The sequence below is a fragment of the Tinamus guttatus genome, unplaced genomic scaffold (genome assembly GCF_059628265.1).
Source record: "Tinamus guttatus ecotype Peru unplaced genomic scaffold, ASM5962826v1 Tinamus_guttatus_pri_ptg000150l, whole genome shotgun sequence".
Taxonomy (NCBI): domain Eukaryota; kingdom Metazoa; phylum Chordata; class Aves; order Tinamiformes; family Tinamidae; genus Tinamus; species Tinamus guttatus.
Window position 1 is genome coordinate 4,663,846 of NW_028288684.1, and position 71,930 is coordinate 4,735,775.

General features: G+C 42.3%; 2 protein-coding genes across 2 annotated transcripts; one reads left to right on the plus strand and one right to left on the minus strand.

Moving 5' to 3' along the window:
• Nucleotides 1-31,673: 31,673 nt before the first annotated feature.
• On the plus strand, nt 31,674-48,297 carry LOC104567563 (putative tRNA methyltransferase 9B). Its single transcript, XM_010214397.2, has 3 exons — nt 31,674-31,827; nt 34,179-34,352; nt 47,264-48,297. Exons 1-3 carry the CDS (start codon nt 31,674-31,676, stop codon nt 48,295-48,297), a joined length of 1,362 nt encoding a protein of 453 aa, XP_010212699.2.
• Nucleotides 48,298-59,593: 11,296 nt separating this feature from the next.
• RFC3 (replication factor C subunit 3) lies at nt 59,594-69,676 on the minus strand. Its single transcript, XM_010214395.2, has 9 exons — nt 69,568-69,676; nt 69,087-69,224; nt 68,020-68,087; nt 65,458-65,555; nt 63,711-63,892; nt 63,341-63,477; nt 63,126-63,224; nt 61,229-61,298; nt 59,594-59,997 (listed from the first exon to the last, which is right to left on the minus strand). Exons 1-9 carry the CDS (start codon nt 69,652-69,654, stop codon nt 59,806-59,808), a joined length of 1,071 nt encoding a protein of 356 aa, XP_010212697.1. The 5' UTR covers nt 69,655-69,676; the 3' UTR covers nt 59,594-59,805.
• Between the last annotated feature and the right edge of the window lie 2,254 nt (nt 69,677-71,930).

The window sequence follows — 71,930 nt, forward strand, 5'->3', positions numbered from 1 at the left end:
TTTGATAGCCAGTCACAGCACACTTAGAGCAACACACAACACCCTGTGTATTCATCCCCATAGCAGAAACATTTGCTTCATCCTATATGTATATCTCTGATATTTGCAAGAAGAAGAAGAATTTTCTGGAACCCAGACTTCAGTCACACTCCCTGTCACAGATCTTTTTTTGTAGTCCTTAAATAACTATTAATTCCATTTACTTTTTTGTGCTAACATGTTCCATATCTAATGGAATCCTGCAACATTATCTAATCAATATTCACTTATTTAATATATTCACAGAAGAACAGTGTCATAAAAATGGGAGATTTTTGCTTTTATCCATTTAATATAATTTACTACGCATGTATAAAGTGTGCTATTAAAGTACTATAATCTTAAATCTGATTTTTCAGCAGTCCACTGAAAGGCATATCTACGTTCCAGGACGATGTCTCTGACAAATTTCAATTTTTCAGCAGTTTTCATTGCCTTGTGAGAGCTGTTCAGATGAAGAGTAAATAAAAAGAGTTTTCCCACCTTCTCACATACTTATTTCCATCTTGAAAATAATTGAATATGTTCTTTCTTACAAATACTCTCTGAGAATATCAACTTTCATCTGAAAAAATAATACTTCAAAAACCATATTCATAAAGAACTGAACCTTATCCTTTATGTGGCTAAATTCATAATTTTCTGAACCTTATCCTTTGTGAGTAAATTCATAATTTATAACAAAAGTGTCAACTTTAATTTATCCGATTGACATGTCACCACTTACAGTAACAGCTAATTTTATCATGGACCACTAAAATTTTCACAGATGCTATAATGGTTGTATGAGGTATTGGGCACACAACAGTATGAACCCATTTCTGGGAATAACAGGACAGATATCTGTACTATTTGCTAGAATGGTCACTAATGTGTAGAATTTTCTGTCTTGCTGAAGTGCTGCTTTTAAATCAAAGAGATAAAATCTTTTATGTCACTTTAGGAACCCAAATTTGTTACTAGGATATTTGTTTACCATGTTTGGTGCAGTTGTTCTGACTTTCTCAAATCCTGAAAATCACTTCTATATTCCGTATCAATTTGTCTTATAGAGAGCCAAATATATTTTTTATATATCAAACATCAAACTTCCTCTGATGATCAGAAGTATCTATCTTATAGATTTAGATTAGATTTATCTATCTTTCTATCTTATTTGGTTGATATACAGAACTGTTTCCTTATCACTCTTCTCTTGTTGAGAATCCTAAATATATACAAGTATATTTAGGATTCTTGGGTGTCTGCTAGCCATCTCCTTTCCTAACAACATAATCACCCCTGTACTGAGAGGCTTGAAAATTCACTCCTAACTTTATTTCTTAGCTCACTACAAAGGCTTTTGGGTAAAAACACAAATACAGCAGCACATCAATTTTTATTGCTTAAATTATTAAATCATTAAAATGCTAAAATACTAAAATGACATGATGCATTCATGCATATTCCCAGATTGTAGCATATATCAACATACGTTGTATGAGCCATTTGATGCCAAAGCTCAGACTGTCCTATTAGTCTACTCATTGCTTTTAGCTTCTCACATGAAAGGTGGTAGGAAGTAGACTCTAACGTATTACTGCTTACAATTTCTATTGGAATTGGCTACAACAGACTCTGCACATGCTAAACACCTCTTTTGTATGTTCTGAACCACAATTAAGAAATTAGCGGGAGTTCCCTGATTGACTGAAATGGGCTTTGTGTTCTGTTTTGAACCAGGAAGAGAATTCTTGCAGCCCTTCCAAAATTCCTCATGTCTTTTCTCTCATTCTCGAGTGAAAAGAATTCCTAGATTAGTGAAAATAACATAAGGAAAATATATTCTACTCCTTGATAATTTTCTCAGACAGCACTGTAAGATCTAAATATACCACTGAAAAGCTTTTCCAGGACAGCAAATTACATACTTGATCTGTTTTTTAACTGAATCTCAGATTACAAAGCTGCTAATAATTTCATTTCTCACTATCCAATTTATGTTAAATTGGGTGCTTTGTGGAGTAAGGGCAGAAGTGCACAGCCAGTGGAAGCAAAGGGTCAACATGAACAGTGGTTAGACGGTGTTTATACTGAAAGATACAAGACTGCATGTCAGTGGAAAAATAAGAAGATCCTTTGCTTAATTTCATATTCTACTACTGCGGGATTTTCCTCTCCCGAAACATTTAAGTAAAATAATTTATATGTAAGCATATATGGAATGTGAGAGCAAGCTGCTTCATTAAGGTTATCTGATCAAGGACTTTTCCAGCACAAAAGGGACAACAAGCAAAGGAGAAAGACGTAACATGAGAGACACAAATCTAACAGACAAGGGATAATAGAGATGATGGCAAGACCAAAAATCTCCAAACACCAGTTGATGGACCATTAAGAAATTACAGAACTCTCCAGTCTGGACTTTGTAAAGAAGAAGGAATCAAGAAGATGAGAATTTTCAGTTTAGAGAGGAACATGAAGGACTATGCAAAACCTTTGAAGAAAAAAAAAAGAGGAGAACACAGGAGGGAGTAAAAAAGGAGTTAAGCATCAGCAGTCGCTGGTCAGTACCCTTGCCTATCGGGGTGAGTCCTCCATCTCATCACAATAGAGGCCAGAGCATTTGTATTTTCCCCTAGCCTGGTGTCTGCCAGCGTGTGTGTGCTTTTACTAGTAAACTTGTCTCTACTATATGGAGAAAAGGGACTTGGCTATCTATAATTATGATTATGTGAACTCTGGGAGTGTAATATATGTTGCATATACAGCGTAGCCGGCTGTGTCAGTGGTGTGTGTGTGTGTCTGGGATGTCCACTCAGCCCCACCACTGATTGAGCTTGAACATGGGAGAGCAGCAGCCATGTCCATCTGCATAGGATGGAAAGACCTCCATGTTCCCAGGTACAGTTGGCTGGGCTCCAACACCCAGGCAGGAGGGATCCGCAGGGCCTGCTGCCAGCATTAATACATCCCTTAACAGTAACAGGGGGGATGTATTTGCAAGCTATTTTCAAGTTATGTGATGACACACCTTGAAGGTTGTTTAATCAAAGCATTTTTATATGAAATTACTTCATTTATAACTTTCTGAGTTGGGCAGCTGTGTGCAGTAGTCTTCTGGGTGATGTAGAGCCAGGGCCTGCTAAATTTAATGGAGCTCTACTCGTGTACCCAGAGCATTTGGCCCTCAAGGTTTAAATGCGGCTCTTGTATAAAGGAGCAGACAAAGGTCTTTACCTTTGGTTGCTCAGCAAAACAAAGCCTATTTTCACAAACCTGGCAAGCTGTAGTATTGAGAGAGAATAAGTTTTTCTACTGCCAGGAAGATGAAGAAAGCTCATTGTGGAAAACAGCACAGCCAGAGTAAAAACTCTAAGCACAAAGATTTAAAATGTAAAAGTACAGGGCCAGATTCAGAAGGAGCTAAGTCTGGCTCCTAGCTCGGCTGGGCCACCTTCGGAGGCTGCCAGAGGCACTGCTGCAAAGGAACTTGGATGCTTAGAAAGACTCAACTGCTACATAAATGTTCATACTAATCCAAGTGGATTAGTAGCAGAGACTAGTTCCTGATGACTTCTGCTAAGATCAAGAACAGCAGCATTTTTCTATTGCTTATAAGCATGAGCAAAAGAGGAACAAATGTTCAGGTCCACCCAAACCTGCCATAGGAGGCTGTTCCCTTCATACAAACAAGCTTCACAGTCTATATAAAGAGCAGTACTGCCAGGAATAAATACTAGTGGTTCTTCAAAGAGCAGAAATCCAAGGGAGGAAAGTGGAAGAAAGAAAAAAGGACAGAAATAACAAACAGGATGAGTGGAAAGAATGAAAGAAAAATAACAAAAGACAAAAAAATAGAATGAAAGAAAAAAATAAAAACTTTGACAGAAACCTTATCTCAGATGAGTGAGGGCTACTCATCTAAGCAAGGATTTGCAGAATCAACCAGATCAGGAACTCAGTTTTACCCTTAAATTCTTCAGTCTCGGCTGGATGATCTGAACTTGCTAAATCAGAAATCCCTCATATATATATATATATGTATGTATGTATATACATACAGTTATAGTACTGGGATCTGAATTGGTTATCTCTTGCTTTTTTGCCCTGCTGTTATATAATTAATTGAAAAATGTTACAGTTAAAACATCATCCATTTTTAGTATATGATTTTGTTTTGTAAGGAAGGTTGGGGTTTGTACATCTCATACAAGCTGTATATTTTTGGGGACAGCTTATTTTTATTCCTTCAGATGCTGTGTTCACTCTGCTGCTTCTTTCAGTTATTTTAAAGAGTTTTGATGCAAATAGGTTGCCTTAGGAGACAGGCTTCCTGAATATTTCTTTACTGCTATTTATAAAAAATTCTTTTCCTCATACATTCATATCTCTGTATAATTAACTCTGTGTACTTCTGTTGGCTTTCAAGCACTAGTAGAAAACAAGGCCCCACATTGCACCAGGGGCTGTACAAATATAAAACGAAATGACAGACCTTGCCTCACAGATTTTACAGTCTAAGTAACAGGAAAATTCATACATATCAGCTTTCTGCCATGGAAACTGCAGCACCTCACAGGAAGGTAAAACTTGTTATCCCTATTTTGAAGGGAATGAAACACAAGTGGAAATGCAATGATTCAGAGCAATTTCGTACAGCAAGTCAGTGGTAAAATGGTGACTAGAAGCCAGAGTTGACTACATTTATATGCAATTCCTGGTTCCTGTTGAGCTCATAAAATGTGTCGGGTCTGAGGGTTACTCTTTGTTTCATGGTGCTATTCTCTACTCTTTGCAGTCAATGATGCAGTCAATGGCCTGCATTTTTCTTTTGGGCTGCTGGGAAAATCTTGAAGAAATGTACTGGTATTTCTTCTTTGAAAATAGTCTACCAGAATTACTGAAACTCTTTGCATTATATATTGAACTGAATAAAATGCTATGTTTGTGAGCATTTGCGACGGCTGAGGAGCACTGGGCAGCCCCTAGACACTCGCACCTACCAGCAGGACCCAGGTGGGTTTTTTGAGCCATGGTGATGCTGTGCAGATGTCTTTTGCCCCACGTTCAGTTACGAAGGGATTTGGGAAGGGATGGGAAAGGGTTTTTTCTGTGTTTTGTTCTCAGAGTTGTGTTTCAGAAGGGGCAGGTGGGGGACGCCGGCTGGAGGGCTGCCCGGGAGGCAGCTGGGGCACGAAACCATGAGGCTTCCAGGGCGTCCCCAGCACCGGGATCAGCCCGAAGAGCCGCCCATGGCTCTTCCTCCTTCAGGTCCTCGGAGGTGGCACTGCTGGGACCAGCAAAGGCTCCTCGCACGAGAGCGGCAGCCTCACTCCTCGCAGGGACCATTTCGAGAGCTCACAGGGGGCCCAGCGCACGCTCCTGCGTTGACAACCTTTACTCGCCGTTTCGTGCGAGCCCCTCGCCCGGCCGCCACGGGGAGGCCCGCGGGGCCTGTCACGAGGCCGGGCACGGGGGCGGGCAGGAGGGAGCGCGGGCGCCGCCCGGCCGGTGCGCGGTGGGTGGCGGCTGCGGGGCGGGCGCTGCCGCGGGCCCCGCTGCCGCCGCGCGGAGGACGGAGGTGAAGGGGCAAGAGCGGCCGGGCCGGGGAGGGAGCGCGGCGGACGCGGGCAGGGGGCTGCCGAGGGGCTGCCGAGGCGCTCGGGGCCCGAGCGGCGGCGGCCGGGCGCGCTGGCGGCGGCGGGAGGGAGCCCGGGAGGCGGCTCTCGGGGCCTGGTCCCCGCGCGGGGCCGTCGTGCGGCGCCTCCGCCCTGCGGCTGCCCGCGGGCCCCGCGCGGCGCGGAGGAGCAGCCGCGGCCGGGCGGGCTCAGTAAAACACCGCCCTGGCCGGTCCCCGCCACGGGGAGAAGCCGCTCGCTGCCCGGCTGCGATGGAGGAGCGCCGAGGAGCAAATCTGTTCAGAATATGGGGCTGTCAGGTGTCATTGTGTCATATTAGCAAACTTGCTCCCTGGCAAGAAAGGGCGCCATTCAGGACACACTGGCTCATTTCGTTGTTTGTTTCCTTACATGGGGCCAAGCTTTTCTTGGTGGTGGCCAGTGACAGGACAAGGGATAATGGGTACAAGTTGAAACACAGAAAGTTCCATCTCTATGTGAGGAAGAACTTCGTTCCTGTGAGGGTGACAGAGCCCTGCAACAGGCTGCCCAGAGAGGTTGTGGAGTCTCCTTCTCTGGAGATCTTCCAAACCCGCCTGGATGCCACCCTGTGCCACGTGCTCTGGGTGTCCCTGCTGGAGCAGGGGGTTGGACTAGATGATCTCTAGGGGTCCCTTCCAACCTCAACCATTCTCTGATTCTGTGATTGCATCTGTGCATCTCCACTGCACTTGGAGCACTGCCCCTGTGGAGCTGAGGGGGGGAGAGCAGGTTACAGGGAGGAAAAAGGGTTCAGTGCCCGAGTACCTGTCCTGTTTGATACAGAAAAACTCACTTTTAGCTGGTGTTTCCTAAATCCACCATGATGTTCATGTGGCGAGACCAGAGCTGAGCACCCATTGTCTTTAAAGCAGTTTGTGTTCTCTATTAAGTGGTGTTTAGCTGAACCTAATAATAAAATAATAGTTCTAGGCACCCTGTCTTGATGCAGTGATACTAAGTTATCATCTGTTGATCTTGGTAAATCAAGGTTATTTATATTTCACTTTTATAAGGGGCACGTGAAAACAAATATAGAAGTTAACAGTATAAAATACGGAACAGTTCTTTATTGTTATTCCAAGATGTACAAATCATCAAAAAAGTTTGTACACCTTTGTAAAGTTAACAAATTTGTCACCGGTGCGAATCAAATCCAACTGTGTATGATGCCATATGAGGCGTTTTTGTGCCGCTGTGCCAGTTAATTTTCTCTTTTGCTCCTATAGCTTACTAGAGCGTATACAATTCACATTCTTTAAACACTTTTTATAATTATTTTCTATATTTTTCATATATCTTTATGAGATGTGGGTTATACTCATATAACTATGTTTACACACATACACAAAAGTTGTGTATATATATATAAGGAAAGGTAACCTTATAATTAAGGTACAGGGCTTCAGAGGCAGAGGATCTCTACTTGTATTTTCTTGTTAAGCATAGGGATATAGGTTAATGTGGTCCATTTTTTTTTTCCTGATCAGTAAAACAGTGATCTAAATATATTCCTATTTTCCAGAAACGCTATTTACTGTAAGCAGTAGCCTGAAGAGGCACATGCTGGTTGATAGTTATTTTGGGTCTTATCCCTTAGCAAAAGCTATCGATACGAAATCTAGTCCGCAAAGAGTCATCTTTCCACAACAGCCGTTAGCTGACGTGCGTCTGCGCTGTGTGATGCCACTGAAAGGGGTAATTTCACTCCTGCACGAGGGCTTACGTGGTTGGTCGCATGAGCAGTCAGATCTCGGAACTGATCTAACCGAAAACTAACCTGACAAAACACAAGAACAATAACGTTTCTGGCTAGATGAGCTCCTCAGTCCAGCTTACATGCTGGCAGAAGGGAGTGGGCAGGAACATGCGGGTTGGGGCAGGAGAGAAACCTGTAACAGACATTTTAGCAGTAATACATGATTTTAGGTTGTCTTAAGCTGGCCATGAAGCTTCACTTATTTGTTGAGAACTCCCTGCTCATTTTTCATGGGCTTGCGCTGCTTGTTTTATATTGTCTCTTTGCTCTCTCTGCTATTAGGTGAACGACTCACGCAGACCCTGCTGGTGCTAGTAAGTGCGTGAAAGAAAGGGAGGTTACAGAAATCGTTTTTGAGAGGGCTATCTGCACCACAGTCAACTTCATTCTGAAGTGTGCATCTCATTTCAGGTTAGCTATGACAGCGTCCTGAAAAAATATACTAATTTGCATTTTGTTTAATTTTACATGTAACCGTCACTATTTAAACATAACATTAAACCATTATTTGCATCTGGATGAAGGAAACCTATGTTTGATTTCATAAGAAATAGGATATTCTAGTAGCATGTCTGGCATGTAACACTCATGCTTATTTAGCATTTGATTATGGTCTTGTAGAGAAGCCTATCTGGTTGGGGCCCCATTCTGCCAGGCTCTGTGGAACATATGCTAAATATTCCTATAGAGTTTGCAGATTAAAAGAAAGCAAAACAACTTTGTTTAGCAAAACAAACGAGCAGTACAGGCCTGGGGAACATGTATGCGAGATAGCAAAGGTAGTGCACAAGTCTTGTCCAGTTAGAAACAGGAAGAACGTGCATAGACTCAGAGAATCACCATGGTTGGAAAAGACCTTCAAGATCATTGAGTCTGACCGTAAACCCTTCAACAACCTGTCTGCTAAACCATGCCCCTAAGCGCCTCATCTACACGGGCACACCTGCCTTCTTTTCAAATGAATTGTAGTGCTTCAGCTTGGGTCACATCTGGAGAACCTCACAGGATGTATGAACAGCAGGTGGCCAGTGATGGAGGATTTGATGGAGTTTAATGTGGCATCATGCCCAGGAGCTCTGTCAGGGGGCTCAGACGGTCAGCCTCAATTTATACAAATCCCCTCTGTGCTGTGAAATCTCCCCTCAGGAGTAGGTGGAAGAGTGGGGAAAGCTGTCAACATCTGCGTGTTCTGTTTTTTTTTGATTATTGTTATTACGATCTTGAGGAATATATGTTTCATGCCTGATTTATTTTTATTTAAACATTATGTATCACTGCAATAAGAATACGCAGTAAGTCTCAACCAGGCGCTGCATTTTACACCCCATAATCCACAATTCTGACTCGCGTGGAATATGGTCACAGAACCCTAGAAGTTGCTGTACCCAGGACTGGATCAAAACTAAGGTGAGAACCTGGTGCCCCTGTGATTCCTGGCCCAGGCTGGGGGAGGCTTCTGGTGCCCGTCTCTGTTGTCAAAGACCGAATCCCAACTATTTTCCACGAAGTGTTCCACTCCTGCGGAGTGGGTTGCTATGGAAATTAACTGCACTACCATCACCGAGAAGCCTGCTAAAGAGCATTAGACAAGGGGATGGGAGGAACTTAAGAAGTACAGCATGTCGGGGATTAAAATCTCTCCTTAGAATCACGTGCACAGCTCCTCTGGGCTTCAGTTTGGCCCACTGAATAGAGACTGAGGGCTTTATTTTTCAGTCCATTCTACAGAAATTTGCTGCAAATTGAAATGAAGGAAGATGCAAGTAAATGATTTCAGAATTGGTCTCTGGGAGTAAGGATGCATAGAGGTACACATCTGTATTGAATTAATTCTTGCTAATATTGTCTAGCAGAAAGATGTGATTATAATGGAACTGAAGAGGTTATTGAAGCATAATGCTTTACGTGCTTTTTGGGGGGGGATAGTTACAGTTTGCCCAAAAGCTGAAGCAACTATAGTGCTCAGAACATTTGGATGGAAAAATATTGCCATGGCAACAAATTACTTTTATATTCACATAAAGCAAAAATAGATCTTTCTCTCCCTTTGTGGGAAGCACATATTTTAAAGTGCATGAAAGATTAAAGGTGATAGGCAGAAACAGCTGCATGAATATATTTTCATTTTTCTTCATTTGGTTTATACGTATTTCTGTATGAATCTGAAATGCAGAAATAATTTACAGCTAGAAGCATTTTACAGCTAGAAAGTGGAAACGTCTTAGGAAAGGGGGAAAAGTATAATGTAGTCAGAACTTCTTATTCTGATTGTACTGTGGCAACATCAGACTTTATCTGATTAAAACAAAATATTCCCAATGTCATTCAAAAGGGAGGAAGGAAATCTTCTCTCTGTGTATCCAACAAGGGCAAAATTCCTTCATGTCCATAATGTAGGCAATATTTTTGAAGAGACAATACATTTTATTTGAGATCAATCAGATATATTGTAAAACTCAAGCAACGGACAGAGTGTCCAGGTTTATTGATTGCCTCATTTTAGCTGTGTATATTTTTATTTAAAAGTGGAGTTTTTACTTTTGTGAGGGTGAACAGCTTCTGGACCTATATGCTATATATATTCTGGTCCTATGAGCTATATGCCTCGATCTGTGCCATCTGCGGAGGAAGCTTAATAACGTCCACATTGATATGTGAGGTCCCTCCTGAGATGCCCCTCGGTGGTTATGAGCGATGTGAGCTGTCTTGCACCATCTGTATCTCCCCCCGTAATGCACAACATGGCAGCCCACATTTCATGCTTCTCTGCAAAGCAGAGGCCTTCTTGGAATCAGTGGGTGGATGTCCTGGCTTCTTTTCTAGCTGGTCTCTTCATATGGACTGCAGAGTCTGGTACCAACAAAACTGTTCAGGACAAACAAAACAGGCAACCTGTGCTCCAGCAGTTCAGAATCACACAGAATCACAGAAGGCTTCAGGTTGGAAGGCACCTCTAGAGATCATCTAGTCCAACCCCCCTGCTCCAGCAGGGACACCTAGAGCACGTGGCACAGGGTGGCATCCAGGCGGGTTTGGGAGATCTCCAGAGAAGGAGACTCCACAACCTCTCTGGGCAGCCTGTTCCAGGGCTCTGTCACCCTCAGAGGAAGGAAGTTGATGGAGATGGAACTTCCTGTGTTTCCGTTTGTACCTGTTACCCCTTGTCCTGTCCCTGGCCCCCACCGAGAAGAGTTTGGCCCCAGCTGAGCACAGCGGGTGCCCAGAGGCCCGGTCCTGCCGCGCGGTCCCTGGCTGCGCAGGCCGAGCTCTCACCAGGCCTCTCCTCACGCGCAGCCTCCACCACGACTCAAAATTTTAGTAGTTTACATTTTCTTGCAAAATTACCAGAAGATGCATGTTGGACTCCATTCCACAGCCACAGCACTTTCAGTACATAATGCAGCTATTTTAAAATATGGATATAGCCACACAGTCCACAAATATGCCTTTAAATGCCGTGTTGACATTCCCTTAATTACTCTGAGGCAAACTTGTTTGCATGAAAACAACAGAAATGGGTTAGGGATATTTTTATACAGGCAACCCAGAAAGGGATGAGAAAGAGATGCCATGTGATGTGACTCTTCTTTAATGTAGTCATCAAAAGTGCAGGACTTCTGTAGGCTTCTGTTATCGTCCTCCTTTTTTTTTTTTTTTCTTTGTGTTTAGCTGGATCTTTTGGATCTTTGCCCTCTGTGTCCTCAATTTGTTTGTGCTCATAGATCTCAAGTGCAAATTTAGACATGTTGCCAGATAAGAATGGATGGTAAAGGTCTTACCCTCTATCTCGTATGACCTTTCATTTTTTGTGCCTGTCTTCTTTCCAAGAAGAAAGAGGATTGAGGAAAGCTTGCAACGTGACACAGTGTGCACCCAGATGATTAGAACATGTCCAGGGTAATACACACCGCTTTCAACGAGAAGTGGGTCAGAACAAGGAATAAATCTTTCCTGATCTTATCTTAGTTATTTACTCACTTGGTCCTGTACTCTCACCCCTCTCCACCCTTTCTTTTTAATTTTTTATGAGTCTTTAAGGCTTTGCTTGGCACTGCTTTTTAATTGCTTGAGAATGGATAGTTTGATGTGGCTCTACTGCACTTGCAGTATATGTATTTTTTCCTTCTTCAGAGATCTTCCAAACCCGCCTGGATGCCACCCTGTGCCGCGTGCTCTAGGTGTCCCTGCTGGAGCAGGGGGTTGTATTAGATGATCTCTGGAGGTCCCTTCTAACCTCAACCATTCTGTGATTCTGCGATTCCTTCTCTCAAAGTGCACTCCAAATGGAGATGGGACTAGAGTACTTTAGTGGCAACTGGAACATGTGCTCCCCGTGGTAATCTAGTCCCTGGTGGTATCTCTGCCAATGAGAAGCCAAATACACAGGTAGTGAATTTTTCAATTTTTGTCAGCCAGAGTCCATTGACTGCTTTATTATTGCGGACATCACTGTATATTAGCTCTAATATAGCATTAATAATGCTCCTGTGCATGATTAGTGCCAGATAAGCATTCCTCTGCATTAGACATAAATCAGTACCATGCAAAACAAATTCTGGAAAAGTACTGCCATAGGCTGTGACTAGCATACTCATTTATCCTTCTGTTGTTGGTATAATCTAACAGAATTGCTGCACAAGTGGGTTTTCCTGTTTGTTTAGTTTAGTTTGAGCAAGCCCATGCAGAACAATGAACAGAGGGATTTGGGATTTATCCGTTCCATTATAAATACAGCGGCACTTCCATGACCCTGTTTAGATGAGTAAAGCTTCTATTTGTCTCCTGCTGAATTCTGTCAACATTCACACAGTAAGTTCAGTAGAAGTCCCTCAGGTATTCCAGTGTCAGACCACAAAGTCATTTCTGCCTTTTAAAGAAAATATTGTGTTTCAAGGAACAGGGACTTTGGGGAATATTCCTGTGAAGTGGAGACTTGATACAGCAATGCGGATGTAAAGGATTGAAAGGCAGGGCACAGAACTGAGAAACAAGCAAAACGAAAGCAGGAAAATATATGTTTATACATCTTCTGAGTTCAGTTACCTTGGTGAAAATGTGCAGCAACTCCATAACTTCTACGAAATTTTCTGGAGCAGTTCAGATTAAAATATATGCATGCCTGAAGAAAAAATGAACAGCAGTAAACAAAGAGAGGAGAAACACCTGTGCAGACAGCAGATATTTGGAGAAGAAAAAATAAATGGGGTCATGAGATGCTTCCTTCCTTCTTTTCACAAATGCTAATCATTTGGGTTTTTTTCCGACCCACTTAGGCACGATCTTTTTTAACGGATGTCAATAACGTGTTTCAATTCCCACTTTCCAGAGGATACACTGCTCTTTCAGCCATGTTGTCTGTCTGCCAGTCAAGCTTTTACCCAAGAATTGGTTAAAATACTGGCTGATTTTAAACAAAATGACAGACAGGTACCAGGCTCAGCGATTCCCACTCCATGGGGAGTGTAGTGTGTGGATACAGAGATCCAAACCCACCTTTCACCCCGTTGAAAGGTGGTGCGCAGTTGGCTATACCGTGTGCACTTGCTGCCTGCTTGGCCCCTCATGAGCCACAAGTCCGTGGGGAAGCAGCTTGGAGGAGCTCAGAAGTGCCATGGGTTGGGGGTGCAGGGGTTTGTGAGGCAGCTGGGCACCAAAAAGATGAGATGCCTGTGAAATACAGAGCAAAAAGCTTGCTCTACGCCCACGGCCTTACAGGAGGGTCCTGAACAAATGTGTCTGAACAAATGCATGGAGGAGAGTCAGAAAAAAAAGGCTGGAGAAAGCAGATAAGAGGGCATGAGGTTTAAACGGGACAATATTGGTCCCTAAGGGACAGTTTGGGCTCAACTCACCACCAGGCTTTTCATAGAATCGTTGTTGTTGGAAAAGACCTTCAAGATCATCAAATCCAACCGTTTTGCAAGCAAAACAGCACAGGGTAATAGCAGAAAGGGCCTAGAGGGCCTTCTGTGTAATTTTGTTTTCATGTGGGCTTTGCGACTTGAAGTAGGAACTCTAGCACTCTTAGAATAACCCTGGCAGTACTCCTGCTCTTCATTAGTGTAATTAAGAAGACAGGGAGGTAGTTTTTTTCTCTATTTTTCAAAGTGTTTTTGTAGATTTTCCAATCTTAAGTCTCCTGAAAAGGTTTTTTTGCTGTTTTTTTTTTTGTTGGTGGTGGTTTTTTTCCTCTCTCTATTTGGCTTAACTTTTGGGAGCCAGCGATAATTGCAATTTCACACTCCTTCGTGATTCCCTTTGTGTCTTTGCAGACGGAACGTGCACTCCTAAAGCACTGCGTGAAGAAACCAAGGATACGATATCATCTGGAGGTGAAAGGGTTCAGCGTCCAGATTGCAAATCACGGTGTGGCAGAGTATTTACTTGTCAGCTCCGTTTTGTCACCGCTGTCCAAAGGCAAGTCATTTCTTGCAAGGGAGGGTTTTGGAATGCGAGGCCGCGGCGGTAATGAAGGAAATTTGTACGGTGGCTGCCCTGCTAGTGTGAGAACTCGGCGTTGTGAAGTCAACACAGTGCCAGCATTAGCATTCAGAGGAAATTTAGGCTTCTCTGAAGAGGCTGTCAGGCAGTCAATTTGTCAAGATACACAAAGTCCATGAGCGGCTCTGCAGCGTCTCCACGTAAGCGCAGGTACTTTTTGGAACATTGACCCTGCTCGTCGTTTGAGTGGCGTCCCTGCATTTCTAACAGGGAGCTTCTAGTTGCTGGTTCCTGGCTGCGCTGACTCTTGTCTGTATTTGCCAGAGGCGCCTGAATACTGTTTAGCTGTTTTTGGCTGAAAGGGAAAGCAAAGGGAATGGGGAGAGGTGATCTGCAGCAGTCTCAGTACGGTAGCCTAAGCATTGGCTTGTGTTTGGTAGTGCCCAGGTTTGTCTCCCAGCTTTCGCCTGCCATACTGCGTGCAAGAGAGAAAGGATGAGGCTGGGAGGCCGCTTTTTGCAATCCCCTGGAGCCTGCTTAGGCCACCAGGCCATGGGCAGGCTTAGATGGGAGCAGGACGTGGAAAACGCTGGGCTCGTTTCTGCTCAGAGAGGCTTCTTCCCTAGCAGTCCAAGCGTGGCCATGTAATGCCCAAAGAATCACTCTACAATGGGAAAATGGAGAATTTCCCCCAAATAAAAAAAAAATGCAGAGGTCCAACCATTTAAAGTATCTCAGCTGGAGCCCAAGTAGTTCTTATTCGGCCTGTCCTGCATGAGAGGCAGTGAAAAAACATAATCTTTGGCAGCAGTGAAGCTTTTCATCATGTATAGTCAGGCCCTGCAACACCATCACCCACCTGCAATGCACAGCACATGCACTCAGGATGGGGAAAGCTCACAAAATCCTTGCTGAACACTGACAGGCAGTAAAATGAAAACCAGAACACAGCCAGCTGCTAGATGTTGTGCTTGTCTACCATCCTAGTGTTCTTTGAAAGTACCTTCAAACTAGTGCACAAGGAAGAGCAAATGGACTTTTGTTTTGAAAGGGTTTGATAAAGTTTTTACAAGAGGTCATTGCTAAGATTAATAACCATAGGGTAACTCTTGTTATGGATTAAAAGCAGGATAATAAATAGAAAATAAAATGGATAAAATAGAAAATAAAAGTAAGGAGCTGTCCCTTCTAGGCAGGCAGATGGGTTCATAGTGCAGCATCCTACAGGTCATCCAGTGTGAGCTGATATGATAGTAAATGTATACATAGGTTAAATAGTCATAGACAAAATATGCTGAAATAGTTACAGAAGTAAATCTAATGTCTCAGATAGATAGGTACTTGGCCAGCAATGTCCTATTTCAGTTAACATTTTAACCTGTTTTTTGGTAGTATGCAGGATTGCTGGTCTAAATTTAACAGATAGACAATTACTCTCTCTTTATTGACATGAGAAACATATTGCCTGGCCAGCATTCATTTATTCACTTAGAAGACAATTATTTTCCCACTGCTATCAAGGAGATCAGACGGGGCTCCAAATACTTCTAGGCAGGATTGGTGTCACAGTGGATTTAATAAAGCTGGCACTGGTATTTCAGAAAGGAGTAGAACAGCAAGATACAGAGGATGCAACACAATCAAAAATGACATAGAATAGCTAGAAACAAGATAAGGATGAAGGTGTTCCTTAAAATAGATTTGAAGTAGCCCCTTTCTGTAGAAAGGTGGCATACATTTTTGAAAAGAGAGAGTTACTGAAAAAAGAACAACCATACAACTGATAAGAAAAGAAAATGGGCCAATTTAAAATTAGTAGCGTATTTTTTAAAAGAAATAAAATGTTCATTTTTATTAGAAAGCTAAATATATCATTCTGTGTATGATACATATATTAGTATACTATGTATATTGGTGAGCGTGCTCTGTGGCATTTAATATGTGGATGTCTTTCTGTAGACACTTGTTGCGTCGTTCAGACTGGAGAGTGGAAAAAATCAATGACAGATTTATTTTAACTGATGATGATAGACATTTTCACTCCCAGGAACGCTGCAGAAACAAGTTCTTCCTTTGTCCTGAAGGACACCCAGTTGTCATGGTGTCACATACAGATTTCCCCTAAGGTACCTGGCATTTGCTGCAGTCGGAGCCAGACCTCCAAACAGGAAGAACCTTTGATTTCTGCCAGTGCAGCCCTTGCTTTGTTTCTGGGATAAAACTTGGGCCTGCTGAAATGTTTATGAGCCATTTCTGATATGGTGTGAGCTAAATTAATCTTGTTTTATCCGTTCCTGTTAATGATATGTTAAAATTTGGTAGTCAGTAGAGAATAACTGGCTTTATAAGGTTTTTCAATTTTCCAAATGCATAATTTGAGTTTGTAATTAAAAGAAAGGCACCTTTACCTTTGATTAAATAATTTTTTTGGCCTCTCAAGATATGATTTATACTGATAGACCAAATGTATTATAATTAACTCTAATTTACATGCATGCAAGTGCTAGTGTACCGTGCTGGTGGAATCAGATCCATTCATCCATGTGTCTTAGGATCTTTACTGCTAGGAGATGAAAGCAGTTTTCTGTAATATTGCTAGAAGGGAGAGGAAAAAAGGATAACTTTATTCTCTCTTTTTGATTTAGAGTCGTGAGAATTGGTCAGTCTCTGTCATGAGTTAGTTGGTTCTGCAGCTGCTTTAATCACTGTCCTGTGTGGCCCCAAAAAGTCATTCTTGGCATGGGAGATGCAGTGAAACACAGCAATTTAGGCATATTTCCTTGGCCCAAGCCACAAGGGTGGTGCCAAATCGCTCACAGGAGTCCCCATGCAAAAAAAGGCCAAGCTCTGGTCTTCTTTTTTAGCTTCTCATTTAATAGAGTCCTTTAATCACAGGTGATTTACAGATCTGAAAATTCCATACTCTATTATTGCAAAAATATTTTTTGTGGTATCACTGTGTCTCACCAGGATTTTCATCTCCTGAGTGGACTCTGGAAGTTTTATTGACTTATCAAGCTCTTATAGGTCATGATATCAAAAGTATCCATCTTTTACAGACATTTTCAATTGTCCTCGTTTCATCTAAGAGCTGCTGTAGGAGACAATTCTTCTGAAAAGCAGAAGTGACTCTTTTAATAGAGGATATATATTTTGGATTCCAGGAAGTTTTAATATCTGTCTAAGCAGCAAAGGTTTTCTCTTCCCTTAGAAGCCTGTATTGATGTCATCCTGCATGGAGCAGACTCTTTGACATTGAACTTTTCTGATTATTTTGCCATACAAGAAGTTATAAATGACTTTATTCACCAACTGGTCATTATTCTGTTGTCTCTTTTTACTCCAATGAAGAGGAAAATGTAGAAATAAATGATGAGAGATTTTCTTTTGCCCATTATTCCTTTATTTTTAGCATACAGCATTACTGAATTTTTGGCACCTTACATGTTATCCCCTAGGCCAAGGCCACTGAATAGGATGGATTGCACAGGCGGGGGCATTTCCATTCTTTGTCATCAGTTATAGTCCTGTTGGGGACATGGAAATTTTCATTTGGCTTTAGAAGAACCTTCTTTATTTTGATTTTTAAAAACATTTTTTTTTGTTCCAGAATGTATTTCCCACAGCATGTTTAATTTTTTAATCTCTTTATATCTTTTATATAAATTGAATAGACAGCCACTAGCAAATTCACACTGAATAAATAAATTGCTAATAGCTTCTCCCAAATTATTTTCTCCTTCCTGTTGTGAGGTTTGTTTTGTTTACGGATCTATATATTGAACCATTTTAGAACATTAATTTGATTTTCAAATTAATGCTCAGGTTGCAATAGTGCAATATAGCTTGCAACATTTTGCTTTCATATACCAACCAGCAAATATTTTTACAGATATATCACATTTGTCTACTTTGACTACTTTATGATTTTTCAATAAATAGAAGATCTATTTTGTTTATCTTTCAGGATAATTTTATACCAACATCACTGATTTGGCAGTAAGGAGCTGGAAAGTACTTTCTAGGGTTTTAAGACTGTTGTCTAATTTCATGGAATCATAGAATGCTTAAGGTTGGAAGGGACCTCTAGAGATCATCTAGTCCAACCCCCCTGCACACACAGGGTCACCTAGAGCACGTGGCACAGGACTGTGTCCAAGCGGGTTTGGAAGATCTCCAGAGAAGGAGACTCCACAGCCTCTCTGGGCAGCCTGTTCCAGGGCTCTGTCACTCTCACTGGTAAGAAATTTTTCCTTGAGTTCCTGTGGGACTTTTGGTGTTTCAGTTTCTGGCCATTATCTCTAGTTCTGTCGGTGGCCACCATTGAAAAGAGGCCAGCATCATCCTCCTCACTGCCTCCCCTGAGGTACTTTTATACACTGATCAGGTCCCCTCTCAGCCTTCTCTTCTCCAGGCTGAACAGGCCCAGCTCCCTCAGCCTCTCCTCATAGGGCAGATGTTCCAAGCCTCTGATCATCCTTGTAGCCCTGCGGTTTGACCATGACAGGCATAAGACATATTAATTGAAAACAAATTGCTTTCATAAATTAATTTGAAAATAATGATAATTCTGTTCCTGATGTATTGCATTCTATTTTTTTCCCCAAAAGTTACGTTAAAAGTAATTTTAGCCAAAATATGCGCATAGCTTGATAAATGTGCCTGTTCCAAATTTCTGCTAAGATGGCTGTGAAATTTAACTCTGCTTTATAGTAAGAACATGGCACCCTTTCCTAAAGCAAAAGTTTGAGCATACTGCTAAGCGTGAAGGTGTGTGTGTATGTATATAGGTGTGTATGTATATAGGTGTGTATATGAGTGGATACCCACACACCATGGAGTGTGGCAGTGCCATGCCCTAGCCTGCTGAGGACAGGCACCAGTGGCCTTTCTCTGTTCTGTTTCTCCCCCGAATGAAGACACTTGAGACAGCAGAGAGAGCTTCCAAAGGTGGCAAATTAACCGCTAGAAGGAAAGTAGGATGTGAAATCAAATTATAATATTAACTGCAGTAGAAAATAAGAAGGTGAACACATGAGAGAGGGTCAGTGAGAGTGGTGCAGCAGCCCAGGTTAGGCCCCATTGGGGAATGGCCACTGGTGAGGGGCAGGACTTGCTAATTTTGACCAAACAAGGTTTATTAGAGAGATCAGGAGCTAGCAGTCGGTGACACAGACCTTTCCCTCTTGCATGTTTAAGCGGGGAATGAGGAGAAGAGGTGGGATGTGGTGAGCGTTCTTCAGCAGCAGCCAACGCGTCTCTGGCTCTTTCAGGGCTGCCTGGGCATTTTGAAAGCCGACCTACTGTGAGGAGGCCAGGTCTTCCTGCAGTTTTTAAAGTGCTACCTATGGATTTATTTCTCCCAACTGTGATGCAGAAAACAGAGCTCTAACAGTTCCCTCCCTTACCTTTCTGTCCTGTTTTCCACCCCCTCAGTATCTCATTACCCCCCACCACTTTCCCCCAGCTGTAGCCAGGGGCATGGCTCCTTATTGCAGAGAGTAAATTCTAAATGTTGCGTAGTTTCAAATTTTATTTTGATCTGGGGCTTTCATTCACTGAAATTATGTAAGTTTCTTTGCCTGGGGAACACAGAACTGAAAGGGACCTTCTGCTTCAAGCTTAGGTTTCTACCACATGAACTGCAGGAAATCACATAAGCTCACGGTACAAAATATGGTCGTTAACTTAAGCTAGCGTGAGGTGCATGAGGGAGGACAGGATTCTCCCTCCACATGCCATGTGGATATTCAGAGTCCAAGTCTGAGGATGCAGTAAGCTTGCATTAATTTTGACCACTCTCAATGTTTATTACATTGGCAAGGAGTTGAGAACAGGCTACAGATCTGCCTTTCCCTAAATAATATACACAAGGTACAGAAGGTTAGATGCACAGCTCATGTCTGTAACTGATACAAATTTGCATCAGTTTAAGATTGGCCCATAGCTTTTTGGCTGGATCTTCTACTAACTTTGTATCCTGGAAATAACTGCAGCTCGCAGAACAGCTTTAAAATATCTATAAAGCAGAGGAGTATAGCAGCAGCACTGATGGCTTTAATAAAAATACACTCGGTGCCAGATTATGAATTCATTCATGATGGTATAGCGCCAGAGTAATTCTGTTGATGTCATTGGAGTTACTTTGGCATTACATTATCAGGACATGGATCAAATGTTAACTCACAAGTGGCTCCATATTGCTTTGTAATTTTTATGGATTCTCTTTTGTCTCGTTTGTTCTCTTTATATTATGTATGCTTGGTTTGGCTAAAGGAAATCATTCAGGATTTATCCGCAGCCTTCGTAATTTTTCTTTGGTCTAAAGATAGCCATGGAAGCTTTGGTTTTGTTCCGAAGGAAAAGAGAGCTAGCCAGCAGACAACAGTTCTGTTCTTTGTGTTTTGTGAGCTAAGAGACAAGAGCTCCCATTCTTTGGACTTCCAAGGGATTTTTAAGCTTTTTTTTTTTTTTTAAGCTGAAAGGTGTTACAAAATCATGATCTGCTTTGTCCGTTTTCATCCCAGAAGCAGAACTTTCCACCTACGGAAACTGCAGCTATGTTAAATTCTGAAGACCTGCAAGGTTGGGGCCTTTGCAACTCCTGTAGCTGTCAAAACTAATTCTAACCAGAAATGTGGCAGCTCTGTATTCAGCATAATTAAAGCAACCACTTGGTATGTTGGAAACCAAACAATAGGCATTGAGACTTCATCTTTGAGACATTGAAAACAGCTGCAAGAGAGGAAGTCTTGTAGCCAGTGGTTAGTTAGTAAATTCTGCCTGGGACTTTTCAATACTACAGTTCGGATTCTCATGATCCTTTCTGTGGGGCTGTGTGTTATTTTGTACTGTCTTCTACCTTTTCTTTCTCATTCTTCCCTCAAATATAAATTCTACTAAATCTACTGTGAAAGCAAATTTAGAAATATTTGAAGCCCTGCTTAGATACTGTGGCTATCTTGTGGGAATATGACTGGCTTTATTTGCTGCTTCTGGAAATTTTATGAGATGAGGATTGTAAAAACAGTTGGAGGCTATAACTGGAATTCATTATGAAAGCTCCTACCAGCTTCAATGGAGTTGCATTTGCCTGTTTCTGAGAGCTTTACTGCTTATGCCGGAATCCTTGCTGCCCAGCTGAGGCACTGCTGCACCAAACTTTCCTGTCGCTTCTGTTAGGTAAGGGAGAAAAAGGAAGAAGAGAATGGGTCAGTCTACCCTGCTGAACTGCGAATTTCTTATGGTGTCAGTGGGGAAAAGTGGATTTCTCCCAGGACTTTCATATGGAGATACTTTCTATCTAACGCTAGTGCCTCTGTTTTACCACTGACTGTTCAGGGAAAATGAGACTCCTTCTATGTTAATATTGCAACACTTTATATGCTCTCCAGTCACCAATGCAAGGGTGATCCATTCTGCTTCAATTTGTTATTTGTCTCTCTCGACTTGGAGCCAGAAGGGACTGCGAGGTGTCTCCATCTCCCTGGGATCACACTGCAGGACCCTCCTCCTGCGCCTCTTGGCTGTATCTGTAGTGCTGAACGAAAGGAAGGGCACTGATCCCTGGCCCTGTTTCTGACACGTACATCCCAAGTGATGCTTCTGTGACTATAAGCCACGATTGTTGCTTCTGTATGGGTTTTTTTTTTTTTTTTCCATTCAGGATGTCTGTAGGGATGTGAAGGATGTGCTGCAGCTCTCCAGAGTTGTGTTTTGTAGTATGATGCAGGAGGTGTGTGTTGCGTGCCCCGTGTATGAGTATGAGTAGAACTGAGCTTGCCAAATTTGCTGGGATCATGGATGAAAGGTGTGGTGAAAGGAGGGAAATCTGGTGGAGTCTCGTGCATGCAGCGTTTTAGGAGTGGTGTCTGAAGTTGCTGTCCCTCAACTGCACTTTGGGGTTTGTCATGGAGAAAGCTACTCTGAGATGCACAAAGAGGAGCCAGGGAGTGATCTAAGAGCAAGGCAGTCTGAGTTATCGGCAGTGAGGTTACTGTTTTTGCTGTTTTTGTTGGGTTTTGTTTTTCAGTGTAAACAGAGCTCTGTGTTTGCTGTTTGGGAGATAAGAATCATGGGGTGGGTGCTGGTAGCACAAGTGAAACCGTGACTCTTACCTAGTGGTCAAGGTGCTGAGCTTCAAAAAAGCCAAGCTGGGGTTCATGGCCCAGGTCGCTGGTGAGTGTTTGCTGCATTTCACATTAAACTAAAACAAAAGCTGGCCATGTAGAAGTGTGCATCCAAGTGGTTTCCAGCTGAACTCTCCAGCACTCGGTATCAGTTGTTTGCCTGCCTGTATGTTCAGTGGTTCTGCTGCTGCCGCCTGAAGTATGTGTGTCCTCCTCAGGATTTAAAGAGCACTGAAATTTTAGCAGTAATGTGCCTGTTTGGGGTTTTTTTCCCCCAGTGTGTTGGATAGCTTTCTCTTTTGTGGTTTTAAACAGATCAGATTACTCATCATTCCTAGACTTTTGTTTGTTGATGTTGTTTTGTGTTTATGCATGCAGTTTTCTTCCTGCTGTGCTTGCCAGGCAGCCATTCTGCTATTTCATCCTTCTTGGACACCTTTTCAGACTGGAGTTGCTGCTGTAAACGCTGCAGTTGAGAAGAAGCGTGAATAGGGAGAGATGCTTCTGGCATTTTAGAATGACTTTTTCAAGCTGGACAACTGAGCCATTTCTAATGAATGTGATGTTTTAATAGCAGCCTAAACTAATGTGACTTGATGACAGTTCCATACCTGCTTTGATGTTTAATTTTCTCCATGTTTTTTCAACTTATGCAGTGAAAATAAGGTAGGAATAGAGGTGGGGAAAGGGGAAGCTTATTAAAATTACATTAAATCCAGAGCTAAAGAATTAACTATTATGATGCTAAAACTTCAGCTGTTACACCAAATCAAGTGCAGTGCCCAATGTGACTAAAATTATACAACTTAATCCATTAATTCAGATGCCATATCTATGATGTAAATAATACAAATTTTACTGAAAACAAATCTATTTTAGAGTTTGTTCTCGGTAGAGCGTATGAGGCAAGGAGTTCCCGTTTCCCTTCTGTGGCAAACGTCCCACAGGCCAAGCATGGCCAGGCAGGGGGTGTGTGGATTCCCCAGCCCAATGTGGGGACTCTGCATAATCTCTTAAGTATGAATCAAGCCATTCTTCGCTCCACTTTGAGTAAATCCACAATGCTTAAATCCATAGTCATTCACTGCTGAATTACTGTCAGTGGTTCCCTAATACAAGCTCCTTATTAAATAAACAGGGATCAGATGACATGTGTTAGACTGAAGATGACCAGCGTTGGTATAGATTGCTTCTATGTGAGAAACCCAGGTTTGTGATGAGATGCTGGGTGTACAGGGACAGGTATTGGCAGGCACAGATGGCAGTGCTCATTTATAGCAGCAGAACAAGAATGTGATGCTATCAACAAGACCCTAACTTTGTGCAGGAGGACAGTGAAACACATCATATGAAGGCACAGGAGAGAAAGTTAGTAACATGAGCAAATAGCAATATTTTCCTACTTTAATTCATTGTCAGCTGGTTTAGTGAGGATGCCTGAATTACTCCCATCTGAACCAGTATTTTATCCCTTTTTATGGCTGTTTTGAGCCTGGGGTGGGGAAGGGGAGCTGCGCTGTCCCCCCCGCTCCGTCTCGCGGGCCGGGGAGGGCGCCAGGATGTCCCACAGAGGTGGCCAATGAGCAGCCCCACTCTTCCACAATATTGTATCCTTAAATCCGAAGCAACAGGGAAGGTATTGGGACGGGGATCTCTGGTGATTCAGTTGTTGGAATCTCTGTTAGGTAAAATCCAAGCAAACCTAGCTTTACCTCTTTCAGGCTGTTTTTGCCAAATGTGCCTTTATTTAGGATCCTTACTCTAACTGTAAGGTCTGTGAGGATGGTAGAGAATAGAACAACAGCATTCCAGGTCTTCTAACCTACACTGCAAGGTGTGGGGGTTACAGTGGTACAAACTGCTGTTTGTCCCAGCACACAGATGGCTCCTTGAACAGGCTGCCAGACTTTTCAGGCTTGCAATGTATAGGCAATTCATTCTGACTTGCTTATATGTTGATGGCATGCCTGGTGCTGCGGTGTAGAAAAAATATCAAATGATTTTCTTTGAAAAGGATGTAAACTTAAACTCTTTTAGGCATCTGGATTTTAACAATTAGCTCACTGAGCAGTGATCCACATATGTCATTTCTTGACTATCTCATTATTTGTGTTCATAATTTCTGGGTTTGTTTCTTTGCTTTTCAACTGAAAGTTCTATATTGAAAATTATTTCACAGGCTGCCTCTGTCCCCATCAGTCCCTGAACTGTAAAATGGTGTCATGTACTGTTTTGTTCGGCTGACTAACCACATCTACATCCATAAAATGATTCGGTCTTCAGTGGCCAGAGGCTCATCTTATTATTTTTCTTCCCCTTAAATAACGCTTGGAGTACAACATTGAAAATGTAAATGTGGTTCGTTGGTTATTGACTTTTTATAAACTGTTATCTTTCTGAATATGTTTCCGTTCTTCAGAGCTGAAGAGTGTAAATATTAGCACAATTAATGGAAATTGCATGCATAAAACCTTAAGCACAATACCAGGTAACTTTCCTTTTCTTTGTTCCCAGCAGCACAGTCTCACCTTAGTACCTCAGGATTGATGGGATAAGGGGAAGGATTCGGCCATAATGCAGCTTGCAGAATTTATTTTAAAGGCCTCTGGAGCAAGGAGAGGGAAGTACTAAATTCATAAGAACTTTGGTTTAATAGTTTCGATTTTATGCTTTCCGTTTGTATAATCACGTCAATTTTATAATGGCATAAGTAGCAGTAGAACATTCAATCCAGCATAATCCAATTACTGTTTCACTCTCTCAGGCATGTCTTATTCTTAGGGAAAAAATCACCAAGTTTGATTATTATGGATTTGCATACACTTGGTGCCAGAAGTAAGCCGTGTCACTGAAAGATTTTTTGCCTGTGCTCTGCTGTGTAGCTCTTACAAAGAGACTGTCGTAGTGCTATGATATGGAAAGAGATGATAATTTTTAAGGGTTATTCTATAAACTACGTAAGGAGTGCACTTGTTACAAACAAATTTGTCAATGTCTCAAAAAGCTGGAGCTTGACTTACTATGAGGAGTGTACTGGCAGGTAGAGTTTAATTTAAGCTCATGGGTTTTTGTATGACGTAGAAGCTGATTCTTACCAGTGGTTTCAGAAAATGCTGCAAGTCCAACTACCAGTGTCTTTTCAGGGAGGTGCATTTGGGGGACGGATTCAGCTGGACAGAGGCTTCCCTGTGCCACGTGCTCTAGGTGTCCCTGCTGGAGCAGGGGGGTTGGACTAGATGATCTCTAGAGGTGCCTTCCAACCTCAGCCATTCTGTGATTCTGTGATTCTGCACTAACTGTCTCACATTTTGGTGCTTGCTTGCTGTCTGCCGTGCTGCTGGCAAGGAGCGCTAGATGCAGCGTGATCAGAGCACCCGCGTTTGAGCTCCCCTCCTCGCCACTGGGACTGCAGAACCGCAGAATCATTCTGGTTGGGAAGGACCTTCAGGATCACACACCGTCTGCAAGCCGAGCCGCAGCGCCAGGGCACGGCCCTGCACTTCCTGCTGGAAAACACGTCCCTATCCTGCCTTGCTCCAAGGAGGCACTGCGTCAGCCTGGGCATTTCGTGGTGGCCTAGTTTGCAGGAACCGACTGAAGTTCTCCTTTGAGGGATTTTTGTTCTGTCTCCAAACACAGTGAGATGCAACCCTGAACAGCCCTGGTGTTCTCAGGAGTACAGAGATGTGTAGCCAGGTGAAGTTGGGTTGTGTAAGTCCCCCTTGCAGCGACATCTCTGTGTCAGGAAGAGCAAGGTACGATGATGTAAGCTGGGCTTATTACTTATAGCTGTTGCCAACCTGTATTTGTAAAATTTCTCTTCAGATGTCAGATGAATTGGGCAAGCCATGAAATTTTTGTCACAGCTCCAGCTAAGGAGAGTCTAGGTTAACAGGCACAGCAAGACTGCTTCTAGAGGTGACTTCCCCATTCATACTCCTGGAGCATGAAGTTTATTTTTGATGTACATTAAGATTTGGAGGAAGGACTTCTGCTATTTTTAAGGCTCTAAGTTTGCCTGTTTCGCAGTTTGCTACGAAAAGTTGTTGTTCCTTCTGCAAATTTACTTAGGCGTTTGCAATGGGTTCCTTGGAAGAAAATGCGTAGCAATGCTACATCCCCAAAGGATGTGTGTTGATCCTGTTTCAATGGTATCCAAGCTAGCAAAATAGAAGAGATCTTTGTGTATTTCTGTGAAGGCCGTAAGAAGAGAGAGAGAGAGAGGAATCTTAGAACCAGTTACCACTGAGAGGTTGGGGTAACCCAGCCACTGCAGAGACAAGGGGTGCAGCACTAATACTTAGCACAAAGATGGGTTGGATTTTATTTTAAGACTCAGCTATCCAGTGTCTCCAATCTCATAAGCAATGCTCACCTCTGTTACTGACGTACAGGAAGAAGTATTTTTGATGTCAGAATTAAAGTTCAAATGCTGAGTGCATCAGCGGGCCTCAGTGATTCCTCAAGCCTCCAGCGTTCGGTACCTTCTCAAGGCCCCAAGGCCTCCTGGTTGCATCAGGCCTCGTTCCTGACTTCCACTGCAGACCCACGGCCGTGGTCAGGCTCCTCGCTCCTGCCTTCTCTGAGGATACCCTGGACGCATCACCATCGCCTCTCCAGAGTTAGCTTTACCCTTATTTTTCCTTCAAAATATGCTAGGATTCTTCAGGTTTCTTTCCCTATCTGCTTCTGCCTCTCTGGAAGCAGGATAGGTTATTTGGGAATTCCCGAGACTGCCCCTCAGGGTTAGTTTTCCAGATTAGGTGAGACTGCCCCCGCTTCTTTCATTCCCACGTCCAGCTTTTTTAAGGAAGCAAGGGCGAATCCCATCATTCCCTCCTGCTTTTCCCCCTTGCTTCTCTGTGCCACACGGCCACCTCCCCGGCGGCACCGGGGACGTGTCCACGCGCGGCTCCGTGCGCTGCCGCCCCCGCGGCTTCGGGGAGCTGCGGGATGCGCGTCGCCCTCCGGCCGCCGTGGAGTCGTGCGGGTCGGGCCGGCGGGAAGGGCAGTTCTGCTGCGCTCCGTGATGCTATCGCGGCGTTTTGATGAGCCACCGAGTAGCTGAGTGATCGTCAGATTACGATGCGGGGCCAGAGAATGATGGTATCTGGGCAGGAAAAAAAGCAGCAAGGAAAGCTAATTAAAAAGCTATCCTCGAGCTTCTTGCATGTCTTTGCTTTTCATCCCCTCTCTTTTTTCATTTTTTTCTTCTCCTTTTCATTCCCTTCCTCGCCCTTCATTTTCCCTTTTCATTATTTATAAAATTCCCTTTTATCATTTTCTTCCCATGTACCTTCTTTCACGCCTTACTTTCTCCTATTCCCTCTGTGCCCCCAGCCTGCATTTCCCCTTCCATTAATCAGTCCTTCCCCAGATCCTGACATCTCGTGGGAACCGTCATCCCCGGACTTTAAGGCCAGTTCTGCAATTTTACCTCCTTGTTCTTTTCTCATCTGCTTGTCAAGCGTAGGGACGGCTCATCTGAGTGACACAGCGCGCCAGCTACGACTGCCACCAGCCCCAGACAGCGGTGGAAGAAGAAACTCACCGGAGCCCCTTTCCGTAATGGATCAAGGGACACGACTGACGACCAGCCCGTTTATTTGCATAGTTTCAGGCAGGGATGAGGTGCTTTCCAGAGAAGCCGCTTTGACGCAGTTGCTAACATGCCAGACACACGCAAAGAGAGGGCCGGGGAAGCAGAGCTAGTGGAGAGAAGCCCTGCTGTTCGGAGAAGCGAGGAGCAGTGAGCAGCCCGGGGAGTTTGCACTAGAGATGGGAAGATGGGACTCAGATGTGTTGCTTTTTCTCCATCACAACCACGCTCATAGGAACATGATAACTTATTTTTAACATTTGTGTATAAGACAGGAATGATGCAGATGACACAGATGGAGGAGAATCAAACGAGTTCTAAAAAATATTCTCACAAAAGTATTCATTTGACAGAGGAAAGGAAATGACTGCCATCTTTTCTGTAGATTTTGGGAATAATTTGCTCATGGAGCTGTTGCGTTGGTCTTTTGGCCATGTTAGGCCAGATGTTGCATCATTTGCTGCTGCTAATTCCCCCAAGGTTTGAGTAACTCCCATTTCTGAGGCGCTGTGTTCAGCAGCGCAGGAGCTGCGCTCGCCTCTGCAGCCCGTGGCAGGAGGTGCCTCCCACGGGGACGGCTCGTGCTCGGACATGTCCCTGCGCTGGTTTCGTTCCCTCCTTGCATCTGAGAGCTCCTCGCTTGTGTGGCCTGGGTGAGCAGCGTGGGGCTCCTGGGCACGCCGGAGTCACGCAGCTGGAAAACCTCTTCCCCTTCCCCTAAACAGTGTTTTTGAATTGACACTTAAATCTTCACAAACGCTCCACGCGGCCGAAGCAGCCCCGTGCGAGGGTCTCCGTTGGCCCGTCGTGGTGCAAGGCATGGCTGGCATGGGGCGCCTGCAGCCCAAAGAGCAGCCAGAGGCTTCACACGAGCTAGCAAGTTAGTAATCACTTATGAACTCAGAGGTTTTAATGACATTTAAGCTCAAATTTAATTTTACTTTCAATCAAGTTGTGTCAAATTTAGCTAAGGGTTGTGTGACAGGCAGTCAGGCTGACGTGCTGCTCTGCACCTCTTCTTTTTGCTTTCTCATCAACTCCTGGTAAATAGTTGTTTCTGTTTGTTTGTTTTGCTTTTTGTTTGTGTGTTTGTTTTGGGTTTTTTTTTGGCATAAAGGTGAGGTGAGTATGCTCAAAAGCAAATATTTGCATTCCTAAAAGCCCTGCTTATGAGTAAGGTTTCAGTATCAACATAAAATGCAAATGCTCCAGACTTGCACCACTGGGTATCTGATTCTGTGCTGCTCAGAAAGTGTTCTGCCTCCCCGATGCCCAGCTTGTTTCCAAAGTCCTTTCTGGCTTTCTCTGGGACTAAGGGAAGGATGTTGGGGAGCCTGCAGAAACTGGAGAATCTTTCACGTTCGCATTGGCATGGATAAAGCGCATACTTTAACCTGAATTCCCAGAAAGGAAATTCCCCCCAGGCCAGACCGGGCACATCTTTCTATTTTGGCTTCAGTTTCTGTAGTGTGGGTCATAACTAGTTTCCTAGAGTTATCTATCTGAACAATTTTGCTTAATAAACTTAGTGGCTATGGCCTCATTTTTTTTTTTACTTTTCTTCCTTTAGTACACTGTATTTCAAATGGCCTTCGGTCATTGTACTAGACATAGTAAATGGAGCGGGGGCAAGTGTTTTGTGCTTTATGGCTTGGCAAGCATCTGCGATGAGTGTTCATGGAGCTCCTGTGGTCATAAACGTCAGAGGTTCCTGGGCCCCGCGGTGCGTGGTGCATCTCCCCCTGCCTCCCCCGCCAAGGATTGCTTTCTGTAAGAGCCTTATAAAAAGCTAACTTCTTCTCTGGGCTTTTAAATTATAGACAAACCAGCCATTCCCCTCACTCTTCAAACCACCATTTGAAAACAAAGGATCCTGTGTCTCACTTCCTTCTAGGAAGTATTTAATCGTAGCCCCTTTTATATCTTTATTGCTTCTATTCCAGAGAAGAAGCCATTTTTACAACCTGCTCATGATATTTTTTCTGCACTGAAATCTTCTTTTTCGTAAGGTTGAAAGTTACTCGATATGTTCCATTGCTAACGATATGTCATATATACCTTCTTTTACCAAGCAGGTGGCAACTTCTGGTTGCTTTGGGGGGCAGGCAGCTCCTGCTTCTAAGTGAAGTGTATGGATGGTAAGCCTGGATTTAAACAGGAACAGTTCTGCCGTCTTCGCTCTTGTGATCTGACATCACTTTACCAGTTATTATTTCCTCATGTCAAGTAAAGCAATAGCAATGTTGCAGTTTTTCCAAGGAACAATTTCCCTCTCTTTTTCTCGTCTCTTTCTGCCTTTCCCTGTGTATTTGATAGTACCTCAGCTTCCTCTTGAAATGATGCCCAGTAGAGCACTTCTGCTATTTCAATCTGTTTTTTTAAAGGCATTAAAAAAAAAAAAAAGCTAGTTTCTACATCAGAGTTTGGTTATTATGAAGAGCAATAAAAAAATCCTTCTTCCTTGGAGAGCCAGTGTTGCAGGCACCAGTGCATGCAGTGAGCTCGATGCCCAGGAGTATCCCCACCGAAATGGCATTCGGGGGTCCTGTTTGCACACACAGACTTAAGCCTCTGCATAAGAAAGGCCAGGGCAAGGCCTTTAAATCTCACCAGCAGCTAAAGCGAGTGTTGCTGTGCAAGAAAGGCTAAAGCAAGACAGTTCTCAGTCATTCTTATTTATTTATTACCTGTATTTCTAAAACGGATGTTATGTAGACATCTGCCTGCATAATAAAGAATATAACAACGATCTTCCAAAGAATTTCTTCACCTCACTCCAAAACTCATCATGACTTTGACACAGGCAGCTTATTCCAGGAAATAGTCTGGCCCATTCCGCAGCAGCACTGACTGAATATCAAACATGGCAGAAACAAGTGGCCACAGGGTTTAATCTTAACATAGTTTCTGAGATTAATCAATAACATGAACAAAACTGTCTATAGTTAGTTTTTGATGTCAGTTATAGCAACTGAGTTTAGACTCCAGCTTTCTTTTCGTTTATGGAATTACCTAGGAAATTTCAGAACAAGTCTTTTGAGTCAATGGCACTTTAACAACTTACGGGATTGAAAAAAGAACCAGATAAGGACTGTTTCAGGGCAGACAAATGGCCAACATACTGTGCAGACCCCTTGGGTGAGGTGTCTTCATCAATATGTCTGACTGTGCCTTAGAGAAGTTCTTCTGCCTGGGATTGTTTGCACTGTGTGGGTAGAGGAGGAGCCACCTGTCTTGGTGCTTCATTCACATAAATCAGTAGGAATGCTGGCATGGGCAACGTGTTAAATGAAGCTCCTCATTTTTACAGCTTCATCAGTTCCGCTGGAATCCTTTGTTTTACAAAGCTTCACGGTGAACTGAACAGTGATGGGAATGACTGACAACACCATCCAGCTCATCGCGGGGTTTTCCTCCGGGCTTTGCTAATATCAGTGCGTCGTGCCAATCCAGAACAGCTGCAAAAAATGATTCTTGGAAAGCTTGAAAGATTTTTCTCCACGGCAACACATGGTGTCAATGAGTTGTGCAATGGCAAGTCCCTAAGCGTGGATTTTGCAGGGCACTGCACGGAGCAGAGAAGGAGAGTTCATGCCTCTCAGACGTTTTGCAGACGTCTGCTCTTAGCCTGCGAGCAGATTTCGCTATTGATCATCATAAGTTGCTCTTTTTTAAGATGTGTCTGTATGCAAAGAACTTAAAATGTACCTTTTTTTAAGGAAAGACTGAAAAAAGAAGACTATAAAGCAAGAGTTAACATATTTTAGAGGTGTAATAATATAAGCAAGTCAGTAAACACTGAGTAATGTGTCCTAAAATCCCTTTCAAATTTATATAAAACTATGTATTGTATAAAACTATTGTTTTAGGATATCTTTCTTTAAAAGCCTCACCAGTTTTTCCTTAATGGCAATATAGCATTTGGAAGTACTGCTTTCTAAACATACTTTATTGCTTGAATTACAGAAATATACTTTGGTAACAAGAGTTTCTGCACCTCTTTTTCTTCTCTTACTTTCTCCAGGACAGTTGCATTGATTTCCATGAGCTAGTCTCGCCTTGTCGGGATGGAGAAGGAGGCAAGCCAGCTCGAGAGGGACCACGTCCACAGTGTGTATGAGAAAGTTGCTCCTTACTTCAATGATGCACGCTACAAGGCATGGCCCAAGGTGCAGCAGTTCATTTCAGAACAGGAACCAGGCAGTCTCATTGCTGACATTGGTGAGTGAGCCCGTTTATCACGTTGCTAATGAGAAGGTAGAGATGACTTCTCTGTGAATACTTGTGGCAGAAGAGTTTGGAGCTTGTCTGCAAGCTGTGAAACAAAATGGCCCGGCTATCAAATTTGCCTCAATTTTTCTCCACCATTCATAGGTATATGCAGACTGTCCCAGCAGCAAATGCTACCCCTTAAATTTCTTAAGATGTTGCTAGTGGATACTAATGTTTTTATGTATGCATAACTCCAGAATTTTAAGTCTTTCATAGCTCTTACAATGGGTTTTCTGTCTGGCCAAGTTGAAACAAGTATCATGATATTGTTCCTAGTGCTCTGGGGAATCATGTTACAGTTTTTAAGACCTGTAAGTTAGAGATTTCCTAAACTGTATATTCTGTACCTACCCCACAAGCAGAAGCCATGCCGCTTGCCCAAATGAGATCTGAGATGGCTATGTAGTTGTTGCTACGTGTCTAGCCTAGACCTCTAATATCTTTTTTTTAACATCTTTTTCAATCTGTAATACTTTCCACCAACACTCATTTATAGTCTCCTCCCTTTTACTTTTTAGCTTTAAGTATAATACAGTAATGTTCATGAAAGAGACAATAAATAGCTGATTGTTGGGCTAATCATATTATCTTGTTGATGTCTTTCAAGCTTTACCATGTTTTTTTCCAGTTTATCTCAGCCTAAATGTTGACTATGGCATATAGAATATATTCATAACAGATCTTGGAAGAATGCACACTTTTTTCAATATGAACAAATACATAATGTGAGCCACCAAGCCGATCTTTTCACCAATGTAGAATAATATAAGCTTTAATATAAGCTCAGGCTGGACTCCTGGCACATGGAGGCAGCTGTTACAGTTTGGTTGTGTCCATGGTCGGAGAGGTTGCCAACAGAGCTGCCATCCAGCTGTAGAGACCTCTCCCTGCAGAGCTTCTGCCCTGTCCTTCCCAGCTGGGCAGCAGGCGCTGGCATCAGTTTAGTAGAAATACTTGTGGTAGTTTCTCTTGCTGGCTCATACTGGAGCCTTTCCCTGCGGAAGTAAAAAGCAGAAGAAGAAGTCCAGGAATTCACTTCCAATCAGAGCTCCAGGATAGTCCTCCTCTTCTCTTTCTCCTCCAAAAATTGTGTGTAATATTAGCCAGTGACTGGCACTGCCTAGCAGCACCTCTCTCAGCAATATTGGGGTTTATTTCATAGCCATGAAGAGGACTGTGGAATCTCTAGATATTTTCTGGATATTTTCCTTCCACTCTCGGCAGACAGGATCAGCAGTTGGGAGCAGACTTCTGCCTACGACTCAGCAGTGACTCATCTTCTGTTGAAATGCTGCAACAGGTTGTCAGGGCTGGGAGGCTCTGGACTCACCTGGGGTTTCAGAATAGGTTCTATGGGATAGCTGTAACCTAAACAGAGGGATTGAACATTTAGAGGCTCCAAAATAAATGTAATTATAAAAAAAAATAAATTATGGATAAAATCTGGGCTCTGACCCAAGCTTAATATTTGATGTAAGCGCAGCCGTAAACAGGATGTGAACTAAGATATGCACAAGGTAAACGCTATTATGTTAGTTCAATGCATTTTCTTCCCTGATCTTAATCTGAATAATCATTTTAATGACGCAAGATCAATTTTGTGTTAAGGTCCAGATAATTCTGAAAACAAATTACCAGAATTTTAGCTAGTATCTCTTTTACTACTGACATTAGAATCTGAGGACGTGTGCCTTTATTTCAACACAAGAACTATTTCAGATTGGGAAGGTGTCCATGTCCAAACCTCCATCATGGAAAGGAAACTGCATGGAGATACCAGGGGAAAAAAGGAACTTCACTGTTGTCATGGTGACTGCAATTAGCAGCAGTTAAACAGCAAACAATGGATTTAATGGTTTAGTCTAATAGTGACTTAATTACTTAGCCTCCTAGTTCCTCTATCAGCGTTTCAATACACAGGAATAATTTAGCCCTGTGCACCCACTGCATGAGGCTTTCGCTTAGCATTTTGTGACTAGAGGAAGAGGAATTGCAGTAGCATCATTACCATGAATGTGTTTGATTCTCTACGTGGGGGGAAGGCCAAGGTAAACAGTCTCCAGCCATCCCACTTGAACACCTCCTGTCAAGCAGCAGAGAGAAAGGAGCAGTCTGTGCTCATCGAACTGTAATGGCAAGAAAAGCACCTGAATTGCACCGCAATCATATCATCTTTAAAATGGGCAGAGGATTTCAAGCTGTTGAAGCAATTCAAGGGCATGCCTCATGTCAGGAGCACATTATGTTTCGCACAGACGCCACATGACCACCTTTCTCTCTCCTCCTCATTATTCCTTCAGGCTGTGGAAATGGCAAATACCTTCACATCAATTCTCAAGTCTATAAACTGGGTTGCGATTACTGTTTCCCGTTGGTGGAATCTGCACGAAATGAAGGCCATGAGGTGATGGTGTGTCACAGCCTGTGTCTGCCATACCGAAGTGAGTGCTTTGATGCCGTCTTATCCATTGCTGGTAAGTTTGGGTACTGACAGTTTTCCACAGGCCAGACTGTGAAAGGATCTGAAGCATTTAAACTGCCTTTACAGCAACAGAATCTTTTGGGCTGTGTACACCAGGGAAACATAGTGTTGCCAGCAGGTCGAGGGAGGGGATCCTGCCCCTCTGCTCAGCTCTGGTGAGCCCACACCTGGGGTATTGTGAGCAGTTCTGGGCTCCCCAGGACAGGAGGGATGTGGAGCTTCTAAAGAGGGTCCAGCGCAGAGCGACAAAGGTGTTTAAGGGACTGGAGCATCTATCCTATGAGGAAAGACTAAGCGAGCTGGGCCTGTTTAGCCTGGAGAAGACTGAGAGGCGATCCAATCAGTATATATAAGTACCTGAGGGGAGAATATAAAGAAGATGGGGCCAAACTCTTCTCAGTGGATGACAGTGACAGGACAAGGGGTAATGGGTACAAATTGAAACACAGGAAGTTCCACCTCCATGTGAGGAAGAACTTCTTTCCTGTGAGGGTGACAGAGCCCTGGCACAGGCTGCCCAGAGAGGTTGTGGAGTCTCCTTCTCTGGAGATCTCCCAAATCCGCCTGGATGCCACCCTGTGCCACGTGCTCTAGGTGTCCCTGCTGGAGCAGGGGGGTTGGACTAGAGGATCTCTAGAGGTCCCTGCCAACCTCAACCATTCTGTGATTTATATTAGCACTGTAAACTTATGTTATTGCAAACTCATAGTGGAAAACTGCAAAATGGGTAAGTCAGTCACACGGACAAGCTGAGCTTTATTCTTATGCACTCACAGCTACACTACAATGTGGAGAAAAAGGAGTCTTATTTCTACTTTATGACATGGTTCAGGTTTGAAATGTTGGCTCTGACAGGAGGAAGATGTAATAAAATTTGCTTAGGAAGACCTGGGGAATTTCTTGTAATGGAAACTACTGCAGAAAGAGCCAGTCTTGGAGCATATCTCCAGCTCATTTTTAATCCCCTCATAGCCTCTCTTTTGCACCTTTCCAGAAACTTGTTTTCACTCCCGTGCTCCAACTCCTTTTGGCCACCATGGTGATTTTTGTGCTTATGAGGTAGGAGGACCATGCCACTGATTTTGCTAGAAAATAACCCAGCAAAATAGAAACGTTGCTTTTAGCTGAGTCAGTTACCTAGTGCTTTACTCCAGGCCTTGTCTCAGCACAGGGGTTTAGAACTGAAAAAGAACAAGGAGCCAGTACCAAAGCAGAACTGCTCATTTGAACTGCCGCCTTAGAATGTTCTTCGAAGAACCTCCCATTGCTTTCCTTGTCTTTTAGGATTTTTCCTTTTTATTTATCTGCCCTTTTCAACCTCACTTAGCCATAGAGGAATAATATATTCATCTTTGTCACTTTTAAAGCAGATTTGCAATGCTGCTGTGGCTGTAGCTTTATCCCTCGCTAGTTCTCTTAAATTTTAAGGGTGCTCTTATTTGGGGAGTCTTGAGATTACACACCCACCTTCTACAAGTCAGGTACTAAGCTCACACTGAGTAAAAGTAGGACAAAGCTGGAAATAAAACAAACTACACTGATCAGCAAACTTGATTTTCTCTTTCTCATAAACTAAGGAGAGCAAAGCACTCTAAGCCTTGTAAAATCAAAGTGAAATGTTAATATCTCACATCTCTTGAAGTTAGCAAGTAGCCTTACAGAACCTCTTCTCTATGTCTCAGCTAACCTTTCTTTAAGCCTTGGGGAACTTTATGTTTCAAGTTCAGGTCCATGTCATATAATTTGACATTTGGTGGAATTTGGTACATCATCCTACAGGGCTCTGACCTCTGCTTAACTGCACTGAGAACCTTTCAGTCATGAATTAAGAAAAACGACCAGTAACTAATGGTCCTTATTATTAGGTTTTCACTTCCTCTGAATAAGTAATATGTCAGTGTGCATGCCCAAAGTGTGCTGTTATGGAGTGCTAAAGGCCCTGTAACACAGCTGCAAATTGCAAAGTTGTTTCTGTTACATCCACAGCATCACAGATCATGCAGGGGCCATAGGATGTCATGAACCAGAGATCAGGATTCCTTATTATTGCTGATAAAAACAAAGCTTGAAAAATACAGCTCAGGTGCATTATAAAGCTTCAAGAGGAGTAGCTGATACCCCAGAGGGCTGCACTGCCATCCAAAGGGGCCTGGACAGACTGGACAACTGGGCGGCGAAAAACCTCATGCAATTCAACAAGGCCAAGTGCAAGGTCCTGCCCCTGGGGAGGAATAACCCCAGACACCAGGACAGGCTGGGGACTGACCTTCTGGAGAGCAGCTCTGCAGAGAAAGACCTGCGTGTCATGGTGGATGACAAGGTGACCATGAGGCAGCAGTGTGCCCTCTTGGCCAAAAAGGCCAATGGGATCCTGGGGTGCATTAAGAAGAGCATCTCTAGCAGGTCGAGGGAGGTGATCCTGCCCCTCTACTCAGCCCTGGTGAGGCCACATCTGGAGAATTGTGTCCAGTTCTGGGCTCCACAGTACAAGAGGGATGTGGAGCTGCTGGAGAGAGTCCAGTGCAGGGCCACAAGGATGATCAGGGGCCTGGAACATCTGCCCTATGAGGAGAGACTGAGGGAGCTGAGCCTGTTCAGCCTGGAGAAGAGAAGGCTGAGGGTGGATCTGATCAGTGTCTCTAAGTACCTCAAGGGAGGCAGTGAGGAGGATGGTGCTGGCCTCTTTTCAATGGTGGCCACCGACAGAACTAGAGGAAACAGCCACGAACTGAAACACCAAAAGTTCCACAGGAACTTAAGGAAAAGTTTCTTACCAGTGAGGGTGACAGAGCCCTGGAACAGGCTGCCCAGAGAGGTTGTGGAGTCTCCTTCTCTGGAGATCTTCAAAACCCGCTTGGACGCAGTCCTGTGCCACGTGCTCTAGGTGACCCTGCGTGTGCAGGGGGGTTGGACTAGATGATCCCTAGAGGTCCCTTCCAACCTTAAGCATTCTATGATTCTATGAAGAAAGGCAAATAAACCTCTCTGATTTAATTGCTTATTTCTCGTTTTCTAACAAGCTTAACAATTTTGAAAACGCAAGTGATTATTTTTAAGTGCTTCACCCATCAGCCACACAAGTACTGGTATTCTCACATTTCTTCAAATAATTTATAGAATTAAAATTATAATATATATGAGTATTTTTACTCAGACATTATATATTAATATGCACAAAGAATACATTATAAATTATATTAAATTGTTATATATGCTAGCATATATGTACACTAGTTTGACTAAGTATGTGTTTTTTTAATTCTTCAGCAGATTGCCCAGGGAGGCAACATTTTTCTGTAGAAGTCCTAAAGACAGGTCTGTAGTAAGAAATCTTGGCAGAATAGCAGTGTCAGGCCTAAGTTAATGATTTTTCTGTACTCAACAGCTATAGCATATGCACATATAGTGAAGCATTTTTGCTAGTTCCATGGTTGGAGTAACCTATACTGACAAGAAAGAAATCTAGACACGATATATCAGCAAAATTTTCAAGTGGCCTGTTTTCAAATGCGTAACTTTCTGTTGAAAGAGACAAATTTGCCCTGTGAGTATACAGTTCATGACACACTGTTTTCATTGTGTTTAGAAATAAAACATAGTCACTTTCCCAGTGTATTTGTAGCATGTGCTTGTTATCACCAAATACAGAAATCAGCCCTTTTTTTTTCCTGTATACCAATGGTTTTGTAATTGTTAGCATGATGAAGCCATTCCTGTATTATTGAAATCAGTATTTTTGCCCCTAAAGATAATAGAAAGAAGGCTAGCACTCATTTATTTCCACTCAGGATAAATCATTACTCCAAATTAGAATGCAGTGCTTATATTTTAGAGTAGCTTTACCTTTATCAATATGTTTTTCTTTTACTTGGCAAAAGCATATTCTGTGTTAGTAAAATCTTTTGTGTGTTGAGTTCTTGGACTCTCAAATAAGTGAAAACAATAAGATTTTTCTCGTAATCAAGATAAATAATTTCTTTCCTCCAAATGCAAAGGTGAAGACATATTTTCCTCCCTTGTTAGGAGTTAGATACTGAAGTCAGTCAAATTATTATTTATTAGTGAAATATCTGATTAGCCTCTTTACCTCAATTGTAAAAAATGGTAAATAGAACCAGATGGCTTTCCTTGGTGTTAACACCAATATGTGAAAATTAATTTCAGTTTAATCTTGATCTTTTAGTTATATAGTAATTTAACATAGAGAGTGAGGGGAACCTAAGGGAACTAGAAGTGTCTACTCTTCGAGTTTACACTGTCCGTCAATATGGTCTGTATAATTACAAATAATATAATTCTTGTTCACTTTTACCACGTGGGAGAGTCTCTTCGGGACAAAAATAAAAATAAAAGGTTCAAGAGAATTTGCCTACTCTATTATGGCAAAATTCAATGAGACACTCTGAGCAAGAAGAAACCAAGTGTTAGTATCAGAAGCAACATCATATTGGTGTTATATTGCATTATTGTGTCAATTAACATGAGTGTAACGTTGCAATGCCGCTCTTATATTGTTTCTTTACCCCACAGACTATTTCTGGGCTGCCTTTGAAATATTTGCATAGCATTGAGTTTTGTCAGATAGGTAGAGCATTACCAACTGATAGCCTTCTTAAATTCCATTTCTCACAAGAATCACTTAGGAATAAATTTTAACAGATTCAACACACACACAAAAAAACTTTTCACCAAAGAAGCAATGTGTGTAGCCTATGACATGCCTCAAAAGAAGCACTATTAAAGGCACAACCACCAACCTATCCCAGTGGAAACTAGAGCGTAATTATGGTCTTGTCTGGCAAAATAAGGAATTCTTAATGCTATAGAAATTGAGAAGAAATCACATAAAAAGAAAAGGACATATGGAAAGCAGTAGTTATAGAGGGTAGTGTGAAGGACTAAAATCGGGATGGCTGTAGTGTAACATGAATTAGCACTAAGAAAATATTTACAAATGCATAAAGGAAAAGGAAACCTGTGAAATGTATTTCCATTCCTGAAAAGAAGAACAAATAATGCAGGTCAGAGAGAAAGCTGGAGATGACCACTGCACTATTCTTTGGTCTTCCTGGAAAAAGTCATTTTTCTGTTCAGGTAGTCAGCAGAGTTTTTAACCGGGGACCGGAGTTTAGAATAAAAAAGAAAATAAGAGATTAAACAACTCTTAGACAGGTTAGGTAATACAAACTGTGAGGAAATAATGAAATTCATCTTAAACTACTGGAAGAATAGCCGATGCAATCTCTGAATTGGCAGATTATCTTTGGGATCTCCAGAAAGTGGAGATAGGCAAGCATAATACATGTTTCCGAAAGGGAAGAAGCCAGCCTAACTTAGATGCTAAAATTATTTAAGTGGAATCATCTTGGGATCCGTCCTACATCTATTTCTACCGAATGACTCCTATATAAGAAGAGTTTCAATTCCTTTGGAAGATGGGATTTGAAATTCAAATGATGGAGAGATTCTCTGAAATCAACAAGATGAGACACCAAAACCTGCAAGACCTGTATCATGCTTGGGAAAGAAACTTTAAATGAATAAAAGAAGAAATAGGGGTCAGGCAAGGAGGACCATAGGGTAAATATCCGTGAGTAGCTGTTAGAAAAACAGAACAGAACCATTCTGAGAGATGGTGGCAGAACTGCTGTATGGAAGACACAAAAACTAACTGTCCTCCTGTGCTTGGTGCTTTTGAGGTCCTGCTGGGGATATGGTATCTGTTTCTCGGGATCAAGCCTGAATACAAAATGGACTGGGCTTGATTAGTCAAGAAAAAAAAAAGGTTGAGGGAAATGTAATGGTCTTCAAATACATCAGTGATTTTTACAGAAAGCCGATCTTTCCTTTACATAGGAAAGAAAAGAAATGATCATCTTAACTTGCAGCAAAGGTTATTTATCACAGATATTAAGAGGCTTTTAAGGCCAGGTTAGACCGATATCTGTCAGATTTGGCCAAGTATTTAATTCTGCCTTGGAGTCAGAAAATAAACTGCATCTATTTTGCTTTATCTGTTTTAATTTAAAGGCCACTGGTCTTTCAGGAAAAATAATCCATTGTCTGTATCCTCTAACCTATTGCTGTTTAATGTTAATACAGCTCCCCTCAAGAGCAGCCATCTCTCCTTCCTAATGAAAGAGAGAGGTGCAAAATGCTAATAAAATCTGAATATCAGAGGAGAGCTAAGAGGCAAAGGGTTAATGCCAGCCAGAGTGGGGTTTTAGTTTTGATGAGCTGACCCACAGAGCACATTTGCTTCTCCTGAGACTTCTGCAGGCCCTGATTCCAGATTTGGGCTCATCAGTATTACTATTTTCTTTAATACAAATAATACAGTTACTCCTAAGTAAGCTATAGCAAATTCTTACAGATGCAGAGAAGCTCCAAGACAACAGTTGAAGTGTGCTAGAGCTTTGCAGGCTTTATCTGTAATTCACCCCGTTTCCCTCCCTGCGCTTGTCAGCTGGCAGCGTTGGGTGTTAGCGCCGTTCTCGCCAACAGCAAGGAGACCGGCTTTTATCTCACTTATTTAAATCAGGAGCTTCGTGTTCCTAGCATTAATATATTCCTGCAAGTTATAATTGATTTATCAAAAATATCCTGATCTTATTTCCAGTGGAGGATGCATAGCTATCCTGGGATGAGGCCAGGTCAGAAAACCTGACTTCTTTTTTTCTAAGAAAAAAAAAAAAAATCCTGTGTTGCTGAAGTTTAGAACTGGAGCAAACTCCGAATAGAGCCGTACGTTCTGTTTGAATTTCACATTAGTAGTCAGCAGCCTGTTAACCATCTTTAAGTGTAATTATTTATTTTAGACCTCAATTGGCCATCAGTGGTCATATTATTCTTGCCATGTTGACAGTATATCTGTTTTAAATCTTAGCTACATGTTCTTAACAATATGTTACCTGGTTACAAGGTCTCGACCAGCTGTTCCATGTCATTAAAAGAGGTGACAGCCTGTCAGAGCACAGGTTTTTAATATGTGGCTGTACGTCTGCTGGTCCCTCAGCAGGCAAGGCAACACGGCCATGGTTTTGGAACGAGGAACAGCACGCAGGGCTCAGCAGCTTCCACGGGATATTTTTTCACCAGAATATTTTTTTGCCGTCTCCCAACAGGCTTCCAGGGAGCTGAGCAAAGAACTTTCGTTTTATAATAGAGCCAAACAATTCTCCTGCTGAATAAGACATTACTGCCCAATTCAGAAGGTCTTGCTTGGAGCATATAGGAATGGAGCTGGGACACTTGAAGCTGATGCCTGGCACTGGGGGTGTGTGCAGTGCAAGGGGAGAGCCAGGTGCCCCAAAGTTCTGGGTGCTCCTACACACTGAGCAGGGCTTTGCCTGGAAGTGATCCGTAGTAACATTAAGTACAGCTGGAGGATGTCTGAGCGACGTGTCTGCTGCTCATGCATCCAAATTAAATGCATATTTGAACATTTGTTCACTGAAGATGAAGAGTGCCATAGCCGCCTTTGGTGTGGGAATCTGAGATTAATGTTTTTTAAATATGTCCAGAAGACATTTTGCTTTTTCTATTTTTCAGTGCAGTGTGGCATTCAGAGCATACATGCAGAAGGCACAGGAGCTCCATTCAGGTCCCTCCTCAGCTGGAGGGTTTTCAAACCCACATTTCCAATAGGCAGGAACACGTCCCAGCCACCCCAAAAATGGCTGTGTTGGGTGAGGAGAACCCACCAGCCATTGGAACCTGCAGCCCAAAAGCCAAAGGGAGAGTGGACAGGGAGCCGTGTCCTGCGCCTCGGGTGCAGGAATGCATCCCGGCGGGAAGGACCCTGCTCTGCGCGTTACCACTGCCTCACGTGCGATGACTGTGCAGTGTAAAATGCACAGGCAAGATTAAGTGGTGCTAGGGAGCAGACTTTCTGAGTCATTGATTGCTACTCAGATGTCTAAATCTTTCCTAAATCCGTATTTGCTGCTCAAGTAAACCACATGAATCCCTGTAAAGCTGGATCCTGTTATATCTGCTTGGTCTCCCTACAAGCTGTGCCTCAGAGATGACAGACACACGCGCTGTGGGAGACAGACACAGTCCTATCAGTGCTGGTTTAAACCCCCTGAAACCAGACTGGCTCCTGAGATGCTTAAAACTAAGCATATAATTGTATTTCCCTAATCAAGGCTTTAATAAGTTAATTAAATTTCATAATTGTAATGATTTTTATAAAGGCAGTATCCTCATTTGTTAATGCCAAATATACATATGCGAAAATTAAAGAGGGTAAAGATTTTGCAATCTAAGTAATTAAGGAGTTACATTTTTAATAGAAAAATATAATGGAACCATTGTTTGAAGTTTACTCAGAAATGCTTTAAAGTCGTTCTTTGGTATATTAGTGGTTTCCCTCTCTTTTTTATTTTTGATACCATCCTAGTGAAAAGAATAATATTTAACTTATAATCATGTGAAATGCCTTCTGTTCCAGTTGTTCCTATTATTAGAACTGACAGAGATAAAGTAACATCTGAAGTATATATACATTGTACACAAAAAGAGTCTCTGAGATAAAAATTCTGTGATCCTTAAATACTTTCCAAATGCCTCTAAAGGGATTTAGCTTCAGTAAGGAAATTCGACAGAAAAAAGTAATTTCTGATTACACAGATTTCTTTGCTATTTAACAGGGCTTAAATTGAATCACTGACCTAAAATACTCATTTTGAAAATGACTTCTGAAAAAAATTCAAAGTTGTTGGTGCTTTCAGTTTTGTTCTCTGAAGACAGCTGAAAGACATAAAAATGTATTGCACATTGTCTGCTTGTTTAAATAATCTCTTTTAGTAGGATTAGTCACAGTATTAAATGAAGAGAAGGAGCAATTAATTATATTCTTATGAAATGAAGAAGAGAAAAATCTTGGAAATGTTCTCCTTTCCTCCTCACCCCCTCCATGCAAAATCTAAATTACATGTGCATCTTTTAGTTATGGAAAACCTTTCAATTTTTGGCAAGAAAAAAAGCTGCAGGAAAGAACAGTGCATGTACAAAAGTAATTTGGATTGACTTTACTTTTGCATTTAAATATAAAAAATATAAAATATATAAAGATAAAAAATAAATTTGAATGTGTTCCTACTTGTCCCTATCATCCATATCAGAGTGCTGATTCATATGATCAGGATCATGTGAGTGTCCTTCATTAAAGGCAGTGGATATTTATTGTGAATTTAAGAGGTTTTTTTCTTTTTCTAACTATTGCTATGAGAGTACAGAAGTGTTGCACGGCAGCTGGAAAGCACTGAAGGTTCTGTAGAAAAAGGGTGAGGATAACCTTCTGGATGAAGGGATAGTGGGCAAAAAGCTACCCAAAAGAACAGTATAATAAAACGGATATAATACTAGCTGTCTGCTAAACACAGTGAAAAGGACAACAAAATATTAAGAGAGACTGCAAGAGCTGTGAGGGCAGAAAATGCAATATCGGGAAACTGCGATGATCCTTGTGCGGCTTGTGCAAATGATGCACGGGGGCATGGTGCCTTTGGAAAGACTAATCAGAAAAATCCCAAAAGGAAAACAACCTTCTATCATGGACCATAATGCGGCATAGCCGAGTCTCCTGACAGGAACAAAAATGCTTAGGAAACGATACCGCATAAGAATTAAATACCAGAAATGAAGAGACTTAATCGAAAGGAAAAGGCAGAAGGGTAAAACGCAAGCAGGCAAGTGTGGAAAGGGCTGCACAACTCGATGCTGAAGGCTGAGCGTAGGTGTGTGGAACCCATTAAAAGGCTGCTGTTCAACTGATTCCTGTATAATTTGTGCCTACAAACAAAATGAACAGCGCACTGATAAAGTTTGCTTATGACACAGAGTTTTCCAGGATAAATGACTGCACAGAGCTTCAATAAAGGGTCTCATGTGAAACTAATGACTGGGTGCAAAGTTGCAGAAAAAGACTTGTCGATAATTCACAGTGGTACCCTCTATTCCTGTTCAGGAAAGAGATATTGAAGTTATTATCAGAGTAATTTGAGTTCTCTGGAAATGTTAACTCGATGTTCAAACGTGATCAAAAAAAGTATTCAAATGTTAAGAAAAAAAAAAAGAAAAAATTCAAGCAAATATCACTATGGCACAAGATAAATAACTGCTGCAACAATATCTTGAATACTGCATGATGTTCAGGTTTTCCCCGTCTCTAAAGGGGTACAGAAGCATTAGTCAAGGTCCTTAGGCTGACCAAAGGTACAGACTATTTCTGTGTGAAGATAGAGTAATAGGCTGGGATCCTTCACCTGATTGAAGAGGTTTATCATATAAAAGAGGTGCATACACCATACCCCTATGGAGAGAGACACAATAGCATTCTGTAACCCACAGCTGACAGGAAGCTAGTGAATAGCAAGCAAATCTCCGTGGTTTCTTGTGACAAGAGAAGATTTAAACAGACGGAACCCTGTCCTTTTCCCAAACATCTGGTGCTGGCTGCTGCCACAGTCTGGGGCTGGATGCGTTTTTGGTGGAATGCAGAATGGTGCTTTCCTTTACTCATGCTATTTTCATCACCTTCAAGCCTCTACATATCTTGTGACTTAGGACAAAAATAATCTTCATTTAAAGAACTGGCCGTTGACAAATGCCCAGGGACCCTTGTATTGTGCTTGGAAGGTGTGAAATGGCCTCCAGTGGGAGATCATTGCCGTGTCAGTCCCAGTGCCTCCTGCCCGCGCGCACACGGGGCGCTGCGGGACGGGCTGATCTGAGCCATTACTGCCTGTTCCAAAGGTGTCAGGCCTGTTCATGAGCATCAGGTCCGGATGGGGCAAACTAAAGCAAATCCTGGGATTTAAGAGAGCAGAGGAGCAGGTTCATCTTGCTGCTGGAGTGAAATCAGACCTAAGGGAATATTTATACCTCAGTGCCTGCTACAGTGGGCAGTTCCTTCCATCTTTGATGTAGCACCTGACTATTCACTTTAAACACAATTTCAACATATAAAGAAGTTAATGTAAAAAAAAGAATTAAATGATTTTGTTATAAATAGCTTATTTTAGGTGAATGTGACCGTGGAATCATGGTCCCTGACAAGTTCAGCTTTGATTAAAAACAATAGTGTCCAGTAATTCTCGTTCAGTATTGTTTGATGTTGCCCCAGGAGAAGTTCTCTTCCTTTCCTTGGGTTATGCATGAATGTAATACATCACCCATAGCTTTTAAGATAATCACCCAAATTCATTGTGACAGCACTAAGCTTTTCCTCAGAGTGAGATTTTTATTAATAAGCTGTAATTACTTAAATGGTACTTGACGTCTTTTGAATTAAAAAGACCGTAATGTTTCAGTGCCACACTCTGAACTACTGCTGTAAGGCCTGAGCATTCTGGAATTGATTTCTGTTCATCTTAAATAAGTAAAACGTACAGACAGAGCAATGGTAAAAGGCTGTATTTCTTTAAAGCTCATCTTTTGATCCTCACACTGCTGCACAGGCACCAAATGCACTATTCATTGCAAGGAGAGTGTTTTCTTATCTCAGCTGGATTTCATGCTGTTATTCTTGTAATTTTAAAGTGTCTATTTTTCCAAAGCAAAATGGATCTGATGGTGAATTGTGGTCATTCCAGCAAACTCTGACACGTTGCCCGCACACAATGTTTCTATAAATAGTTGAAAGTTTGCATTTTTTTTTCCTTGAAGGGGCTTTTATTTTCTTGTGGGAACCAACATCTCAATAGTGTATCCCAAAACTATTTTATTGCACCCTGAAGTCTCGTGTGTAGCAATATCTGCAGGATGTGGCACAGGCGTTTCCACTGAAGAAAATAGAAGAAGAGAGTTGACCAAGTACAACTAGTTCTACTGCTTTTGTGGTTCAACATCTTCAGTATTCTTCCTTTCCAGCACTACCTCAGGACTGTTTAATACTCTTATTTCTCATGTAGCATCACTCATTCAGCACAGCTAAAACACAACTGAAGTCCCTGTTGTGCACCAGGACCTGATCAACCCCTCTCCACTCAAAATTGCTTCAGACCTGCCTCAGTTCCAGAGCAGGAGCTGTCTGCAGAGCTGACATGAGGCAAATTTCTTCGAATCCTGAGACCAATTGCCCTCTTGAGGGCAATTATTTTTTTTGAAAAAAATATTCAAATCTATTGAAAATTGAGTGAAATCTAGACTTGATTCTGACTCATTCTGCTAGTTGAATTTCACCATCACAATTACGAGCCATTCCCTAAGCCAGGCATGTTTGTATGGTGTTTGTGGTTATCAAGTAAGAGTTGGATTATCTAATTATTAATCTTCAAGAAAATGCTTATAAATGACAGGCCCAGACAACTGTTATATAGCTAAGTGTCTTTCACCCTTATAATTAATGGTCTAAATGTATCCAAGAGCAACCATGACCAGGCATTCTTATTGCCCTATTGCTTGATGCCTTATCAATGAAGAGAAATGGATAAGCAGCTTTAGCTTAGTTTTTTATTAATGGGTATCTTCAGCAGAATCACTAGCGCTGCTGCTGCAAGACAGTGCAAGGACTTGATTTCAGAAGTGCTTCTTTCAGACTACTGATGAGCCTTAAGTGAGCATTAAAAGGGGCCAGGTTGCTTTGCCATTAACTGAGTGGTAACTTTTTATTGAGCAAAGGAGACTGTTCTGCTGTTTACTGCTGATTTGGAAGATGTCACTTGTGACAATGGGTTTCTAAATTCAGCTGTGCTCTTAAAATAAGTTAGAATATTATGAGATAACATATTAAGAGATAATGCATATTAGAGAGTAACACGTAGCACAATAAAAGATAAATGATCCGTTCCTGAGGTTCAAACCACGGGCTGCCAGTGGGGCAGAACCAGTTTTCATACCCTGTGTTCACTAGTGCCTTATAAGGGATATTTTTTCACCTCCTATGTTCTGTTGCAGTCATTCACCACTTTTCCACGGAAGAGAGGCGCACGCGAGCCATAAGGGAGATGGCTCGCATCTTGAGAGTAGGAGGCCAGATAATGATATACGTGTGGGCAATGGAGCAAAAACGGAGGAGATTCGAAAAGCAGGACGTCTTTGTGCCGTGGAACCCTTCACCTCCCTCCTGCTCCTTGGGTGATCCCTGTTCCCCTGGAATACAAAAATCCATTCTTCACAAGGACAAAAAGCTGGCTTTGCACCAGTGCTGCTGTAACTTGGATGACACTTTGGAGGGGTGCAGGAAAAACAGAAGTTCTTCCTGTGGAGGCAGGGGGAAAACTCTGTGCTCAGTGCTGGATAAATCGCTGAGATGGTCTCTGTTCTCGAGATCGCTTGACTCAGTATTAGACTTGGGTAATCAGCGGCACCGAGAAGAGCTCATTAGGTATCGCAATTACAGTGCTCAGCTGAATGAATTAAACAGAAAAAAGAGAACTGAAAAAAACAGGGAGTGGGGCTTTCTGAAACACGTTTCCAACTTTTTTCTACACTGCAAACAGAGTTTTGAAAATACAACAGCTCTTGAAGTGGCTGTTAAACCTATGCTGCCCATGTCCCATGGCACCAAGGCGGTCAGAAGTCGCTGCTCAGAACTAGGCCAAGAGACTCTACAGCTCCCGGTGGCTGCAGAGAGCATTCACAATGGCAGCACGGAGTGCTTACCTGACCTCATTTCACATCAGAAGGAATTAGCTGTTGGACAGCGACTCAAACAAGATCATCACCCAAAACAGGGAGCTTGGTGCGAACCTCCCAGCAAGGCCGGCGCAGGCCGCGCTCCACAGAAAGCCCTCGACGAGAGCGCCCCGCGCAGCCGGGGCCGGCCGGGGCCCAGCGGGGCCTGCCTGCGCTACTACCACGTTTTTAAAGAAGGGGAGTTGGTTGAACTGATAGAACGTCATATCCCGGAGCTGCACGTTATTGATTCCTACTTTGACCATGCAAACTGGTGTGTGATTGCAGAAAAGACTGAAGTGTGGAAGATCTAGGGGAACTTTGCCACTGAAAGGCGCAGAGAACACTTGGGGCTTTCTTCCTTTTGAAACCTCAGCACCTTTGAAAATCTCTGCTGAAGCTTTTCATAGCCTCGGGTTTGTTCAGGGGCAAGGGGGAACTATGAGGAGGACAGAGTTGTGAAGCTCTCGGGCTCTGTGACTTTGTTGTCTTTGATTTTGTTCTTAAAATACATTTCTACTGAAATATTTTTTTCCAGAGGCATTATTTCATACTGAGCACATTTTAGCACAATGATCCCTTTTAATAAATAGCTGCCAGCTGTGTTTTGTTACTTGAAAGGTAGAATACTATTGGAAGTGGATTGCTGGATTGGTTTTTATGTGTATATTAAAAGTTTTTGTTGCTTATTTATAACTACACACTCATTCATGCCTACTTTTTACTTCAGAATTTATTGGGCTCTGCCACCTGATGTAACATAACGTGGGAAGTAATTGAAAGATGCATTTTTATTATTACAATTCACTTTGCCAGCATATATGAAACATATTCATACTAGACAGGCAGTCTTAACAAGAATTACCATATATTATGTATGTAGTTCTTGCAGCAGAGACAGTAACTGGTGACCCTGTTAGTCCAGAGATCCTTCTCTTTGGCCATTAACAGTTGTAGCCTAGAAAGCAAACAGTACATGTACATGCGAGTACGTGACCCCCAATACCCAAAATACCAGCCTTAAAAATGAGCTTGACATGTATATTCCAACTAAGTTCATCTTTCTCACTGTCAGCTCAACTTGGAGAACTCACACAGATTCAATACAGATTTTAGTGTTATTGCTAGAATCCCAAAGGGGAATCCTGCCCCTCTACTCAGCTCCGGTGAGGCTGCACCTGGATTATTGTGGGCAGTTCTGAGCTCCCCAGGACAAGAGGAATGTGGAGCTTCTAGAGAGGGTCCAGTGTAGAGCGACAAAGATGACTAAGGGACAGGAGCATCTATCCTATGAGGAAAGACTAAGCGAGCTGGGCATGTTTAGGCTGGAGAAAAGAAGATTAAGAGGGGATTTGCTCAATATGTATAAATACCTGAAGGAGAATATAGGGAGGATGAGGCCAAACTCTTCTTCATGGTGGCCAGTGACAGGACAAGGGGTAATGGGTGCAAACTGAAACACAGAAGTTCCATCTCCATGTGAGGAAGAACTTCTTTCCTGAGAGGATGACAGAGCCCTGGAACAGGCTGCCCAGAGAGGTTGTGGAGTCTCCTTCTCTGGAGATCTTCCAAACCCACCTGGATGCCACCCTGTGCCACGTGCTCTAGGTGTCCCTGCTGGAGCAGGGGGGTTGGACTAGATGATCTCTAGAGGTCCCTGCCAACCTCAACCATTCTGTGATTCTGTAATTAATAACTCCTTTAAAACTGTACACTGAGTAAGCATAGCACAGAATGAATGACTCCAGTCCAGTTGACTGACAGTCAACTGAGAAAAGATTTATTAGCATCAATATGCAATAATAATAATGCTTTTATCTATGCAAACATCAGCTTCACTATGGTACTTGGTCATGTTTACTGGGGTAAATAACTGTGCTTAAGGTCACATAAAATGGGATAAAGGTTTAAAAGAAAAATAGTCAAGCAAGATTCCCAAACAGCACGATTATCTTTGTGTTAGGGAGGCCTGTCCATAATTTAACTTCCTACCTTTGTGTCTGTGGATTCATGAATCAGCAAGTCAGAGATCAATCTTATTTTCTGATAAATATGCCTTTGCATAGTCTTTCTGTGTCTATCAGTAAGAGATACCGTGTTTTCAAAAGTAGTATGGAACCATGAACTAATCTGAGTTTTTTAATGCAGCTTTAATTCAATTTGGATGTAATACCTGTAATCACATTTCCTTTACTTCCTTCCGTGGAGTTCACGTCGGCTGTATCATACATCTCGCATTTTCAGGGGGAAAAGCTGGGGGAGCTAATCAGTCTCTCCCATCTGTAATGGCTGCCTCTGCAGGATTCCTTTTTTTTTCTTTAAATGTTAGTATCCTTGTGCAAGTGGGAAAAAAAATCAGTTACCAAATGTTGCTGCCATTCTGATCTGAACCCACACTTCCCTTTGTTTTATTCATTATTACCATTGTCAGAAGGAGTTGATAGAGTTGCCTGTTTTTTAATGCAACTTCAGGTCATACTGAACAACAGTAGCAGCACATTGCAGGATCAAGCTGTCACTTCATGTGTTTTCCTAGTTTTCAACAGGTTGTTAACCCACAGGAACATACTGGAAACATGTATTTGATTGTAGCTGCCAGCCAGTCATTGCCCCCAAGCACATCTGATGTTTAGTTTTTCTGGAAACCATCACAGATATTTTAACTGAAGGTGACTGTTCCTCTTTAAAGCTTTACACATGCACGCACACACAATGGTTAAGGTTGGAACCTCTAGAGATCATCTAGTCCAACCCCCATGCTTACCTTGCTCCAGCACTAACTGAGCCAATGATGCTCATTGCTGCCAGTGCTTGCCAGTGCGGTAAGTCACCACTAGACTTCTGCTAATGCCAAGCCTGGCCTTTCTGCTCCACAGCTTTTTCTAAACAAGATCCACCTCTCAGAGACAGCATGGAACCTAACTAGGAGGAATCTTAATTTGGGGGCTCATCTACCACTGTTAAGTTACAGTCATTTGAGGCCTCAGCTGTGCAAGGGACACTTTCAGAAAAGCTTCCAGTGCCTCTGATTTGCCAGTAATGATCATGGTTAGAAGTACTAAAATTAATAAAACCAACATCCTTCTCTTTCTCATTTTCAGGTGTCAGAGAGGGTCACTTTGCTTGTCCTAACCCCTTTCACGGACCCCTTAGGTATAGTCCGTAGGCACCAAGGGCCCACGAGCGCAGCGTTGCGCACATTGCCACGTTGAACACCATCTCATCGCAGCTTTTGGAGGTGATGTGAAGTTGGCACGCTGGCTGTGGCCAGTACTGCTCACCTCAGCAGAGCTAAGACACTGTGAGCACACGGGTGCTTATCTTCCTTCAGAATAAACAGGTTTGATGAGTATGAGTCTATCATAAAAGGTTTTGCCCACTGAGTAAACGTCTTTTCTTTTTGTAATTGTCTGCTAATTGGCAAAGAAGCTAATCCCACTTATTATCAAAATTCCTTCTCCAGAGAAAACTCAGCTGAGAGTTTCATAACGGCTTTTTCCTCATCCCTTTTAATTTTAAAAATCACTCCAATACCATTTGGTAGCTATCACCTAAGGATGTGCTCTATTTGAGTTAATCACTTCCTTCAAGGTTATCTGTGATCGCTTTGAAAGTGCCTTAGCCAGCATCTTGCTTTCTGTCTTAATTAGTTATTACTGGCCTAAAATTGCCACTTATCATAGACATTTGTACTGACCTCTTAAATTAATATCACCCAAGAAATTAAAAGTGGAAGAAACCTATTGGGTCCCTTATTCTACCCTCTTAAGTGTATTGCTCATGGTGTGTGGCAAAGAATGTGAATGGAGAATATGATTAAGAGCACAGCAGTTAACTTGTCTTTGAAATGTAAATACAATTAATACCTGCCTTCCCCCAGGCTCTCTTCTTGTCTGCTTCTTCCCTCTCCCTTCTCTTTGGTTAGATGGAAAACATTTTGCTGAAGGATTGCAAGTGACAAAAAGCACAGAAAATTATTAAGAGATTTCTCAAAAAGTTTGCTTTACTAGCACGCTTTTCAGTTCCCATTGTGACTAGGATTATGGTGTCACTTCCATAACTTGGCACGTAAAATCATTTCTCATGAACATGTTTTTGCAAGTTTAAATAAAGAGCCTCAGCTTGCTTACAGAGTATTTTCATTTAAATTCATGTTGGTAATAGTTAGCTACAGCGAGACTGTGTCCACTCACTGGCTGTCACAGACTTCCAAATTAACAGCACTGCATTTAATTCAGTGGCGTATTTAGTCCCAGGAAAGAAAATGTTTTAGGGGAAACGCAGCCATTTCCACTAAGCCTGCCAAGAGAGACAGCAGGACAGCACATCTTCATCTCTCAGCACTCTAATGCATAGACCCAAGCTCTCCTATTTATCTTTATAAATGTACACAGTGCCAGGAAAGAAGGTTTAAAATACCCAAGAAAGTTTTTTTTTTTTTTTTTTTTTTTTTTTTAAGCAAGCCATGCCAGTGTTGCCATGTATGAATGCAAAAGGGAGGGCAGCTTCTACAAAACCAGTCTCCTGGTAAAATACCAGCTTCCTCCCGATAAAGCTCAGAAGCTTTTTTTGAAAATGGTCTCTGCTGCACCCTGATGATCTGCTGCACCTTCAAACACTAAATGCCTAAAGAAAAAGGCTGCTCCATTTCAACGTGGAAAGTGGAACTAATGTGGCAGAAGGCCAGCATAGCTGAACCAGGTACCCCTGGCAAAGCTCAGAAGCAAAAAGGAAGTTTCCAATTAGAAATCATCTGAAATTAGAAAAAAAATCACTATGAGGGCAGTCAGACATTGGCATGGGTTGCCCAGAGAGTTTGTGGGATCTCTGTCCTTGCCAGTGCTCAAACCCCAGCTGGCAGCGCGGCAGCCTGCAGGAGCTGGGGCTGCTTTGGGCAGAGGGCTGGGCAAGACGCCCTCCCAGGGGCTGGGTGACCGCATGGCCGTCAGCACCACGTCGGGGAGCTCCCTGCTCCCTGCACTGCCTGCGTGCGCTCCGGAGCACCTGCAAGGCGCCCTCCCAGGGCCTGGGTGACCGCATGGCCGTCAGCGCCGCGTCGGGGAGCTCCCTGCTCCCCGCACTGCCTGCGTGCGCTCGGGAGCACCTCAAGACGTGCAGCTGCTGAGGCCCGACGTCCCCCGCGCCAAACCTCGTCAGCCGCCTGGGACTAGCCCCAGGCGCCCACGCGGGACTTGCTCCAGCCTTGACGTGAGTCCCCAGCCTGAGCTCAGGTCCACCTCACCTCTGTGGCCTTGCCTGGCAATTGGGGCGCTCGCTGCTGCCATCGCTGGGCTCCGCTGTGCGCCGTGCTGAGCGCTGAGGGACTGGGCCCAGGCCACAGCCTTGCCCCGTGTGTCAGCACCCAGCTCCCCTTCCCTTGCAGCTTGGCCAGCCCTCGCTGCTCCTGACGCAACCTGGAAAGAAGATTTCCTTCCTTCCATTCAGATGTTTTCTCCCATCCTCCTTTTCCACATTTAGGGGCTTTGGAAGCTCGGCCTGTGTCTCAATGGGGAGCAGACCTTGGTTTTCATAGGAGGGATTAGGGAAGGACAAGGGTTGTCAACCTCAGCTGAAAAGGCTGGAAGAGAGCAGGTCCATGTGGGAGGTGGGCAGAGAAGCAAAGCCGTGGCACAAGTCAGACAGGCAGAAAAAGGTGTGGGGAAGCTTCAGTACGGGAAGATTGAGAGCATAGGTTGAGTGATTGCAGCTAAGGAATTTGGGTTGTACCTGTGGGGAGGGAAAAGGGGAAGAGGGAGCTCTGAGACCCAAGGGGAATGGAAGAGAGCAGCTCTTGGGAGCGTTGCAGGTGCCAGAGCAGGAGGACCTGGGTACTGCTGGCTGTAACGTGGGAAGCTGTGACAGACACAGCGGGCTGGAGAGGCAGAAGCGCTGGGGCTACCTGAGGATCTGCTCACTACTGCTTCAGAGCAGTGACACACACACAAGAGAAAGTGCTTTTATTTTATTTTATTTTATTTTATTTTATTTTATTTTATTTTATTTTATTTTATTTTATTTTCCCTTCTCATAGGTACGTGGGAGCCCCTTCCCCTGCACCAAACCCGTCTCTCGCGCGTGATCTCCTAGTCCGGCTCACCGCAGTGAAGCTGCTCCCTCCCGAGCCGGGCCTGCCCCGTGGGCTGGCTGGTGAGCGAGGTGCCTCTGAATCACAGCTGTGAGACAGGCACTAGCTCACTGACCCTCGTTATGAGAAATCAGAGGGAGCTTCACCTTTCACTGCTCTATCATGAGACTCTTATATTCCCATTCACATTAAAAAATAAATAAGCCTTCGTTTCCTCAGAATACAGCTCTGTAGAGCAGTGTTGGAGTAAATCCCACAGTTTCAAAGGAGCAGCTCTGTGGGGCAGGCAGGAATGCAACCAAGCAGATCAGCCACAAAATAGGAATTATTTCGATCAGGGAGGAGGCTGAGTTTTGACACGTGTTCTTAACCTTTATCTGCTGAATGCATAACTAGGTAATATTAGAGTAAACCTATGAGTTAGAAACAAAATAAACACCCTTGGGTTTCATCTCCTTAGACCAAGCAAGTCAGATCTTCCACTTCTTGCCCAGGTGTCGCACACTCCACCTATCTGGCAGGGAAGAGTTGCCTCTACAGTCCAGGTGGACACGAGTCCTGTCTCACAGAGATTAGCAAATCCCCACCTAGTCAGAAGGGTCCCAAGCAGTGGCACATCTCCCTCACAGCTGTCCTTCACATCCTTCATGTCTCTGAAAGGCCTCGCTCTTGGTTTTCTTGTTTGGCATGAGCAAACTCTAGGCCATCTCCAAAGGTGCTTCCTCTTCGTGCCCCCCAGCCACTCACAACCTGGCTCCTGCTGTTCCCATCCACCTCCCTTCGTGCAAAAGAAATTCAGATATTTCACCTTCTCTTGGAAACCAGGGGTGAAGGGGACCTAAAGGGAGCTTTATGCTCAAGAGTGGAGTGTAACTTGGACTCCAGAAATTCTAACATGAAACTCAACCAGGGCCTCTGCAGAAAATATTGAGATGGGCCCCGAACTCATCTTTGAGCTTCTGTGAAAAGGTGTGAGATAAAGGGATAAGAGTAACTTAAGGATTTCCACAGGACTATGAAACTGTAATTTTGATTTAGAGCTGAAAGTCACACAAAGATTATGAAGGACACAGTTCTTTTGGGGTACTTTATTGCATCAAAGGCAGAGGTTTCTCTTGACACAGTAAAACAGATGTTTCTGAGATGGAGCTACGCTTCTGTGGCTGAGCCACCCGCATACCTTGCGACAGGACCAAGAGTGATTTTAATAGATGGTTTGAGTACAACCAAGAGGATGCTGCCCGCGCCGTGTCGCTAGGGGAAGCTGTGGAGAGCAGTGCTAGCTGCTGCCATGGAATTTTGGCCAGCATTACACAGCGCTGCGCTCCTCAGGCACACCCGGTGCTGGAACAGGCTGACACCCGTTCTGTGACCCAGGACAGTGCTGGAGATCAGCACCGAGCAGCTCTCAGGACATAAGGGGCACGGGCGCCCCAGCACCACTGCCAAGAGAAACATAAGGTTCAGGGGCATCACTTTGATCTCGACAATGAAAGGGTAGTTAGACACTGAAGGCACTACTGCTCTTACTTTATCTGCTGTCTCACACCTAAGAGATGCTAAATCTTGCCCCATACTACCAAATGCTCAAGTAACTAGGCGGTTATTTACTCAAGACTACTGTAACAGTATGCAGTCTCCAAAACACTACACCAATGCAGAAGAAAAAGCATTTAAGCATTTAAAAGTTTCAGTTTTCATGAGACAGAAGAAAACAAACAAATGCAAACAAACAGAAAATGCCCACTCTTGGACTATTGAAGGTATTGCAAACTGCTCATTTAATTCTGGTCATTTTATGACTACAAATAATGATGTTGTGATTAAATAACTAATTCTTGACATGTAACATGGATGATATACTAATGATTATCCCAGAGGGCACCTTCAAGAATAAAGGTTAGTTTACTTTGCATTTTAACATATTTACATTCTGTCCCTGCAGAGGAATGGACAGACTTTCAAGAGCTTTAAGCACATTTCATTGTCATCTTAAGACAACTTTTACCTAGCAGACTCCACTTTGGGTTTTTTGTTATGGGTCACTGACTGAAATCCAATGCAGTAACTTCATGCAGCACTAATTGTTAGTGCAGGAAGAAAATACCTAAGCGAGGATTAAAGATTGCTCAGGCATACCAGAATCCCTTCCAACAAGACAAATTACTCCTATTATTTTTTATCAATGAACTGTAATAATCTCGAATTTCCTGCACTAGAAGAAAAATTTGTGGTAATGAACTCTTATCTATTGTACCTTCTAACCTGTAATAATCAGGAGGCCTTTTTGGTGGAGAGGGGGACATTTCTCATGTCAACTTTGCTCCTATGCACTTATTTAATAAAATACTTTTAAACCTTTCGCTCATATATATTCTTATTATGATTAATGCTCAGGACAGTTCTATTTACTTCAGATACCTGAAAAGACTAATTTTAACTCCTGTGAGAAATATTAAATATATTTAACACAGACTTCAGAAACAGGGATTAAAGAGATCTGAATCGTTCATCCTTTGTACAGTTGATTTTTGCTGAACAGGAGAAGACTTAAATAGGAAGTTGCTATTTTTAGTTTTATAATCTTTTTTTAACAACCTGTTAGCCTTGCTCAGTGCTCACGGCCCACCTGGGTGGAAGCAGTTGGAAGTTTTCATTTTGATCTAGCAGGAGGTGATGCTGGATAAAAGCAAGGGTAATCCTCTCAGTGTGCCATTCAGAAGCAATGCTACACGGGCCTCAAAAGATGAAATCAGCTGAGCAGCAGATCATCTGGAAGCTGCTCCTGTGCTATTTTGTCTGTAGGAGAGCTGCACTGCCCCTCCACTTGGCCTGTGGCTGGCACTGCTGGGCCCAGCACACCCGGCGCCTGCAGAATGGGCTGGTACCGGTCACTGCCTCCTCCAGCAGGGCCCAGGCTCTCAGTTATGCTCCCTGCTGCCAAAGGAAGCAGTACTGAGGCAGGGATGGCCTAAAGGGGAAGCAGCATCCAGCAAGGGCTGCCTCCAAGGAGGTACTGCCCAGGGGCACAACAGTTAGTGACCCTGACGTATGCCAAGGCAAAACTCCCCTTAAGAATTACCGGAGGAGAGGGCCAAGTGCGTGCAGACACTTAAGAGACACAAACTTAAATCCCAGGCATGTTATGTTCTGCACTGAGGAAAGATGAAGAGGCAGGAGCAGGTTAATATCATTAACAGAAGGAAGTTACAGCTTTCTAGAACAGTGATAGTCAATTGTGTCTATCCATGATGCTGAACGTTATCCCATTGATCGTTACCATGATTGATCTTGATTCACCTGAGGAAGAACACAATAAAAATGAAACAGTTCAAAGAGAGGCAGCAAGAACAGCCCCATGGAGAGATTCACGTTGAGTGTTTAGTCTCCTAGACAAAAGCAGCCGAGATCTTTTGCAACAATAATCCCCTTCAACTGATAAATTTACAGTCTTATCCCTGCTTCCCCATCCTCCACATCAATACTGTCCCTGCATATCTCAATTGCATTTCATAAATCCCTACACCTATGTTCGTTGTCCTACATAAATTCTTGCAGAGAAAAACAATGCTTCACCCTCTACTCCGTTGCTTCAGCTATGAAAATGGTTCACAGAGCTTGGTGTGAAACCACTCCTGGCAGAACTCAGAAACAAAATAGAGAAATGATGGAGAGGAGAAGGGTGCTACAATTCTTGGAGAACAGGCCAGAGACAGTTTTTGTAAAGTTTTCCAGTAGTCCAGGGTGCCTTTCACACACGCAGCCAGCGCTCATTCCAGGGACAGCCGATCAGAAGAAATAATGATCAAAGACTTTTAGATGGTGTCACCTGCCATCATTATCACATTCCCTACTCATAATAGCCAAAAGGTGAAATATTTTGTTTGGCTTTCAAAAACAAGAGGAGGAAACCTAGAAGACCAGGCTCCTGAAACAGGAAGCAATGGATAATTATGCTCCCCTTCACCATTCCTGTGTTTATTGTAATAGAGGAAAAAAAATGAAGTCCACTACGTTGACTCTGCTAAGCTTACCTATTTCAGAACTTCAGACTTTGGTGATAAAAACATAGAGTCCCCCCCCCCCCACCTCAGGATCACTGACAGTCAGCAAGACTTTTGCTCTGACACACTACAAGTTCTGTGGGTTTGAGGGGAAAGGAAGATAAGAGAGAAAAGTCCATTTTCTGGACTTGTTTAGTTTCAAGGAAAACAGCTGAAATAAAGAAGGTCAGGGAGAGGATATTAGAACAGCTTCCTAATTAGTCAGAGCATGAAGTAGGCCAGTGCTGGCTGTCTTTGAGAATGAATGTGAAGGCAAGCTGTGCATTAACAACCTGCAGATGGTTAAGGTTGAAGCAAAAGGGAATGGCACTAGCTCTTTGAGAAGGATCCATGCTGCCTTTTAAAAGTTACAGAAGGATGACAAGAGTTATTACTAAGCAGTGAGATTCTTTCCATATCAATTACTGAAGACAAGTCCCTACATTGCAAACAGACATCATTACATATAAACTAGCTCCGATTCGAAATCCCCAAATACTTGGGCCCTTTCCTACTTGAAAATGAAAACAGGAGATTGGAGAACAGTATTCAGTTCAGGCAGAAGCTATAAAAAAGTGTAAACCAGCACAGTGAGAGTGACAAATGGCATCGATTAGATCTTTTCAAGGGTAACACAGTATATAGGCATAATATGCAGACGGCTTCCAGCCTAAATTGTTGGGGGTACTTCACTCCAATGGCTGTTTGAAGATTTACACTAGGTGTAGGTATGTCCCACCTTTCTGAAAGCCAGTCTACATCAAAGCAAAAAAATAAGCTCTGTGCCTTTGATTCCCTTAAGGGTATAACACTAATTCAGTGCTTCATTTTTGTTCCTACTCTTTTAGGATTTCCTCTGCTACTCTTACCAAGCACCCTTCACCTCTTAAAAATGAAGTGTAAAAAGAGCTTTTACAAGTTTAAACACAGTAAGATTTGAAACAAAAATCAAAGGAAAAAGTCTTTTTCTGAACAATGCTATGAATATAGAGGCGAACATGAAAGTCAGCTGGCTTGCTTTGTTGCCTTGCTTTGCATGGGCGTATTTATGCTAAGCAAACAAGCAGAAATCTAAGTCAACTGATTTATAAGTAATACAAAAGTGTTACTCATCCACAATCTCAATGCAGCCGCTCGCAAACAAGGTTCAAAGAGTATTTGGTGTCAGCATCTGCAAAAACACATTGTTGCAAAAAATAAAAATAAAGAAAGCAAAAAAACCCACACTCAAAGCTTCAGATAAAGTGAGACGTATAAATTAGTAGTCAGAACATAAATTCTTACACTGCAACTTCCCACAACATGGAAGAGCCATCTTTTGCTTATAGCCTTCCCCTTGAGCAATCAAAAAGCCAGCCTGCAACACTCATGATCTTAACGTCAGCTAACAAAAAGCACAAACAGACTATGATCTTAAGTATCTTTCCAAAGCAAATTCTTGTCCTTCTGACAGGCTAGCACCGAAAGGCTAATATTTTCCTCAGTTCTGAAGATTAACTTGCTGCCTTTGAAAACAATTCATCCAGTTTCTAAAGCTGAGCAAACTTTTCACTGTGTTTTATACTAATAGCAAGATAAAATGTTTGACTTTGAGTGCAGCCCACATGCATCAATCACAGACAAACAGGCCGTGTTGTTGGCAGTGTCATTAGCATCATGGCACAGCTTACTAAATACAACTGTGGGTAGCAATGCTAGAACATCATGTCTTCCAGCCCATCCTCCATAAACTTCTTGTAAATTGCCATAAACTTTGCCACAAACGCTTCCAAATGATAAATGGCTTTGCTGCCCAATTGCAGACGGTGTTCATAGAAGGCTGCCATCTGTGCAACTTCTCCTTTTAATTGTCCATCACAATTATTTAGAAGTTCTGACAACAGTCCCTAAAAAGAAGAAAAACAGGACAGTGTTGGAAAAAAGTACTCTTGATAAGAGGATAACATTTTCTCAAAACAGTTAAGCAAGAATCATCAGCATGAATTTCAGCTTGCTTGAGAATCCAACAGAAAAGAAGTGAAAGGTTTGTCCCAATGCCTGTCCAACAGAACTAGATTTAGGGAACCTTGTCCCTTCTGAAGTTTTTCAGGATAAATCCCCCAGATCAAAACAAAAGTTAGCTGTTGTATCCTTAAATGAGGGAAAATAAAACCCTATAACTGAACTACTTCTGCCTTCATAAAGCAAACAAGGTTAATGACCAGATGTTACAACCTCTACTGCGTACAGGCAGGCACATGGCCCTGAGGAGACGCTGAATAAGGGAACTAGGTAGTAACATTACACGCTTCCCATCCCAGCAGCACTGAGCACAAACAGAAATAGCTTATTAATAAGCAGCACGGAAAGATGTTACTATAGGTACATGTGCATATATATAGACACACAAGATACTTTCAGTCATTACAAAAACAAACTAAAAAAACAACTATAAAAGACTCGCTACTTTAGATCCAAGACAGTGATAAAACCGTGGCGAATCAACTCCCACTGAAACAGTCAGGATTAAGGGAGTAGCGGCACTAAAACACTTCAAATTCATGAAAAGGAAGTGGGTAAAGAACATCCACCTTCATCTTAAAGACAGGCCTTCAAAAAGGGCAAGGCTGAATACACTAGCCCACCACTAGCAAAAAAGTTTAGAGCAAAGTCTAACTAAAGAAACATTCACAAAATAGAAATCAGTCAGTGGAATAAGCAATTTATTATCTTGTAATTATGCGTCATGGCAATCTCCATCCAGGGAGACTGCAAACATTAGCTTTTAATCTTAGCTCTGCTACTGTTTTCCTCAGCTTCCTTTTACCATGCCTAAAATAAAAGTGTCCAGTATGTTTACTTCTCCCAAGATGACTTCTGTCCTTAAAGACTTTGCTGTCTAGCTTCTCCTTCACAGAACCTTCCAATATGATATAGCAAATATCAAATATATAAACAAAACATTTATTTTAAAGCCTATGAAGGCTCAGACTATAGTCTGAGAATCCTCAGGGGGACAAAGCCTGTCCTTCCTTGTTTTCAGCTATAATGATGATGATGGACATCGTAGAACAAAATGAAGTTGGCATAGGGTTAAAAATCTATAACTCATGAAAGGCCAAATAATAGCTAAATTACCTTCATTATGAACTCAGGAGGAATGCAATGTGTTAGGAGTTCATACAGCCGTCCACGAATCTCTAAAAGCCTGTTGGAAAGTCAACACAAAATCAGAGAAATGTCCACAAAGCAAACTAATGTGTTTCCTATATTAATTTAGTATGAGGAGAGGGAATGGGAAGAGTCAAACCAAACTAATTTTTCTGAATAAACCAAAAAGCATCACTCAAGTCATGTGAATTCCATTCACATTCTACATACCTTACCCTTTTGAATAATAATAATAATACTATAGTTATCAAGGTCTCAGTTAATATAGAAGCTACAGAGCTACTCTCCAGGTTGCCTCTCTAATTTCTCTTCATCTCTAAATTTTTACTCTTCATGCCCAAGAACTGTGAGAAGTTAGCACAAAAACGATTACAGCCAAGAAACTCACTTAAGTTGCTTTTCTGCCATCATTGTTTACAAGTGCAGGCAAGATGATTACATGATAGAAAATTATGTGATTATCAATTCTCAACTTTCGTAATAACGAGGCCATCAGAAGCTACAAGCTTTTAAATTAAATACAGCAAATGACTCCTCATATAATAGAAGGAGCAGGATGAAATAAACTAATAGAGAGGGTATCTCCCACTGTGGTAGGGGGAAAAAAGTACATCTTGCTAAGCAAAACAGAACCAAAGAAACTACACAATGACAAAACCTGCAATATGTTCAACATTAGTGGCAGAGAAGCTGACAGTTCATAATTAGAGCAAATCAGACCAGAAGGCATTCAGATTAAAGCACAGAATTGAAGACAAAAATGTTGGAAGAGACTTAGAAGAAACAGCTACTTATGTTTAAGGCACCCCATTGTTAATGAGATTTGTGTCAATTTAAACTTTCCTGCAATATGAGCTCATTTTTTTCTGGACCTTCCCACCATGGATATGAAAGAAGTTATTGCATTTCCTGTCCAAGTCTTTCTGTTCTTCTCATTCTGTTGTCTTTAGGCTAAATCTCATTCTTTCCATATGGGTCATATTCTCTACAACTGATTTTTAGCAGTTTCTTCCAGATTCTTAGTTTGCCTGAAATGTCTCAATGCAGTGCTCAAAATAGGATATAGCATTGCAGAGGAATCCTTGCTAATGCTGCATAAACAGCAGAGACTAATTCCACTGTCATACAGCCAGAATTTCTAATCTCGTAGAGAAGACAACTTTAGGGGATTACAGATTCATAACACTGACTCATGTTCATTTGTATTCAGCTAAAAACTCTAGTCTACTTTGTCAAATTCCTAATAATCGGTTCTTCAACATACATTCGATTCTTCGCATCTAAGTGGAACATCTATTTTTTCCAAGTTTTCTCCAACCTTAAGAAGTTTGTGAATTTCACTCCTCAACCTAATTGAAATCCTACCTCATTTTGCATCAAATAAATTAGAATAAAGAATATTCTCTAACCCATTACCCAAAACATTAATGAAAATAATCAGGCTGAGTTAGTGCAGGGCAAAGCCGTGAGGTGCCCCAGATGCATTTCTCTACAATGACAACATGCTATTATAAATACTTTTCAAAATGCCTTCAAGCTTAATTTTTATCCCCAGTCCTCAAAAGCTGTTTCACATAAATCTCCTTCACTCGCTTATAAAAACACTGTACATGTATCCTGACACAGCACAGTAGTCCAGCTTTGAGGACATACTTTTCCGTGACATAACTGTATTACTGTGTGAAGTTCATCCAGCCCTTTCTGATAGCTTTAAAACTCAGTTCCTTTGACTGCAAAGTACCAACGCTAGCACAAATGTCAGAAAATTACAAGTAACTATATTTTAAAATGAGGCATCTTTCCTTTAATATTCCTAGGGCTCAAAAGAACTAAACGTAGCTTACAGACAGATATATCTACCAACCTCTGTGGCGTCTGTTGACTGACAATAGCATTTGCAGTTTCTCTCAAATAGACCTCCCAGTCCATCTCGGGAATATCTTGATCAGGAGTGAAAGGATACCTACATTAAAAACACACAAAGAAAAAAAACTGTCACCTCTTCTAGCAGTGACTCAGGAGCACATTCATTTATTTGGCTGACAGCCTGACTCGTATTAATTTTTAGTGATGACTTACTGCTGTACTCTGCAGGACTCGCACATAAGCAATGCTTTCCGAAGATTCCTGCCAGATTTCTCTGCAAGCCTCTGAGCCAGCTCCTGAGGCAGAGTCAGGCCTTCCTTCTTACATACACTGGACAGTACATGGCAGATCTAGATGGGAAACAGACAACCAACATTCATCAGACCATTTAGTACCTACAGATTTTTCCAGTTTAAAACATTTCTGGATCAGAGATAGACGAGCCTCTCACTAGAAGTGTTTGGCAAGTCAGCCAGCACAAAGGATAAAATAGATCACTTTCCTCAAGTGAAATAATTCCCAGATTCACAGCAGGATGGTGTGTGGTAAAGTTTAAAATAACTTTGTTTCTTTCTCAACATACATCTTCTATGCTGGGAGCAGGCACGCGGATGGCCAGGCATCTGCTTTGAATAGGTGCAATAACTTTTGACATGGAATTGCAGCACAGGATCAGCCTGCAGGTGGCCATGTACTTTTCCATGGTTCTTCGCAAAGCATGCTGAGCATCTTTAGTAAGTTTGTCAACTTCTGTTAACAGCACCACTGAAAAACAGTTTAAAAAAAAAGCACTTAAAAATATGAAATCTCTCGAATAAAATGCATACTTTGATATATAAGAATACTAAAATGATTGATACATTAAGCAAGAGGCAGCATAATCCCACCAACAGGAAAACTGAGTAACATCACAGTGATCTGCGTTCCCTTTTCATTGTGTAATGGATTTGTTCTGTCACCTCCTATATGCATTTAGCAGAACAGCAATTTCTTGACGTTCTGCAGCCAGTTAACACTTCGGTGCCAAAAAATAATCCAGGTAGATTTAGAACATTTCACTCTGACAACTAGTACCATCTTTCGCACGGATTTTAAATAAGAAAAACAAACTAATTTATGGCACAAGGACACATCAAGAATCACAATTTCTTGGAGACTGCCCTCAGTACATTTATATTTAGTAGCACATGTCTTAATTTAACAACAAGCAGGTGTAGAAAACTGCCTTGCTACGATGGCTGGGCATGGGAAGGGAGGGGGCTTTCTACAGTCTTTTAAAGGAATGGGAGGTGGAAAAGTATTTAGCTTCAGAACAGCCAGGAGACCCTAATGAGGCAGCTGGCCAGCTATATTCTGCAGACTCCTCCACAGGGAATTCAGAGGTGGCTCATGTACTGCAGAGCTGATTATGAACACTTTGGAGGAACAAATCAGCCCACTGCTCATCCCCCATTTCTCCTCTGGTTGTATTAGCAGCCAGAAGAGGCTAGCCAACTTGCCATGCACCTTCAAGTGTCTGATATGACTGCAGCTGCAGGAATATATATATGTGCATATTTGTAGAACCCAAACACAGTCCAGCCATTTAGATGAAACGTAGCATTTCCTGAAAACTGTGAGAGAAGAAAAAGTACTAAATCCAAGACTACCTTTAAATAATGTCTGCTCTATTCTGTCAAAATCTCTCTCTACATCAAGCTCCTGTAAAGTAGCTCTAGTTTTGCTTTCATTTTAGCCATGGGAAAAAAGCAGTTGTAACAACATATATCTTGGAAAACCTGAAGAAATCTGCCTTCATTTTCTTAGCCAGTTTCCCTTTATGTGTTATAAATAAAATACTTCTAAACTTTCTGATGAAAGTCACCATCCTTAAAATCCCTGCAACAGGCAACTAACACCTGCTTACCCAGAACCATTCACCATAAGCCTATCTTGCCCCTCAAATCAATATTAAAGCTCAATATCTCACAAATAAAATACTCCTCTAGCTCCGTAAGCCAAGTTATAAGGCATTTCAGAGGTAGGGTTGAAAAGAGAGAGCAGGATTCTAAGCTCCCCATTCCCAGACATAATCATTCAACTACAGCCAGTTTCCCTAAGAAAGCAATCTCAGAGACCTGTATTGGTACTTAACCACTCAAAATACTTCCAGAGCAGCTGCAGACCACTGCAAGGAGTATGTGAAATTTAGTTTGGGAAAGGTTTGTATGTGCCTACAAATATGACTTTTACACACACAGACAACAGCAAAGAAACATCTGGAATCACTAAAATGCACCAGGATTTTTCTTCTTCTCCGGTATTTTGACTGACTAACTGGTTTTACTCACCTTTAAAGTCTCTTTGGGTACTTGTCTCAAGCTGTTGGGATTGTGCTACTGTCTTCAAGAGCTCCTGGATTACTACACGATCATTGTTTCCTGCATCACTGTACAATGAGTTCAAGCAAAATTTGTTTTAAAGCAACTTTACATTGTATAAAAAATGCATCCTCCTAAACAGTTCTTAATCAGTTTACTTTCATACTGTCAAAAACAGCAGCAAGACTCTCTAAACTCTCGTATTTTATGCAGGCACAACAAGGATTAACAGCCCTGTGTTGGGAAGTAATGAAACCACCACCACAGTAAACTGCTTTATTAACTCTTTAGATAGTTTTTTTGGTATAAATCGTCAGATCATTCAAAATGTGTTACTCGCAATTTTGGCAAAGATTCTTACCAGGAACATTTCTGCCAGAGACTTAATAGATCCTGCTGGAATGCAAGTAATCAAGCAGTAGGATGTCCAACTCATTAAAAAAGGAGAGATGTAAATGCGGAGAGTTTCTCACTTCACTCCCCACTCCCCTCCTTTATCTAGGTATTTTACCATGAACCATCTGTGGGCTTAATGTAAACTTGAATGGCAGACACAAAGCTAGCAAATTTTAATAGTACAAGACTGATGCCAAGATGCTATTACAACACACATGACTGGCTTGTTTCTTCTAGGAGGCTAAAACTGATTGAATAATATTCAGTCTTATTCCTTCCTCTACTCCTTACACTCCCTCATTAAAAAAAAAAAAAAGACATCCCTCAGCCAGACTACAGCCTTCTGAGGCAGCAGCAGCTCTGCAACATTTAACTAGCAAGCAAAGACACCCCCTGACCAGATCTTCCCTGTTCCTGCTAAGGAGGAGGCAGCAGAACAGACAGAAGCATCCTTTTAGCTCAGCAGTCCACAACCTGATGCACAGACTGCACTGAGATCAACTAGGTACCGCGATCTAAGAGATCTTTCAATGCTGGTTCTGCTCGTGAGTTAGGACAGCTTTTAGAAACATTTACCTTTACAGAAATCCAGGATTTTAATTTCATGGTGAAAAAGCAGATTTCTTCTGATATTATGCAAGTGCATCAAACATTCTAATAAACAAATATAAACTTAACACACAAATGAGTGTTGTTCTATGTCGTTGTTGTTTCTTACCCTTTTGCTACCCACTTATTCAAGAGAACCCATTTTAAAGTATTTACCCAGACAAGTCAAGTCACCAGCAAGCAGTGTCCCACAATTCAGAAGAACAACTTGGAGGAAATAGATTAGTTTTATCTAATAAGAGTTTCGTAATAAATTTAATGTCTGCTGCGTCCTACCCCTTCCCAGAAGGGGTAATTTCCTTTCCCTGTCAGCCATTTACCAAGCTCCAGGTTACTCGAGATAACCCTGTGTGATTTCACAGTACTCTAATTCAATCAGAATTTGCAGACCACATTGATAAACATTACACAGACATAGTGTAATAGCACAGACAAGTTCACTGTCTGGTCAGACACACATGAAAACCGGTGGATCACTTAAAGCCTGTGAATTAACATATTAATCCTTAATAGGAACTCAGCACAATACTTGTTACAGTAAAGCAGCAATTTATACTTTTAGGTTTGGGTTTTTTTTTTTTTGGTATTTGAAGATATAATTGTTTTTATATCTTTCAAGCCATGAGTATTAAAAGACAAGGTCATGAGAGTAGAAAAATGAATTGTCAGATAATGTATATGACCAAAATTGTATTTTTGAAGGACACAAAAAAGGACAGCCCTCAGCTTTATTTGTTTAGGGCCATATTAGAATACCAATAGATATGCACTAATTAGTATAGACATCAACTTTTTGAAGGCTACATGGTGTATGAGAACAGTAGCTAAAACGCACAGAATAACATGATAAAAAGTGTTAGCAATAAGCTAACCTTGGGATATAGATTACTGTCTTGTAAATGCAACTCAGGACAAAAAAGTCAACATAATCAAAGCCTGCCACTGCAGAATGACAGGCACTCTCCTGTGATTTAAAGTAGTGTTAAAGGGTTTCAGGTAAATAGTTCTATCCAAAGTATATACAAGTATCACCACCAATTTCACAACTGTCAGGCTATAATAGCGCAATGAATGTCCCCCAACAGGGAAGGGCTTATGTGCTCAAGACTCTTTTTATCTTAAAAGAGTCACTGGATAAACATTGCTTATTCTCAAGTCATTTTATTTTCTTATTTTTTAGAGAATAAATGATTTGGGGTTCTTGGATCAAATAAAACTCTTCAATTTCACCTTAAATGGCTAAATTTAAGAATTCAGAATAGTTCTGATACACAGTCCTCTCCATCTTCATAGTTAGAGTATTAAACAGATCATTACTGTATTTAGTATATAGGAATCCAATTTTCATTCACTTAGAGTTGTTCCATTAAAAATCCTCTCCCTGCCCTAATTTGCAGCCCAATCTTGAAAACCTGTCTTGCTCGAGCAAGAGTGTGTGCAATCAGTCCTCATAAACCTGAATTGAAATCACTTAAAATATAACCAGTGGCATCAAGTCAAATTGGGATATTTTTATTATATACTTACCTTGGGTTTACTTCAAGGTGGTAGTTACTTGCGATGGTGCTAATTTCAATTTTCTTTTTGGAAGGTGCCTACGTAGAAAGTAAGCATGAAGGATTTCAGAAAGGTCAGATCAGATACCAGATCAGAGACAAAAATTAATCTTAAGGATGAAAACTGTGTAACGTGTCAGCAGTTTCACAAAGCAGACAACCACTGTGATACCAAGACAAAAAATACTGATGCGTCATCCAGCATCAGAATAACAATAACTAGAATAACAATAGGAAATACTATGATATTAGAAATACATATTCCTAATTGCTCTGTACTCCAGTCATCAATACTGAGTTTTGTAGCAAGTAATTGCATTTTTTAATCAGTCACTCAAAAACAGTGATCTTTCCAAAGAAAACGTCTTAGTGGAAAAATCTGCAGAGAAGTTGTCTTTTCCAATAACATACTTCCCCTTGCAACCCTAAGGAGGCTGTTTACTTCTCTTGGCAAAGGAATACAAATCTGTATTTGGTTAAAGGAAAACAAAAACATTCATGCTACCTCTGAGTCTGAACAGAATCTTGGTCATTAAGCCCTCCACAACACTGATTTGGAACGGAAAATATCCCCCTTTTAACAACAAATTCCAGCCTGTCTTGATCTTAGCCGTTTAGTCAAGCTACTTTTTTTTTTTTTCCTAATTCTGAAATTGACACTATGAGAATGAATAAACAAGTTAAAAACTTGCATATAAGAGAAAAATATCACTAGTCATTTAAAAAATATGGATTACCTTCACAGACAAATTTTACTAATTAAGAGCTAGCCTATTATGCATTCTGTTGCCCAAACCAGACAACAGAACTGCACACACTTAAGGAACTAGAATGCCTGGCGAAAGTACTTGTTTAGGTAGTCAGACTAGTCTGATTGATTAAATATGTGAGCTCAAAGATACTGAACATGAAAAGCTCTGTATTAGTGTTAAACAAAAAAAATGCCCCACAACAAAAATACTTTAGCATATAAATATCAGAATTGTTTTTAAGGGGGGTGTGTGTGGGTGGGTGTCTTCAGGGGGAGGCTGTGTTTACCGTTATACTCTGATGTTCAATCCTCAGCTTTTCCACACCTGCACCATATAACTCCCTTAGCAAACACATTATTCTAGTCTTCTTTCCAGCTCCTGACGGTCCATACACCAGGAGATGAGGGAAGTCCCCGCACTGAACCTGAACACAGAACAACAAGCTTCGTCAGCTAGGACAGTATTGCCTTTATGCACATACAAGGATACTATGTACTGAACATACAGTATTTGTCACCGGCTCAGCACTTGCCTTCCCTTCCTTTCCCACCTAAGTTTATATGAAGACAACCCCAAACCAAGCACATAAAACAGCTTCCACAGGGACAGCTGCAACAAACACACAAGAAAAGAAGGGGTCACCGGCCGCGTGTATTCAAACCAAACCGCGCGGGAAGGCTACAGGAGGGAGGGACTAGGCCGCAGCAGCGACTCGGGGGTGCGGGCGGCAGCGGGGAGCCGAGGCGGCCCGGGGCTCGGCCCCTCACCAGGTTGCGGAGCTGCGCCGCCTGCTCGCGGTGGTAGTCGAGGCGCCCCAGGGCGCTGGGCCGGTGCTTGTCCGCCCAGAGGCTCATGGCGCTTGAAACGCGCGCGCCGCGCACCGCCCCGCGCCTGCCCCGCTGCGCCGCGCCCGTGCCGCGCCTACGGCGGCCGCCTGCGGACAAGCTTAGGCGACAGGCGAATCCACGCGCCCAGCTTGCCCTTCCCCCGCAGGCCCCCGGGCGCCCCTAACGGTCGCCGTTAACGGTCGCGCCGCCACGCTGCGCCGGCGCGTGCGCGGGCCGATTTCTTTGTGCATTTACTTCACTTTTAGGCGAGGGGAAGGCACTGCGATCCCACACGCGGCTGTCTCGGAGGGCGCTGCCCCTGTACAAGGCGGTAGCCGCGCGGGCGGCAGCCCAGCAGGCCCGGTGAGGCCCGCGGTGCCCGCAGCACCGCGTCGCTCCCGTGGCCCAGCCGTGCTTTGTCATGGATGGCATGACTAAACGCAGCATCGTGCATAAACGGCGAAATTATTTGAAAATAAAAATAAGATTTCTAAAAGTAGTAATATGTGGGTATACACATGAATAGGCTGAATTCTGTCAGTTTAATTTTTCACTTAATTTTTATGAAAAGTAGGCAGTTGGATAAAAGATTTATTTGGCTAATCAGACTGTGTCTCTCGTTATCCACGTTTATGTGCATACTGAGACAGCCATAATGCAGGTAGCGGCTTCATGAGCCTTGCTGTTCAGGTTCCTCTTAAAGGTCGCCCAAACCTAGGAGGTGGAGCTCCCTCCACCTCCAGTACACATCCAGTACACATCCAGTAGTAATGTGCTGCCTCTTTCTGAAACAGTTACTTACTGTCATATACATTTGTGAATGAGTTTGATTTGCAGATTGCAAATTCATCCTGCGCTGCTTTTCAGCACTGCCCTTGCACAGGACGGAGTCGGTGGCAGCTGCAGCAGCACTTACCGAGCACAGCGCTTACCTTTGAGTCCCTTTGCTCTACTCTGCACCACGAAAAGTGACTGCTTTGTCGTTGCTATTTCTGCATGTAAAAATAGTTGCTTTGTAATGATCCTCGTGTGTGGCTGCCCTGGTGCCCCTCAGCACCAGAACCATCGCTGGATTTCACCAGGAGTGCTCTCCTTCCTTATGTATCCTCTTAGTGACATTTGCAAGCTTTTCCAGGTCCTTTGTTGGACCCTTCCAGGTCCTTGTGTCTGTCAATGTCATGCTAAACTCAATTGAAACCTCTGTGATAATAATAAATCAAGAATGTCATTTGCAACATCGTCACAAATCTACTTTGTTATTCCAGTCCCAGAGATACTGTTTTCACTAACTCATGCTGGCTTCTAGGTGGTGTTTGACAAGTTCTCCAGGCTTTAAAAAATACAAAGGAAAACTAATTCTTTGCAGGGGAAGTTAATTCAAACAGTCAGGTTTCAGTCCAGAGGACCGTTAGATGCTTTCAACTCCCACTGAAACTAAGGAGCATCTTTGAAAGGGCTCTAAGCTCTTTGCACTGGTAGTAGGTCATCAATGAATTTCCTTCCTGTTAACCCAAGGAGAAAACTTTCGCAGTTTTTCCCCAGCTCAGCAAGCCTTTTAAGCATAGGCTTAAGTTTAAACTTTCAGTTAAGTTGTTCTTTGCTGTAAAAAGAAATTAAACAGATGAACAAATTTAATTTGTTAAATAAAAATCCTACCATTTTGCAACCTAGAACTACATGAAGTATTGCAGTTGTGATGCTCTTTGTCTGATTAAAATGCTGTAGGAAGCTTTGATTTTCTCCTTTGTTTATTTCTTTACTTCAGCCTAATTCTAAACGAAAAGAAGCAAATGTCAAAAATGGAATGGTTTGGCCAAGTATATTATAAAAACATTAGCAGGAATAATGCAGGGGAATACAGCAATTTCAGTCACAGTCACAAATCACTCAGGTGTAAGGCCTATTAAAGTATTTCTTCACTTGCTTTATTCAGTCCAGCAGAAAGTTCAAAAGGTAAAATGGCTCCTCTGCATGAATAAACCAGAGAATGTATCTGAAAATAGAGATTTTAATTACAAATAACATTCTGAGTGTCTTACTACCAGCGGTGACGCTCTTAGAAAGTAGCACAATGTCAGGCACTATAAAAGAAACTCCATTCTATACTCCAATTGAAATAAAATTACAAAATCTAGATCCAGTGTTTCAAGGTTTAATTTTTTAAAAAGTTTTAAAACATTTATTGAAACAGTGTTAGAACAAATTTGAGCTAATTAAACACCTAAATATCTGTACAGCATGAGTACTGTTAGCAATTGATCTAGCCGTTAATAACAAGCCCAAATACCACAGCACCACTTTGC

Bases quoted from the DNA above. Each gene is read 5' to 3' on its own strand.
- LOC104567563 (XM_010214397.2), top strand. From the start codon at position 31,674: ATGGAGAAGGAGGCAAGCCAGCTCGAGAGGGACCACGTCCACAGTGTG. The intron at 31,828-34,178 runs GTGAGTGAGCCC...TTATTCCTTCAG, and splicing joins CAGTCTCATTGCTGACATTG to GCTGTGGAAATGGCAAATAC. The intron at 34,353-47,263 runs GTAAGTTTGGGT...GTTCTGTTGCAG, and splicing joins TGCCGTCTTATCCATTGCTG to TCATTCACCACTTTTCCACG.
- RFC3 (XM_010214395.2), bottom strand. From the start codon at position 69,654: ATGAGCCTCTGGGCGGACAAGCACCGGCCCAGCGCCCTGGGGCGCCTC. The intron at 65,556-68,019 runs GTAAGTATATAA...CTCATTGTACAG, and splicing joins CACCTTGAAGTAAACCCAAG to TGATGCAGGAAACAATGATC. The intron at 59,998-61,228 runs GTAATTTAGCTA...TCTTCTTTTTAG, and splicing joins CTCCTGAGTTCATAATGAAG to GGACTGTTGTCAGAACTTCT.